Below are 62578 nucleotides of genomic sequence, written 5' to 3' on the forward strand. Positions count from 1 at the left end.
CCTAAAATTCCCAAATACAGGGAACCAAAATTTAATGAAAGAAGTGCGAAAGTTCAATAACAATAAATTTTCATTCAAGCTGAGGCGAAGAAATCTATTTAAAAGAAATAAAATGTTCAAAATTTCATAGACGTGCTTTGCTGTATGATCACATGTTCAAATTATTCTTCACACTAAAGCGAAAGCTTGGGTTTTTGCTGACCACTTTTGCAGTCATTTTAAGGCCCGTGGCTTTACCAATTGTTCCAAAATTTGAATTCAACTTCCAAGTAATAAAATGTACGTTACCACTTTTGTTTCTAAAGTCCAAAAAGCCAGGGAGAAAAACTTCTTCACCAGAAAGGTTTGAAGACTTTGTACCCCTTGATCTTCCATTCTGAGGCCACCTAAACATTGATTTGTATTTTTCCTTTCAATTTTAAAACCCAAAGCAGTAATTTCTCCGTTTTAGGATTGAAAACAAGACCTTGGAAGTTTTTAGATTTGACCTGGAGCGCACCATGATTACCTGCACTTTTCCAGAGCACGATTTTAAGAGGAAAAACTCTCTCTCTAGGACCTCTAAAGTCCTCTAAAAATATGCTCAGAAAGTCCATTCTCATTGGTTTATTTGTCCTCAAGAACAACAGAACAATTAGTTTGTGAACGCAGATGTATTTCCGGCTGTCACTTGTCTCCGCCGAAAATAATGTCTGTGAACCCGAGCCAGGGAACGATTTCTGTGACGTAAGAATTTTAAGCCAATCACAGTTAAGCTCAAGTAGCCCCAGAACTACTGCGTTAGCTATTCGCTGCGAGGAGCACTCGAGTTTCATTCTATCATGGAATCTGATTGGCCAAGGAGAAACAAAAGTTATTACGTCACAGAAATCGTTTCCTGGCTCAAGTTTGCAGACGTTATTTTTAGCGGAGACAAGCGACAGCCGGAAATATGTCCACGTTCGCAGGCTACAGAACAATAGGAGAGCCAAAAAGTCTTCAGGGAGGGTAGGAAAGGCAATTGTCCCCACGAGCTTTTATTTTGGGCTGTTACAGGCAGCACAGGGAATTGGAGGGGTTTTTCGCTCAGGTGGTTACAGGTGGCACAGGCGTCAATGGGTTAAATGTAATCTGATAAAATTGATCAAAGTTCAACAAGAACAGTGAATAAAACCGCTCTGTACCAGAGGTTTTTATCGCAGCTTTGCCCCTTGTGCTGGTGCCTTCACTGCCGAAACGAAGCAATGTATTTCCGTCTGCCACGCACAAGAAAAAACCTCTGGTACCTAGGGTAGTGAGCGCAAGTCATTGCAAGTCAATGCAAGTGCACACAAGCCCTGGCCAAAGGAGTTGCAAGTAGACCCAGTCTGTTGCCAGTCCTTTTGGCCAGGGCTTTAAATGTGGTAAAAGATGTGATAATTTCTGTCTAAGTCAATGTGGGTATGTCTGCACCAAACTGGCAGATGTCCAAGAAAAGGATTGTAAAACTGACGTATAAACCAAGAATTAGTTCACAATGTGAATCAATCCAGATAGGTTTATCATTACTTACTAACAACGCTTCCCTGCTATGTGATCTCTTGAGCTGGATTTCAATTAGATCATGGCATACCATTATATTACACCACAATGCTTCCATGTGATCAAAGTAGTGGTATTTTTCCTCATAGACAATCCTTGTTCTGTTGGATGGCTTCAAGAACATACTTTCAGTAAGTGTTGAGTATTCAGTCTGATTCAAACCCCAGGGGGGGGGGGTACTTTGGGAATTTCTGGGTGGGGATGTGCCACTGGGACCCTGGAACCCTTAGCCTATACCAGAGCTAGTTCAGCTGAATTTTGCCACCCTATACTAGAGTAAACTCCCCAAATCCCCCCATCTATTGACACTATTGAGGCTGATTTGCGTAAATTTAAACTTGCCGATTTGATTTTTTTATATTTTTGAGTGGCAATTCCTGCTTTCCTTAGTCTAGATAAAATCTTCAACCAACTGGTCAGTTTTGTGAAAAATGATACCCTATTCTAGACCCAAACGCTCTGATTTATATACCCTATCCTAGAGTAAACTGCTTGAAAACCATACCCTTCACAGTGGCACATACCTATATAGCCCATATATGGCAGTGCCCCCCTCCTCCGGATTCATATAATGCTGCCTCCACCCTGTGGAGGCAGCGTAGCTGAGTGGTTAGGGCGCTGGACTTGAAATCCGGAGGTCGCAGGTTCAAGTCCCGCTCTGACCACTTAGCTGGAGTTGTTTCTCGGTATGCCCTAGTTCAACTCCTCAGTCATGCTTGTATATAGCCAACTGGTCTGCCTCCTGCCGGTTGGGATTTTTAAGCCTATTATGTTTAGTTGATATATTTGTTTCCTTCATTTGAAGTGGCATGCCTGTGAACTAGCTAGGTGTAGCTAAGCGTATTGACCACTATAAACAACAACATTTGACATTTTTTAAATTTGAGATTTTTTTACAACCATGTAGCTAATTAAGAGCTTTACTCAATTGCACTTGAAAGTACTTTGGAAAATTAAAGGTTGCACCTGATGACACAGTGCATGACTTAAGGTTGCTTCCCTCCTTCAAGGGTTCAAAAAATTGTTCTTTATTTTATTTGACAAAATGTAAGTCGGTCATTTTATCTTAAGTTTACAAAAGAAAAATATTAAAATTCTCAAAAAGCGGCCTAGTTATTTAGAAAAAATGTATTTTCAAATAAAGTTAATAAACCAGGAAGGTGTCATAATCACTTTAATGGACAAAACTGCCAGGGGAGATTTTCGCGGCAAAATGCTTATCTTGGAGCTCGTATTTCATGTTATTTGGTATTGTTGATATCGCACATTTGTTCTTTTGCCTTTGGCTACTTTGCCTGTTTTAGGGTCTTTCTCTTCTATGCAACAGCGAGATAGAAAACTTGTTGCAATGCAATGCTTTTCCCGGGAAATCCTGATCCATTGTCATTGATGCTAGGAGGTCCTGTTGTTCCACTGGTTTGCGCATGGTTTGCGGTTTCATAAGGAAAGATAATCTCCTGGCGTGGCACGAGTTGTTTAGGAACCTTTACGAGCTAAAATCTCACATTTGATTCTGGGAGGAATATATCCACTTTGAGTGAATTCATAGGGTAAGCAGATTTGGCGGATTTTCATGAAATTTTGCCAGAACAAATTTGCTGGGATAACAACAAACAAAAAAGTGTCGGAAAATTTGGATATTTAACATATTTTTCCCATGGCGTCCATTTAGGCAACACGTCTTGCATCTTTTTAGCTATTCCAACTTTAGATGTGGATATCTAGATGAGCAATTGATGCCTTGTGAATAAGACTGTGCAGCCATTTTGCTTGTGTGGCGGCATCTGATAGCTGATAAATTCAGTAGAAGAACCCTTGGTTGTTTCATGGCTTACTGGCTCTTGACACTTCCTAATAGAAAAGCTCGCTTAATTAAATTGTATTTTTATCGTAAACTACATTTATTAAGCTTTCTTCTGATATATAGTTTGTTGGGGTTTTATTGAAACTGGCGCGCAGACAAATTTTTTTTCCGAACAACACCTGCAAAGGTTGGAAGTAACCTTAAGTCAGTGGCTGTCGCCCAGCATGACAGAGCCATGCAGCCTTTGTAACGAAGCAAAGTAATAGGCCCTTTGCACCTAAGCCATCACATGACCTACTTTTCATAAAATTACGGGCTAACGTAATGAATTCCAGAAATTGAAAAAGCCTGTCAAAAATTTCAAAATGGCCAAGTTTGAGGCCCCCATCATTAAAGGTTGAGATTTTATGACAGTCTGAATTTTTGAAAAAAAAAGATTTGTATGGAAAAAGTTGTTGGAGAGCAAGGGCTTGCTCTCCAGCAACATTTTCCATGCAAATCTTCTAAATTTTCCGAAAATTTTAAGTGTTGTATAAACTTACTCTTTAATTCCAGGGGCGTCAAACTTGGCCATTTTGGTATTTTCGATGCGCTCTTTCCATTTCTGGCGTTCTTTAAGTTATAGCTCATGATATAACAATTTTCTAGGAAAAATTTGGTCACGTGACCCCAGCTGCAAAGGGCCTATTGGGTGGTTAGCTTTATATTTTGTCTCTAGAGGTCAGTCTTTGTGTGACAAGGTCACTTTAGTTCATTTTCAGTTCTAATTTTCAAACTATTTTTATTAGCGTTGTGCTATTATTCTTCTTACTATCTGGGTAATTTTCTTACATTAGTTTGGTTCCCTTACACACCTTATTTTGGTATGTGTTGGTGATTCATTCCCACACACTTCTCTTGCCTAAATCCTGTTGTGTAGGAGAAGTTACCTCCTAGTTCCCTTAGGTAATCCTGTATTCGTGGGCAACAAATACACTCCCTAGCCTTATTTGGTTTAGAGTTATTCCTACAGTTTCCTCAAATCTGTTATAAATTGGCAACCATTTGTTCAGCAAATTCAGTTGATTCAGTTGGTTTATTCTGAGCTATACTCAAGTTCTCAAGTCAAGCACTGGTTTAGTTCGAATGCTATATTCTCAATAACCCTTGGGTTACTCGTTCCCGTTTATTTTGTTCCTGTTGTTATTGTCTCCGCTATTCTTGTCAATAAACTCGTAAATCGTACACTCGTATCTGTCATAACTATGTCGACCGTTTTGGCCGTCTTACATTTGGGTTATACTTGGAAGCTCTTGTGCTAATTAATTAACAATTAGACCCGTGGCCCTTGAGGGCGAAGAGTCTCATTGTTTTAGTATCACCCAACTAGTCTGACAGAAAAGGCAATAATAAAGTTAGCAAATGCAAATTGAAGAAATATTTATTTGGGAATAAAATTAAAGGAAGCGTCCCACTCAATTGCGCCAATTTCACTAATCAAGGACTGTAACCGATAGTCCTCTAGTAGCGTAGCCAATTAAAATGCAGGATTTGCATTAGTCCACTAGTTGGATGATACTAATATAGTCTAGTGTACAGAGGGAAATCAGTGACCTGTGATGCCTGGAGTTGTTGAACAGTTGAATATGTTCTTTCAATTCAGCTAGCTGAATTTCATCTTTTAAGACTTTCTTTGTTGTCAAACTTTTCAGCTATATAATTGCTACAATCCCTCTTGGGCCTTCTCTTTTATAATAGGCTATTTTCGTATTCTCAGTATTGGACTAGCTTGCAATGGAGGCTTGTGCAGGGGAATGTCATTAAAAAGAGATAAGAATCCCTGCAATAGCCTCATTTGCATGCTAGTTCCAGTCCAATACTGAGAATATGAAAATGGTCTATTCTGCGGACATAATGTATCTTTCTCAGTGTGACAATACATGTCTCATAATTTCTCAGAAGTCAGTGGTAACTTTTTACATTGTTTGTTTTATCATCAGACTTCTAGCAAGATTGATAAGGTTTTTGAAGCAGTCACTTCAGCAATGGATGAGTGTCATGGTACAAATCTGTACTTAAAGATTTAAGTTATTAAAATTTCATGATAATGTATGGTTATAAGATTAAATTTGGAAATACAGTTAACAATAAAGATTAGCGAAAAAACTGAGCAACGACGTTTCGGTGTCATCCTGGCACCATTTTGCCAGGATGACACCGAAACGTCGTTGCTCAGTTTTTTCGCTAATCTTTATTGTTAAATGTATGGTTAGCTGAATGATTTCATTCAGTTACTAACTGCTAACTTAGGTTCAAGAGCTTGAAGAGCATTTTGATTCTACATAAATTTATAGTTTTACAGTAGTTCAAAACCTGTTTTGAACTAGTTCAAAACAGTAGTTCAAAACCTGTAGTGTTTTGCTGTTTTCTTCTAAAGTGTGCTGTTGTTTGTTTTGTACCCTGATCAGGAATATCAAGAATTGAAACTTTGCAGACTCATCAGAACTTTGAGGTGTATAAAGCTGCTTTGGCAATAATAGACAAGTTTTTCTCTGAAGAGGTAACATTACAGTTAACATGTTGTCGGTATTAATAATAATAATAATAACTTTATTTATATAGCGAGTATATACAAAGCTCTATATCGCTTTACAGTCATGAAAGTAAAACTAAATATAATAATTTAAACTAAATTAAGTATAAACTTTAAGATAGAAATAATTCTCTAAAAGCAATTCTGAAAAGATTAGTTTTTAAACTCAATTTAAACACGGCGACTGATGGAGTTATTGAGCATTATCAGTTAATGCTCAGTAAGTCCATCAGTTAATCACAACAGTACACTTGACTGGTGCAAGCTCTAGTCTGAGTATCAGGCTTTTCAAAAGTTAGGGGGGTTGGGGGATGGGAGGAAAAAAGAAGAAAAAAATAAAGGAGGAAAGGCCTAGTTTGTTCATTTGGCCCTTCTACCCCCTCACAGCATGATTATGTGCCTCAGTTGAAAAAATTAAGTTAGATTTACTGCTGGGTATGTGATCAAAACAGTAACGTACACATACTTGATCTACAAAAGCTCACATCTTGGTCCAAGCATGTTTTTGATCTAAGGACAAAATCTCTGCTGAATGTGGGGGACACTCTACCTTAAACCACTTCCTCAGAGGCAAGGTAAAATGCTCAAAGGAGGATCATAGCAATGATGTGGTGCATAAATCAACTGGAAAATAAACTTCATGACAAAGGTTGGAAAAGGCCAATATCTCAGGCACCAAATTAAAGTAAATGACACTTGAATAATACCTGTGACATGTAGTGTTCATAAACTACTGGGAAGTTGTTGAAAGAATTGTCACTATGAAGACAGCACCTTATTGCTAAAGCACAACATTCATTATCATTTTCATTGTTCAGAAAAGTTCAGTTTCCATTGACATGAAATGAATGGAGACCTTTGTTGTTCCTTTGTTTTATTAGACTTCTGATGGAGAGACAGACCAAATTGCTCCCAAAGCCACCGGTGAAGGATACAAGTTTGGTACTCCACAGGCATTGCCAGCTGATGGTTTCCACTTCTAGTAAATAGCTCTGTTAACTTACTCAAATCTGCTAGCTGAAATGGCAAACATGTGCCACAAATAATAATTATTATAGTTGGACTAGTATGAATGTTAATTTATTAGAAATACTTAGCACATGTGTGCATCAGTTAAAATATTGCTTTTTTGCAATTTTGATTAGTACATAAATTTTGTGCTTTGCAATTTGTATAAATGTTATTGATAACTGTCACAGGCATTAATATCAGGCAGCTGTAATAGGTGTACGACAAATAATTAAACAATGCTTGAGAGTTGATTTGAGTAAGTTGATTCGATTTCAGTCATCACCTACCCCCCAACCTCGTTCTGCTTTCTGGGAGACAAATTATTCCAAGTTTAGTTATGATTTCTTTGTTTTCATTGTATGATGACTTTTACATTGGGGGAGGGGAGTGCTTCTGGGTTTAATTTTCTTGTATGTGAAGTTGAAATGAGGTCCCTTAGAAGTCTCTTGGTCCTTGTTTTGTGTCAAAAGCCAGTCAGTACCTAGCTTAAAACATTCATCAACTTCACTCGTCTTCTGCCTAGTACACTGCCACAATTCCTCATTTGAGATCTTCCTTAGACTAGCTGTTCACAGCCCTCTATTTTCTCGTATTTTTATTCCATCATTGAACGTGTATAGAATTGTGAGAGATGTGGATGCCAGCTCAAAACGGAAGAGTTGACTGGGTAGATGGGGTCCAAGATAAATAGAGGGACTGTAGACATCTTTGGAAAAAAAGTGAATTCCCCGTTTCTCGAGAAATGGAAAATTCCCATTGGTTGAAAGGAGACAAAAGTGTCATCACCTTGACATCAGCAGATCGTGATTGCGTCCAGATGCATTTTGCGGCTTGCAGTAGTTAATTGTTATCACTGAAATGTGATTTGTTAAGAAGCGGTTTTTAAAGAAGTTTTCAAGTTTCTTTGCTCAAAGATGAACAGAGGCTGCTGTTTATCTTCTTCGGTCGAAAGACGTTGCATCTCTTATCATGCGTTGGTCTGGTTACAGCTGCTGGGATCTCTGATGGTTTGTTCTGTTCCATTTTGTCACCGCTGCTGGTTCCAGCTGTTTCCTCTGTATTGGTGATAATCTCCTCTTGGACTGACTGAGGTTTGGCATTAAGCAGAAAAAAGAAAACGATAGACAGTATCAAGTCAAAAGATTATGATCTGTGTATCTTGATCAGCTTTATCAGTTCATCAGTGAGGCCCTATTAGGGGTTTTGAGGATACTGGATATTTGGGTAAAAAAATTAACAGGATGCAAGAAATTTAGGGGAAAAAATTAATGGGGTAGAGCATGTTCAGATCAGATAAAGCGGGACAGTTGTGTCGGCGTTGTCTTTCGCTGCCGGAAGTGCCATCAAATTTTGCAAAAGACAACAGACTGACGAATAGTGCGCAGGAAGTAATGATAAGCGACCGTTTCACTTTTGCATCAGAAAAGAAAATGCTCAGAAAATTACTGAAGGGCAGTTAAGGACGGAGCCTTCTTTTTTAGGCATAATTTAAACGCCAGGCGCGCGCTTGGGTTGGAACTAGTGACGTAATTAACCACCCTACCAAGCGTGCGACTTAAGGTGGCTCCCTACAATTTTACGATCGCACGCGCGCTGAGGACGAAAGCTCAAGTAATCTGCGCGCGCTTGAAGGAAAACGTCAGTGTTTTTCGATATTTTATTACGTCAACATGAGCAGAACAAGCAAAACTGACAGTGAATTTTCTCGCGTTTCCTTCGGTGAAATTCCGTAAAACTTGGCAGATTGGTAGTAAATATTTTACTCTAGTCAGAGCTCGTTTTTCAGGGAAATCTGTAAGACCAGTTTTTTCGCAGCGGTAAAAGACGGAAATTTGCAAAAATCGAAAAACTTGCCTTTACAAACCCTGCTTTTTTCGTGTTTAAAATTCGTGTCCCGCGGGAAGCGATATGCTGTGAAAATTTTAGAAGATTTCACCGAAGGAAATTCAAGAAAACCGCAAGTAAAGCCATAAAAAGGTAAAAAACATATTTGTTTGGGCATTTTTAATTCAAGACTAAAACCAATAATTTTAACAGAGATAATAGTAAAACACTATTTAATCATTGCTTATTACATGTAATTAGTTTGAGAGGACAAGAAATGCTTTGAGCACACTGCTTCCATTTATCACCAAGATTATAAATACTTCGTTGCAATCTGGCCAAATACCCTCTCAATTAAAAGTTGCTAAGCTACGTCCTCTTCTTAAGAAGCCTTCTCTGGATCACACGCAGTTTTCAAATTATCGCCCTGTTTCGAATCTTACTTTTCTCAGCAAAGCAATTGAGAAGTTGGTTGCTAACCAACTGATCTCCTATGTTAACAACAACAACCTGAATGAGCCATTACAGTCTGCCTACAAACAGTATCATAGCACAGAAACGGCTCTCATTCGCGTGCATAATGACATCCTCACAGCAATTGATAAACGTAGAACGTTAATTTTATTACTTTTGGACCTCTCTGCTGCTTTCGATACTGTTGACCATGATATTCTCCTCTTCCGTCTACAACAGCGCTTTGGAGTTATTGGCAAGCCATTACTATGGTTTAAATCTTATCTGTCCAATCGCATGCAGTATGTCTCTGTTGATGGTGCAGCTTCCTCAGATCATGCTCTTCAATGTGTGTTCCACAAGGATCAGTGTTGGGACCCATTTTGTACGTTCTTTACACTTCACCCCTTTCAGACATTGTAAAAAAATTCAACTTGAGTTATCATTTTTATGCTGACGATTCACAACTTTATCTGTCCTTTCAGCCAACTATACCCAGTGATAAGGATTTAGCTGTGTCCAACATCGAGCGCTGTGTACGTGAGATTGATCACTGGATGTTGATTAATCGTCTTAAACTTAACAAGGATAAGACTGAACTTCTAGTGATCTCCGCAAAACATCTATCGAGACCAACCCTTCAAGAAATCTCTGTCGTCGATGAAACCATCTGCTCGTCACAGAAAGCAAGAAACATCGGTGTCATTTTTGACCATCATTTTCGTTTTAATGAACATATTGCAAGTATTTGCAAATCATCTTTTTATCATCTCCGTAATATCAGCAATATAAGGAAGTACCTGTCATCGACCACCACTGAAATACTTGTTCATGCGTTTGTTTCTTCAAAATTGGATAACTGTAATTCTCTACTCTATGGCTTACCAAACTGTCTTTTAAAAAAGTTACAGCACGTCCAGAATGCCGCTGCTCGTCTCATCACCCTCTCTAGAAAACACGAACACATCACACCTATTTTGTTTAATCTCCACTGGCTTCCTGTTAACTATCGTATCATCTTTAAAATTCTACTCATCACGTACAAGGCCCTAAACGATCTGGCACCTTCATACGTTCGTGATCTTCTCACTCCTTACACTCCGTCTCGTCAGCTACGTTCATCTTCTAAAGAACTTCTTTCCATTCCGCACTTCAATTTGAAAACATATGGCGCAAGATCTTTCTCTGTAGCAGCTCCTACACTTTGGAACACTCTTCCGTCTGACATCAAGAACAGCTCCTCAGTGTCCCTTTTTAAACATAAACTAAAAACGTTCCTTTTTAAGAAAGCATTTTTATAATTTTTTAGCGACATTTTTTTTATTTTTTATTTTTATTTTATTTGTCTTAAGTGTTTTTAATATTTCTAACTGTAAAGCGCTTTTGAACTTTTAGGATATTGGCGCTATATAAATATTTTATTATTATTATTATTATTATTATTATTATTATTATTATTATTATTATTATTATTATTATTATTAGAGGACTGGATGTAAATACGAATGCAAAAACGGCATTCAAAGCGTAACACTTGCGCGCGCAACGCCACAAGTGATTACCCTATGGAGCCACCTTAGAAAAAATCCTATTGTGGCCGAAACAAATTTCGCACTAAAATTACGAACCTGTACTAAAACCGGGATTACCAGAAAAGCAGCATATCGCTAAGCACTAACTGTGAACGGCTTCCAGCTGAAAAACTAGCTTTTATCGTATCCGTAGAAAAAATCATACTGAAATTCAACTGTAGATGGCATAATACGCGCGCAAAACAACTGCGAGAGACGTCAATGTTTAACTTACTTGGAAAGTAACAGGAAAAAATGTAACGGACACCGACAAAGTTTTCGAAAGGATGAAACAACTCATTTAACTTTTAAAAAAGGGGTGTTTACAGCTACATTTTATGGTATGAATTGGAAGTGGCGAGCCTATTCGACAATGCATTAGTTTTTGGCTGTGAGGAAAAGTTATGTAGACTGTATTTTGGCTAAACCAGAGGAGTGTTGTTGCGACGATTCTGTTATTAAATACATATCAAAAGTGGTTTTTATGTTACCACTTACCACGTAGTTTCAGTTAATGATGTTTTTTAATATGTATAGTTTTCTGCATGTAAAGTCGAACCTTAGGAGAATCTGTGAAGAAATATCTTTACCTTTTTTCAGAAAAATGCTATTGTCAGCAGTAGCTAATTATCTGGGAAAAATTAATGACTACCCCCAGTTTTCTGGTGGATTCTAATAACCCTGGCAAAGATCTACTTTTTCCACGTTTTCTTAATCTGGCGGAAACACGTTTGTATTTTGTAGGCACCATTCGTTATGCGCCTGAGGCACCCCACAGCCGCTAATGTCGTTCAGTTCTGTGATGGAGCACAGCTGCACGTCTGCACAAGACTAGTTTTCAACCCTATGCAGGGCGCTTTAAAATACCCTCATCTATCGAGCGAAGCACTAATGTTGACGCTTAGCTTTTTAAAGACATTATAGATGCGTTTAAGGCACACAAGTTGAACGAGTCATAAGCAATTGGATGAGTTAATTGACACTTGTCAAAAATATCTGCAGCTAGATTCTCAGCGGTTGTTGTGTCTTCTTGGAGGACCTTCTCCTGTCTGTTTCTGAGCTTTGAAGCCATTCTCGAGAGGAAGGATTAAACGTGGTAAGGAGTCAGGAACTCATCACAGGTGAACCGCCTAATTCTGGCCTCATCTTTTGAGCGCCTCATCTTTTGTGCTACAGTAATTGCTTCGACTTTTATGGCCGTTTCCTGACCCGAGAAAAACTATTCTTGTGCACTGCTTGTCAGTCTGTTGCCTTTCGCAGCATTTGATGGCATTTCGGGCAGCGAAAGACACAAGTATAATGCTGAACAAAAAAAAAAAAGGAAGAGGCTTTTTATTGGAGTTCTATCCGTATTCTATTTGTAATAAATGAAAATTCTCGTCAAAAACTAATGGCTGTCAATGAGATTAGGATAGTTGTTTACAAATATAGTGTGGAATGTTGTGCCTCGATCTCTTTGCAGACACAAAGGTTGCCATGTAAGAATTTCGTGTTAAACAGTACAGAATTCGGAACACATTTCATTCTCTGTTTATTTCTCCAGCGCCGTCTTTATCTATCTATTCAGTGTAACAAGTATGGGCTTCGAAATTACTAACAAGGAGCTGCGTTACCACCGTGATATAAGTACTAAGAGTCCAGATTAAATGCTTATAGCAGTTGACATACATTTATTTTATCCTAAATAACTGACCATTGTTGAGGTGTATCCCTTATCCTATTAATTTTTGTCCTAAATATCTTGTATCCTGTTAAATCCAGCTCAACGATTTCCTACTCAATTAATGTCCTGTTTTATCTGATCTAAACATGCTCTACCCCATTAATATTTCCCCTAAATTTCTTGCATCCTGTTAACTTTTTACCCAAATATCCAGGATCCTGAAAACCCCCAATAGGGCCTCACTGATGAACTGATAAAGCTGATCAAGATACACAGATCATAATCTTTTGACCTGATACTGTCTATTGTTTTCTTTTTTTCTTTTTTTTTTTTAATACACGACCCCCCCCCCCCCCCCCCCCACCACCACCACCTAACCTGCAAATATAACCTAGAAAATACCTGCAAGCAGAAGCTCATGCTCAAATCATTCTGGGAAAGCCAGTTACTAGTTTAGCCACAGAAATGCGAAAAATGGCTTTAATGTCAGTTACATTTTCACTTCCTACCCACCCTACCCCTACCCATTGGAATGTGCATTTGTCAAATGTAACGCAATCTGTGGAATAATGGTGGGTGCACAACAGATCAAAATGGAACTGAGCTTAAACAAGTTCTTGATGAGAATCCTTGATTAAGAGGAGGATTTTAAAGGCTGCTAACAGACTTGTGGGTCAGTTAGGATCTCAGCAAATTGTTAAACTTCTTGTAAACGGCGGCTTATGAGGCGAAAGACAAATAATATTGAGAGATGTTATGAAGCAGCTTCGGAGAGTTGAAATCTGCTTAACCGTGGCGATGTCTGAGAAAGATTTTGTACACTAATCACCGAAAATCTGGCTGAAACATACTGGAAATATAACATGAGGCATCGTGGAACATCCAGTTGTTGACATGTCGCGAGGTAAGTGGAATATATCATTATTTTCTCTGTGCATCGTTATTTTCACATTATCATGCTAATTAGGACGGCGGTCTTTGTTGACAAAAGCACAGCTTAAACTTCTTCTTCTAACATTTTACAGTTTTAACTGCCCCAAAATTTTATTGCATGTTTTTACAGGTGAGACATTGCTCTTTAAGTGGAGGGTAGTTTTGGGATCTTACGTGATGTACTTTTGAGGATATTTTCCTTTAAACTTCGCCCTTTTTATGGCGCTTCATGAGTAGTCCGAAAGGGAAGAAATTTAAAATTCTGTAGAAAAATCAGGTGATGATCAAATTGCCAAAACAGCCTCCCAATGTAACAAGAAACATTTGCTTGTCTCAAACAAAGGGTTTTTACCTGGATTTAGATCGTTTTCTTTGTATGGCAAATTGTTAAAAATGTGCCCTAAAATGGCCGCTGAAAGCCCTCTCAGAGGGGCAAAACCAAGATGGTGGCCCCAGCACTAAAATACGAATCGAATTGAACTGAAAGTTATATTTTTGTGAATCACTTATCTAGACCATTCACCTGAGAAAGTTTGAAGAATTTGATTTTTTCTGGTCCAAATGGCCATAGTTGAAAATTACAGAGGGCGCCTCTTGAATTTGTTTTATTGTTTTAGTTATTAAAACTGATGTGTTCACCTAGTTGAATAAAGACTACAATTAAGCCCCATCCTCCTCTTCCACTAAGTCCTGGACCAAAAGATCTGGCCACTTATTATGTTTTAGAGTTTCTTTAACTAACCCATCATATCCATGCATACCACATTTAACACCTGCCAAAAAACAAGCAAAATTCAGTGCGTCTTGTAATGACAACCCTTTACAAAAGCTGTAAATAGCACCAGCAATAAAAGTGTCCCCTGCTCCAAGAGAGTCGGTTACTTTCTCTGGGGGGTAGGCATCACTGTGTTTCACTTCACCATCAGGACCAACTCCATCCGCACCCTCCTCTCCCCAAGCACAAATGGCTGTGGCACCGAACTTGAGCTGGCTGTGAAGTGATTTGAGAGTCGCTGCAGACGACGAGAATCCACGAGAGCGAGCGAAATCTTTGCTAATAAACACGACGTCGCCCTTTTTTAACAACTGCAGAAGAGAATCTCTTGGCCTTTCCAACTCTACCGAAACTTTGACTTGGTTGGTGCACGACTTCATTGTATTAAATTTCTCGATTATTTCTATCATTTTCACAATGACTTCCTCGTTTCTCCTACCTTCAAAGTGAATCCACCTGTAGTCTGATAGATTTAGTTTTTCGAAGTCTTCAACTTTAAGCTCTGGTAGATTATTTCTCGCGTGTACAATGGTTCTGCTCCCCGTTTGAAGATTGAGAATGACAGAAGATGTTGGCGTCCCACAGTTTGTGTGACAAACACACTTGTAACGTAGTTTTCGCTCCTCCATATGCTTACGAATAAAATCAGCCTGTAGACCATATGACATGGAACCAAAAAATTCACAATCCGCGCCAAGCTCGTTCAGTACAGTACAAGTATTGCAGGCATTCCCTCCTGTTTGCCATCTCTGGAAATTTGCTCTTAAATCTTCATCTTCTTCAGGGTAACGTTCACATGTGTTTACAATATCAAGAGCCACGAGACCAATGCATAAAATTCTTCCAGAAGTCATGGTACTGAACTGCTTGCTACTTCAACCACGCCATCTTGGAATCAACTCCGAATGGGCCCTGGGAACGAGGTCTTCGCAACCTCGTTCCCAGGGCTCGGAGGACGGTCACGCGACCAGGTTACACCCCTTCCTGTGGAGAGGTTAGACTGAAATTAAATAAGCTCGATAAGTTTTCTCGAAAGAAAAATATCTCTTTTGGCCCCTCAAGTGCGAAGCTTAGAAGGTAATTGGACTCTCAAAGTTGTACATTCTCCATTTTTCATTTCCCATTTTGTTTTTATGTCATTTTCAATGGCATAAAAATTTTATTTGTTAGTTGACCCCACCTGCTTTTAGGGAGTTTACGAAACCACGACGGCAACGGCAACGGGAACGTCACTGAACAAAAGAATTAATGAGCAGTACAATGGCTGTGCGACCTTATGCGCAACAGAACGCGAAGAAGATAGATGCATGCATATCATCTAAACATAACTATAGTACTAGGTTAGAATCTAAGGGACCGTTCATTTTTTATAAGGTAGGGGGGGCTGGTGGGATTTGGGGGGGGGGGCATGCGAAAAAAAAATGGCTTTCAAGGGGGGGCCATCCCAAAAAAATACGGGAAAAAGGGGGGTCACGTGAAATATTTTAGTAAAACTTTAAAATGGCATAATGTTTGAATATTAAAAAAATTGCTATAGAATAAACATAGAAGCCAGGATACAAATTTATTACAAACTTTCCTTCTGCTTTAAAAAAACGTTTGGCGACAAAAAGCATTTGTAGCTACTGAAAAGAAGTATTTAACACTGTTATTTTCGAATGCAACTTTCACTGGCACTCATCTTCATCTCCGCTGTCGTCGAGTTCTTCGTCGCCGCTTGTTCTGCTATGGGAGTCTCTTTCACCAATGCTACAAGAAGCTGCAAGAAGCAGCAATGCTTTCCGTCAGAGTGTACTCTTCAGGGTACATGAAGGTGTAAACATAATCTCTGACTTCCCGCTCAAGGTTGGTGGTGATTCTGCTTCTTGCAGCATTAGTGAAATAATTCCCTTCCAAGAGCTGTGCGATGTATGGCCCATCTCTTCTAAATATCGACGTGGCAACATCCTCAACTTTAAGACACTCTTCCGGGACGGCCGTTCTAGGAGGGTACACAAGGCATTGTGGAAGATCATTTTCTAGCGGGTTTCCAACACAGATTCCATAAACTCGTTGGACGTTGTTTTCAGTCCGCTTCCTCTTTCTTTCATTTGACTTTCTGCGGTTTTCTCAGTTTTTTCCTTCTCCTTTTGTTGATGTGCTGTTTGAGTATGCCTTTGAATATGCTGTTATAATTGCTCTTCTTATTTTCTAGTGCTTCCATGTCCTGCGTGACCTTCGTCAACTTAGCTTCTGTACATTTGATCTGTTTTACATTAAAACTGTGGGCAAATTCTTCGCCCTGCTTTAAAGCAAGCCCATTGGACTGAAAGAGTGTGGAATCGTGTTCCTTTACATCTTTCAATATGACATTCAACTTTTCCACCATTGCTCTGTGTTCTTTGATGGAGAAGTTCAGTTTTCTTCCATCACTGGGCTTCAACTGGTACCCTTGCATGGAAAACTCACTCGCCCTTTCTGAACAGCCATCCGCACCTAGAAAAATTGCTTCTTTTGCTTGTAAGATGTCAAACTGCCTGGATCGTTCAGCTGTAAACCTTTTCTTAAACGACTCGTCGCTTTCGCCATTATTGCGCATTTTGGAATGAGCCTCTTTCATGATGTTCATGTAGTAATACGCTCTTTCCCCGATTGGATTAACAATATAAAGAAGAAAGAGCATGGAAGTGGCAGGCTGGTTTTATCTGACCCAGAGAGCGTTGCTCTATTTGCAGATAAGTTTATTGTCAAATCGAAGTTTGTGGTGGATTATCTTCAGCATCTTGAAGTTCTGGAATTTAAAAGGAAAAAGAGAGCAGAAGAAAAGGCAAAGTTAAGTAGGGAGGAGGATTATCCTTGGACTGAGTTGTGCGAAGATCTAACCAAGCTTAAAAAGCTACGTGTTTCAGAACTAAACAAGTACTCAAACCACCACGGGCTGAAGCAGCATTTGAAAAGCAACAAGAGTGAGAAAGTAAAGGCAATTGTAAGACATTCATGCTTGCAGCAGAAGAGTCCTCTCAGAGCTGGCCAACCAACACTGAGAAATGCCAAGACATTGACACAAAATGACAACAGGGCAAGTGCTGACAGCAGTGAAACGGATGAAAGTGACAATGATGAGTATGACAGTGATGCCATTGACTCTGGGGGAGAAGATGACTCAAGTGACGTCATTCTTGCATTCATCAATTCAGATGAGGAAGATGCCAATGAGAGGCCAAATGCCACACGCTCAGGGCGAGCCATAACTAGGAGATCCGAAATTGACTTCTCTTTCTTTTGATTTGTTTTTTAAACAACAGCTCTCTGTCGTATAGAGATTGTAAATATTGTCTTCATAGTGAGCACAATAACGTGAAGTAGAGGGATAATAGAGAAATATTAAAAAGTTGAAATCTAAATATTGTTTGTTCAATTTTTTTTTTGGGGGGGGTCATCCCAAAAAATGACCGCTATAAGGGGGGGGCCATGTGAAAAAATTGGTAAGCTGAGGGGGGGTCATGCGATTTTTAAATGGTGCTTCCCAAATCCCACCAGCCCCCCCCCCCTCCCTCATAAAAAATGAACGGTCCCTAAGTCAACATATTATATCGATCAGGTTAGAACTAATTATGGTAAATTCAATCTACATTTCTCTGGTCCTTCTGTCTGGAACAATTTGGATGAAGAGATAAAAACTTTATCTCTGCGTTTATTTAAACAAACCTTGACTAAGCAATTTCTAAGTTCTTATGCTTCATGCTAGCTTGGTATTTTTTCTTTTTAAAAGTTACTATCGCTCTTAATTAAACAATGCTCTGTCTATAACTGGTACTGTTACTACTTATATTTCGTTTTATATTTATATCTATATATTTTTTTTCTCTTTCTACCTCTTCTTTTTTTTATTTTTCCTACAACCGATTTAAAGCGTAACAATTCTTGTAACTACTCAGCTCGTTTAGTTTTTACTGTATGATATTCTCTACATTATGCAAAATAAAATGGTGGTTGTTGTTGTTGTTGTTGTTGTTGTTGTTGTTGAGGTGAGGACAATGGCTGTGCACGTGCGTTATAATTCTTGGTACATTTCTTTCCCGTCCTTTGCAAGACAACAGGGAGCTTAAGAAAACCACGACGGCAACGGCAACGTCGCTAAACAAAAGCTTTAATGAGGATAACAATGGCTGTGCACGTGCGTTATAATTCTTTGTAAATTTCTTTGCCGTCGTCTGCAATGACGACGGCAACGTCAAGGACGACGGCTGGGAAAAAATGGACTTAAATTTTACTTTTGAATTTCGCAATTATCTAGAACTGTTCTGCAAGCCGAGCGGTCCCAAACCCTACTCAAACTAAAGATATAACGTCAGCGAATAATTCTAGAAGAAAATACGAAAGATTATTAGCCGTCGTGGCTCACGTTCTTCAAAATACCCAAAACTTGGTCATTTCACGCATATACGACGGCGACGGCGAGGACGACGCCTAGTAAAAAATGTGCCTCTATTTTACTTTGGAATTTCGCATTTATTTGAAACTATCCAGTGTGTTTGTCGGTATTAAAACTTACCCTGCTGAATATGCTACGAATGCGTCCAGCTCCAAATAGAAATATGAAAAATTAGCCGTTGTGGTTCACGTTCTCCAGACAACGCAGAAATAGATCATTTCACGTTGCTGTTTTGCAGAGGACGGCAAGGAAATGTACCAAGAATTATAATTCACGTACACAGCCATTATCATAGTTTGCTCATCAAACCTTTTGTTTAGTGACGTTCTCGTTGCCGTTGCCGTCGTGTTTTGCGTAAGGTCCCTGTTGTTTTGCAGAGGACGGCAAAGAAATGTACAAAGATTTATAACGTTGCCGTCGTGGTTTGCTTAAACGGGTAAATTGTCGCGGATCCAGAAGTTTGTCGCGGGTCCGAAATAACAGTAACAATAACAATAGCTATAAAAACATTTTAAAAATATATATATTTCGTATTTTCAATAGCTTGAAAATAAGCGGATAATAAATTTTAAAATGTTAGTTTATGGGCCCCCTTTTCCGCGCGGTGGGTTTTTGAGTGGGGCGCTTAATTGCGAAAATTGTTTTGAAGTCCTCTTAAATGGCTGGAAATGAATCTAAAATTGATAAACGTAATAGTAATTTTAATAATTTTAATTGCTCCTTTTTTCTGATATCTATGTATTCGTCATGTGATAAAAAAGAAACCAACACGAATATCTGACATAATTTGAATCTCGTGAAAAGTGGGGGCAAAAGCCCTCCCAGCCCCTCCCCCTGCGTGGTGCCTGCCTTGCACCTTGTACTGGACATACGTCCGCGCTGGTCTGCCACTCTACGACAGATGCCATTGATACGTTTCAGTGTCGAAGAGTTCAATTTTTAGAACTCTGTTCCCTCGTCTTTTTAAACTGTATACAGTTGTCTATATTTCGTGGTGTCGGTCAGTCTTATTTTAAGTTGATCACAAAACCTAATGAAAAAAAGGGCACCAACAAAACTAGAAAAGAAATGATACAGGAACTTCTTTCAAATGATCCTCGTAGTAAAAACCAACAAGTCTGGACTCTAGAATTAAAGAAAAACTGAGAAAAGAGGACCAGCACAAAGATGCCGGGCTTGTAGAAGAATACAAAATGAAGATGAATTAACCGTCAACGTTAAAGAGCTTTATGTCCCTTATGAACAGAATTTCGTTACAGAAACAATATTTAATTTTTGTCCGAAACAACAATGCATAAACAATATTCCGCATTGGACTAATTTTAAACCACCGGATAGAATCAGAGCGGACAGATTAATTAGTGACGTCACAATAACAGCTTTGAATGGTTTGCCTTTGTAATACTGTAAACTGGTTACAAATTTTAGGGATCGATGTGTTTGAACTTCGTGGGTTCGTTGTTTGTCTAGCTGAAGGGATGTGTTTGAATTTTGAGAGTTTGTTGTCTGTTTTGCTCCCTACTTCTTGCAAATAATAGTAAACTAAAATTTTAAAATTTAGTATCCGCTAATTTTAAAGCTATTGTTATTGTTATTTTATTTTTGGAAAAATAGGAAACAATAAAAGTTCAATTTTTCGGACCCGCGACAATTTTCTGGACCCGCGACAATTTACCCACGACCCGCGACAGGCGCCGATTAGATTATCTCAAGAGGCAAACTGTTCCATTCATCCACAATCTTGTAAAAGTAACTGTTTTTAAGTATATTTGTCCTGGCATATTTCTTTTTCAACGATTTAGTGTCGAAATGTCTCAGTAAGTAACGGTCCTCTTGGCTATAAAAATCTAAGAATTGAGAAAAGTCAACATCTAAATAGCCATTAAGAGCCTTAAACAAGAAGGCGACATCGACAACGAAACGTCTTTGCTCAAGAGTTAGCAGATTATTGAGTTAACTTAGACGGACAGCGTATGGTTCATTCTGGGCGCGATCGATTCAACTAAAATTTCCGGGCTGAGGTTCGAAAATTTCTTGGTGTCGAATGGATCGCGACGGGTCCGGATGATCTCGTTCCATTCCACTCGCAAAACGAGTTTCGCGTTCTTTAAAATGGAGGATGTTGGATCACTGTAGTTCGTACTAGAGCTAGATGACGATTTCGACGGTGATGTCAATGCTATTGTGTGAGCTGTTTCACGAGTAGTATTATTTTGAGCGGACCGTTCCCAGATATTTGCCGCATGAGTTAAAACACCACTTTCGAATTGCAAAAAGAACATTCCAAATTCTGCTCGGGAAATATACCGTCTTTAAGAGCCGTTAACAGCCAAAACATACATTTGGCTTGCGAAGCAGCTACAGGCCTGTTGTAACTGCACATGGATGCACGAGTAACACCGATGGATCCGCTGTTAACAATCCATAAAAGCTGCGATGATAAGTGTTTTCCTCTATGTTGTACATGGAAAATACCGAACAGCGAGGTACTGGGATTGCGAACACGTCGGAATGTTCAAGTGGACCGGTCCAACCGAGAAAAGTGGTCCACCTCGAAAGGTGGACCGATTTTTTCGAAACTTTGCGGGTTGGACCGAACCGATCCATTCAGTTTTAGACTGAAATTTCCGGAAATTTTGGTTGAATGGATCGCGCCCTCGATTTTAAGATGAACCTGGTTGCTCTGCGCTGAATTCTCTCTAGTTTGTTTACGTTTCTCTTGGTGAATGGACACCAGACGACTGAACAATATTCCAGATTCGATCTAACAAGGGAGCAGTACAAGGTCTTTAGTGTAGATTCATCTTGGAAAAAGATGAAATTCATGTTTAAATTCATGTTTGGATGAAGAGGAATAGATCGCAGCATGAAATTAGCGTGTTCTAGCGTTTGTTTTAATTACTCTACAGGCTTTAGTAACGACGCTTTCTCTCCATTTAAGAATTCGACCAAGGAGGCGAGACTGCTAAGAAACGGCATACTATGATTAAGATTAACGAAGGTGGGGGTTAACATGAAGGCCATATTTTTACTGGGTATTATGGTTTGAATGCAAATATCTCGTTCACGTTTCAAGCAGTGAAAAATCTCTCTGCTCATTCCACATAGCTACGTTTTGGGCTGTTTTGTAAATTTTTTGGTGATTTTTGGGTATATTTGGGGATAAATAGTTTTTCTCAAAGGATTAGTAAAATTTATGGAAATAGGAAATTTTGAAGATTTGATGTTGTTTAAAATTAGAATTTGAAGTTAGAAATTGGTAAACGTACACCAAACAGTTGCCCACCAACCCGGGGTGCCCTTTTGGGGGCAATCAATCAAACCCCTTTTTATCCTTTAATCCCTCTTTAAACTTCCTAAAATTTCACTTAAATTCGTGTGTGCCCCGCCTTAATCGTCCAGATTTACGAACTTTCACATACTGCATTCAGTGGCGGATCCAGACTTTGAGCTAAGGGGCGGGAGGGGGGTGGGGGAGGTTGTTTTACTTGCCCTGCCGGCTTTTCTTCTTTCAGTCATTTCTTCTTTTTTCACCCAAAATAAGGGGGGGGGGGGCCAGGAGCCCAGGCCCCTCCCCTAGATCCGCCACTGTGCGTTAAGAACAAAAGCAAGAGTTGTGAAAGTCAGGCACGATCTCCGTCACACCGTTTTACAGGTAAAGCAGAGCAAACTTTTTCACTGGAATCCACGTGTTGTTCGTGGCGCAATGTATATATTCTTCTTAAATACTGATTATGTTTCTGCTCGCTCGCTACGCTCGCTCCGCAGCAACTAAATTTAACAATAACAAAGTAATTTAAGCGCTTAAGGCTAAAAGCTAACTTAAAAGGTACGTTTTAAGGACGGTGCCCACTAAATTAGTACAAAGGTTTTTGCGCCAGGTCAGGACCATGCGGAAAAAGTAGATCTTTGCAAGGGCTATTGGAATCCACAAAGAAAAATGGGGGTAGCCACGCATTTTTTTCGAGATAATTAGCATTGAATCGCAGCAAAGTGCTGACATCAGTATTTTTCTAAAAAAAAAGAAGGAAAGGATATTTCTTCACAGATTTCCTTAGAATTCGCCTTTACACATAGAAAAGCAAACACATTTACAAAGATCTTAAAACTTCATGGTAAATGGTAACATAAAAACCTTTTTTGTTACAGCCTTCCTCTGGTTCAGCTTAAGGTGGCCGAACACAGTTTTCGCGTGCGCTTTTGCTGATGCAATTCAGCGCGCGCACAAGGATTGCAAAAACAAACATGCCGTCAATAGAGCGATCATTTTATTTACTCAACACCCGCACTATCTGCGCTATTTTTCTCTATTATTGAACGCAGTGTATTGATGGCTTTAGTCTTTTATTACAAAGATAAGTTAGAAAAAGTAACGACGCAAAGAACCCAGCAATTCTCAGCTTTTTCTTTGTTACCGAAAGAACCCAGTTAAATGCAGCGCATGCGCAGTTGCTCGAAAAATTGAGACCGATTGCTTTTGCAGAAACATGCCGATTTCTAACGATCCAGTCGTTAGAATTTCAAGAAATTTGGCAAAAAAATAGTTCAGAAACCACGTGAATGATTTATCGCAAAAAATTTGAATTTTGACGTAGGGAATTTTTAATAATACAGAACATGCAGTGAAAACGGTTAAAGGCGAATTACGAAAATCGCCTATGTCAAAATTTTATTAGAACAGTGTTGACAGAGGGGATTTAATGTCAATTCGTAGTGGGCAAATGATGAAAAAAATCTAACGACTGGATTTTTTTTAAAGTGCCACTGAAACGAAATTTTCGTACTCTCTTTTATTAGCCCAGTTTATAGTTTCAAACGTGTTTAAAATAATGGTGAACTTTATTTCTGTCAAATCCTAACGGAAAGTGTTTTTTTTAGCTACTGAAATCGACTTTTTGGAGCAAAACTGTGTCCGGGCTCTGGAACCGAGTTTAAGGACCTTGTGACGTCACTTGTTGTATTCACGCGAGGAGCGCTATAGATTCTCTCTTGTTTTCACTTGATTTATGCAAGTTTATTCTTCATATTGTCATACCTACTAGTTTTCTACCTTGTAATTTCTGTCCAGCCTTGACAGGAAATACACATCATAAACGTTGGAGGGCGCCAAAGAGTGTAGATTCACCAAAATAAATGCTACAGATTAGAACAGCTCAGTATACTTTTCGAACATCTTGAGTACTCGATTGGAGATTTCGAAGACGAGTGTGACAACTTTTATATCACGTCCTGAAGCCTAAACACGATATTTCGTCGTCTGTTTTCAGCCTGGTTCTTAAATTTGGATTCTCACGTTTATCTAAGGTCTATTAACGCGGTTCGAATATATCCTCGGCAACTTTACTGCATTACAAGCCGCAAGCGCATCAGCCATCCGCACAATCACGAAGTTATTAACGGTCCACAAGCTTTGAGTCGAGTGCTTCTTTGCACACAGAGGGCATCTTTTTATGATACTAATAAGTGAGAGTTCTTGTGGTAGACAAAATGTATCTTTGAAAATTGTGATCCGCAGCGCGGTTTGCCATATCGCCGCATACGTATCAGTGTAAACAAAGCGGGAATTTCGCTTCTCTTTGGCACGTATCTCCCAATTGCAATATTTCACGGCCGATGGATTACTTTGAGTTCTTTAGCACATACTTATGTCTATGATCTTCATTTAATAGTATCCAAGTTCAAAGCAATTCGTTAAAACGTCACTAGTTTACACTCCTTTCGAAGGTTTATTAAACAGAATTTGAACTAATTTGCATATATGACCTTTCGGGGCCGACATTGTCACGCTTTCTCTCGTTTCCTGAAAACAAACCTGTAGGGTTATGGCAGCTTAGTTTACCTTTATAGTTTAAATTCGCTCCCTCATATAAAATAAGAGGGTTTGCTAAATTGCTGCTGTTGTGATAACTTGTAGGATGTAGCAGATACAACTGGACTAAAGGTCACTGTGACACAATCTCGTCCGCGGTGAAACTCACAAAGCGTCCGGTTTCCTCGAAGCGAAGCGACTCGAAAACTCGAAGCGTTGTTGCTGCGATTCGTGCAGCAGAACTCCGGATAATATTTTCAAAAGCCGCTTTCTCTTGTTTTCATGTCTTTTTTACTTTATGAGTGTAGATGTTGTTTAATTGAGTGCTGGCCATTTCGCCAAGAGTCCCGATCATTTTGCGATCTAAGAACTCCCACTCGTTTGCTTGCTTACATAAAATATCCTGCAAATATCCAATTAAATAGACTGAAAAGCCCCAGGATCGACTCTTGACCTCTTCATGTCTAAGGCTACTGTTATTATCTGCTTTACAGCTCTGAGATGTCATTAAGATGTTTTTTGGGGGGGCTTCGAACAGTATTCTCTTCTCCCATAATCACTATAAATTTTCAGCGCGGCATGAGAGTAATACAACCAGTGACGTCACTAGGCTGTTTTGGCCGCGCCAAGATGGCCGCCAATTTTGGGCTTAACCAGCCAACTTCGAACGGCTGAAAAAGCAGTTTTCGCTTACCGTATGCGAAAAAAAAGTCTGCAGTGTTTCCAAGTAAGGTTGAAACTTTATTACTAAGCAAAAATCTCACATACGAAAATTTCGTTTCAGTGGCACTTTAAATAAACAAAAACCATTTTTTAAGCCTTGTTTTTAACCAGCCCCGTTGTCATGGCAACAGCACACACCTTAGCCAAAATGCGATAATAAACCCTTCTGTGGTTAACCTTGACACTTGCAAAAAACGGGCGCCAAAGCATAAATAGCTTATAAGTAATGGTGAATTAGGCATAGGCTCTTGAAAACTGTGTTCGGCCACCTTAAATACAGTCTAAATACCTTTTGCTCACAACCAGAAACTAATCACGTGCAGAATAGGCTTGCCACTTCCATTTCATAACATAAAATGTAGGGGTAACCAAGCGTTTTTTAAAGTTATTGATCTTTTTTGAAAAGTTTTACGGTGCTCGTTACATTTTTTCCTGTCACCTCCCCAGTAAGTAAAACATTAGCACATCTCGCACTTGTTTTGCGCGCGCACTACGCCGTCTGCAGGTACATGTTCACAGTTGGATTTCAGTAGAATTTTCGACAGTCAACAGCTAGTTTTTCAGCTGGAAGACGTTAACAGTTAGTGGTTTGCGAAATGCTGCTATTCTAGTGCCCCTGGTTTAAGTACAAGTTCATTAAATTTGATTTGTTCACAAAAGGAAAATTATGCTTTCATTTTTGTCGTGTACTTGGTAGCGTAGTTAATTGCGTCAATGTCAATCCAGCGCGCGCGAAGCGCTTAAACCATGCCTTGCGTGATGCGCAGAACGTGTGCGCACTAACAAAAGAAGGCACCGTCCTTAAGGGCCCATTAACCGATTTATGCGCGCGCTCGCGCGCGTTGCTAAGGAGGTGAAATTTCACTTCCGGTTACTTACGTCAGCCTGCGCGCGGAAAATAAAAACAACTCAATAACTTTCAAATTCGCTCACATTTTAGATGTTTTTCTTTGTGTTTCACAAAATGCAAAGTAAATAGAGTACAAGCAGAGACAAAATAAGAAAAAGACAGAAAAACAAGAGCAATAGAAAGAGAAAAATTAACTCCGTGTGGCTTTGTTTGATCTTACCGAAGTGCGCTGGTAGTGTAAATTGCGCATGCGCTGATAGGGTAACTTCCAATATATATCGGACGCACTTCCGGTTTCTTTAAATGCTAAAGGAAACGCGGTTTTTCATTAAATCCAGCCTTTTTCGACGGATTTCGATCAAAGCCAACGTTGGAAAGATAGCTATGCATTCCTTTTTCAAAATCATGCTTTTTTCAGAAAATTACGAGTTTCCTAATATTTTGAAATTCTCTCAAAATCTGACCTTTTAGAAATGAAACAAGATCTATGCATAGCGTAATGAGGATTTAAATTAAAATATTAAATCAATGAAAAAAATCCCGATAAACTAATTTGCCTGGGAGCCTTTGCGTTTTTTCAGTATTAGTCACATGACCATGGGCGTGGCTTGATGACGTCATCACTAGTGTTACTAATCATTAAAAAGTTAAAACACATGAAATAACTCTGAACTAATTAAAAATGATGAGGTTATATGAGAATAAATTTTCCTTAGCAACGGCTCGAAAAGATCGGTTAATGGGCCCTTAAGACAAGATTTAAAAGTTAAAATGAAATCAATATTGCGCAGGCTTGCTGGGAGCGCGTTCCACAGTGTAGGCGCAGCTACACTAAAAGATCTATCACCAAAAGATTTTTTCATTTTCCCTGCTGAATGTAATAGTGACTGAATTAGAGCGCAGTGAATTTAAAACGAAGATTTACGAGGATTTCCGAAGATAACTGAAGATTGCCGAGGACTTTAGAGGAAGATCCGAAAATGTTTCAATCATACACCAACAACTATAACTACAGTTTAAGGGTCAAACATGATATCAGTGAAGTTATCGATATCTTCACTAGTAAGGATATGGAAAATAAGCCACCCTAGTCCTGGATGTGATTTCGTAAGAATTTTACGAGTGGTATATTTTCCAGCAAAACACTCGTGTTTATGTATATAATAAACGGTCGTACTAACGTACTAAAGGAACGTCAAGTATACGGTCGTACTAACGTTTTGAAGGAACGTAGAATATGTACCTTGAAGGAAAGTAAAATATGCAGTCGTACTAACGCTCTGAAGGAATGAAAGTTAGTAAAATATACGGTCGTGCTAACGTAACTATGGGTACCTGACAACAGCCTCTGTTTCAAATAGAGGCTCTTGACAACGTGGACTATTGCGACACTTAACTACCATGTCTGTTTCATTTGAATCACGGGCAAGCTTAAACGGTGGCTACGCCCACGGTACGAGCGGCATTAAAAACCAAGCTGTCCTACCGAAACGACACGATAATAGTTTTTCTCTTCACAGCTGACAAAAAAAATTAGATAATTCTAATTTGCTTTGGTTTCTTCTAATGCTTAACTCGAGAAATCTGGGTTTAATTTTACGAGGAACAGCAAATTTTGTTCGAAATGATACAACTAATAGACACCCACAAATTCACAGCTGCTGAACACCAGGAGTTTACAAGGTTGCACGAAGACTTGGTAGTTGACAACTGCACCTTGTTATGGTGGAGTTTTCCTTTCATGACACTGTTTAAAAGATACGCCATGGAAGAAACACGTGTCAATTTTGCAGAAGTTTTAAGTTGATTTACATGTGCTATGCTCGCCTGTTGGTTGTTCGTTAATTTCTTGGACAATTTGAAAGATTTTGTTGCTATGAAACTTGCATTAATATGTTTTTCTAGGCCAAAGTCACTTGGACTGGAGTTTTAGCCCGCACTGATCGGTGTTGGAATTTGCGTCAAGAGGATGCAAGGGAAATTACCCATCAACCTCTCGTGTAAAAATCAGGTTTACTTTCACCTTTTTAAATTTCATATAACATGTTAAATTTATACCAAAATACTTCAAATTATGTCACGAGTTTAACAAGGTTTAAAACATAGTACCTCAAAAAAGATTTATAGATACCGTTACACAAGACAGCTCCGTGTGTTCCTCCTCTGCAACTTACATTGTATTGGACACAAGCGAGCCGCCATTACGAAACAGCGGTATTCTTGCTACATGTGGAGTTTGGGGAGTTTGCAAGGTTGAACGATGTTTGTTGCACTGAGGGATAATTCAGAAGGAAAGAATTGGCAGATAGATACAGGAAGTTTGACAGACAGACAGACAGACAGATTTATTTCCCTCGGTAGAAATTCAAACTTCTATCTACTGTTAGAACTGAAAAGGAAGACTACCAGGACTCGAAAAAATATTTGAATTCCAGCTTTCCCTTCGAAAAGCTCTGAAATTTGGCTTGTCCTGGGCAATGGCAAGCTTGTTTTTGCTCTCCTTTTCATGACTTGACTGGCAATCAACTTACCGTAAGTCCTTTAAAAAAAAGGTTAAATGTTGAATGTTTATAGTGGTCGATGTACTTAGCTACAACTAGCTAGTTTTCAGGTATGCCACTTAAACTGAAATATTGCAAATAAACATAATAGGCTTATAAGTCCCAGCTGGCGGGAGGCAGAGCCAGTTGGTTATTTACAAGCACGACAAAGGAGTTGAATTGCGGTCTACCGAGAAACAACTCCAGCTTCGGAAAGCCGGAGAGCAGTTTTCGTGAGCCTTTTTACGGCTCGGGCGCCAAATGACACACACAATAAAGAATGCTAAACCAAATTAACTGAAATAACTTTAATTATAACTTGTGTCCTCTACTCAGATAATTTATTTCTCAGTAATTAAAGGCGAGCTGAATTCTTTCTCTTCCTCAGCCCAACTTGGCAGTCCTGTCTTAAACTCCCAGTCTGGGCCCTGCAGTTGACAACAGAAACAGAAATAAAGCGTAAAAAGAATTAGGTGAGCAGTGTCAAAGCTTCTTTATTCTCACTTAATTTCGCGAGTAAATATTTCTTGCGACAGTGATGTTATACCCTTTGAACCCATTTTTTCTGAGAAATCGCAGAAGTTTAAAATTCTCGAAATTTACGTCCGCGCGATTATTAGTGAGAGAAAGGTATCTAAAGATTGAAGGTCTAATTGAACGAAAGAGCCAGACAAGATGACTGAGTAAGTATGAAGCGAACATGACTTGTGCTATTTCCCCTAAATGTGATTCTAGGCAGAAAAAAAAATGACCAAAAGACACGTGTTCCAATTCCCCTGTTATTGCTGTTGGTGGACACTTCAGTCTATCATATATAACAGTTTCTGCAAGTGCGTACTTCAACATGAGCCAGCAGCATTTCAGTGACTAACCTTGTATGAGACAGCATGGAGACACATGATGAGTTCAGAACGTGTTGGATCTCTTCTTATGATCTGGCATTCACTACAGTCTTTATCGTAATACTGCTCAGTTGTGTACGTACAAGATTGACTATCCTTATTTAAACAATCTCCATTGTCACGGCTGTTCATAACTTGGACACCACAAGACTGCTGCTCCACAGATTCGTCTTTGTTGCTGCTGTTTGTTTCCTCAAACTCAGACGATCCTGCTTGATCAATTAAGTCGCAGGTGGATGTTTGTGAATATTGTTCCTTTTCACGCTCAGCGTCATTACAGTTAGTGTTGTTAATGGTCGTGATGGTGGAAGATTTCGCCAGTTCAGAGATCACCTGTACAAAGCAATGCCCAAAAGTCAAAGTGGTTTTTTTTTAACAGATCTGATGGGTCCTACTTGAGACTTGTATGATTTGCTGGGACAGTCTAGGCTAATACTACCAAAGAAAGGTTGATCATTAGTTTTTCAAAACAGAACGGACAACAGAGAGACCACAGAAAGTGTTTGTATTAAAAAGAACACGTGAGCTTGTATCCAAACTGATGGGAGCCAAGTTCACTGGCCTTAATCAGTAGAGTATCGTCAATGTCTCAGCGATAAGCAAGAACAGGTAAGAGATTTGTTGAGAGCGTTTAAACAGAGGGCGAGGCACAAATGGTATCTGGAAATCGATATAATAGGTCTTTTGCAACGGACAGTCACATGGTACAAAATCCGCCATGCTGGAAGTCAAGCTGTGCGCTGGAACAAAAAAAAAAACAAACAAAAAAATTCAAGCTTGACTGGTTGGAATCGCTTTGTTTTGAAGGCTGTCACAATCATTTGTCCTCCAGCATGGTGGACTTTGTACCATGTGACCGTTTGTTGCAAAAGGCCAATTGATGTACAATCCTTTCGGTCATTCATGGCAATGTTCCAGAATACGTGTTGTTCCTTTTACACCTTTTCATTGGCGGCCAAAGATATGCTCAACACGTGTCCACTTAATACGGGTTCATATTACAGAAAATACAGGGAAAACGTTAGAGATTTACTGAGGTCCTTGTCCGCTTAATAGAAGGTGTCCTCAATATGGATGTCGTTTAAAACAGGTTTCAAGTTACCAGCTAAAGGCCAGTTTAATAAGTGAACTTGTTATACATTGAACTCACTATCTCTTTTCTGATTGGCCGAAAGCGTACAGTGAATTTTCGAAATAAGCGCTTGTGACATCATCTAGCTGCAGATTATACAATAATCATGTCAAGGACGCTCAAGGTCACGGGTAATCATGTCATGTATGACCGCGGTGCATGATTTCTAAGGGTAATCATGTCAAGTTCGCGCGCTTTGTGTTGCTTGCCGTCGGTGAAGAAGCAAAAACATGACCTCCATTTTTTTTCGTTCAATGTATAATAAACAATTATTAGACGAGGTTTTTGCCCTGCGGCCTCGTCCAATTTTGGCAGTCCTCGAGTTTTTCTTTTTTTTTTTTTTCATCTAATTATTTCCAAATAAGACAACACACAGTCCTGTTACAAATAAGATAAAACAGTCCATTGCTCATACCTTATATACCAATTGGTCTGACACTCCATGTTTACCCCTGAGGGGTCCCCATGACTCATGGTTGTATATGGGATCATTTATGATTGGATAACCGAGCCACTGCAAGTGAACACGGATCTGATGCATTCGTCCAGTGTGTGGAACACCTACAAAACAAACCAACTCCGCAACATTGTAGGAACGACAGATGAATTAGTGAGCCACATTTTAATGGGGACTGTTTATAACAGCAGATTCCGCCGGCTTCATCTTCTAACACTAAAAGCCGTTTTTAATAGCGTTAGCCATTCAACACTTCATTGCACTCAGACTTTCTGTTTTCAGCATCAGCTCTGAGAAAACTTTCCACGCGCAGAAAAGCAGCGCGTCGAGCTCATTTTCTACAATTTAGTATTTCTTTGCAAGTGAATATAAGAAAGATCATATATTTGAACTGCAGAGAAAGATGAGAAGACATCAATGATTATCGCAGTTGTATACACAACCTTAGCTGGGCTGTGAAATTAAAGCCTGGAAAAAATTCAGGGGAACAGGACTAGAACCCATGACCTCTGCGATATCGGTGCAGGGCTCTACCAACTGAGCTATCAAGCCAACTGGGAGCTGATCACATTGTGAGTTCGAAAAAACACAAAATAACACGGAAGTGTCGCACATTTCCAGACGTGTTCTTTTTTTTTAATGCCACATGTACGAATAACGTGTTCTATTTTTATGCCACATGTACGGATAACGTGTCGAGATATAGGCCATAGCTAGAGTTCAATCATGTACTGTCAAACAGAATGAGTGTTGATCAAGTATTTAGCAATGTAACACCTTTCTGGCATTCTTTATCAAAACACAATTTATTGACGGTATACAAAGTTAAAAGACCGTCAACTGATTCTATGTTGGGCACTGAGACATTTGCTGTTGCTGTTACAGTGCTGTAAAAATGACTAATTGAAAATTTTATGAGCCATTCGATGACTCACTGAATAAAATACATGTAGTACAACTGGTTCCAACTGGGTGTTGTCATCATTTTGTTAGTACTGCCTACAATAAATGTTTCAATACTATTTGTAACTATTAGCAAATTATTCTTTGCGACTTTCCATCAGTACATGTATTTACACATCATGAAGGCTGGTATTGTTTCCAAAAGCCCCATGAATACTGGGGCGCCTTACACCATTTACAAGGTTCCCCACAATAAGCTGGCTAAACGAGACCACAGACACAGAACACAACAAATGCCCCGAGCAAAAAGAGGTACAGATTAAAAAGAACGAATCAAAATAGAGGTTTTATAAGTAGTGCAGATCAACAGGAGGGGCATCGGGAAATATTGATATATTGACTATTGAGTAACAGCTATAATGCAATCACTTACATTTCACAATACTTGAGTTTCCATCGTAGCTAATCCTTTTAAAGAGCGTTTTACATGGCTTTCCGTCTCTACTCACTCGACAAACACCAATCTTGTGGGACACCACGACAATTGGCTCCTCACAGAGAACTTCCTCACTATAATGATAGCATTGAGTCAAAGGTATGGATGGTTAGATCTCCACTACCACGTTAACCTTCAATGGTAACAGATTGAATGTACACTATGTTTGAGCAGTGGCTCTCTGGTCATAGTTGTTCACATGTTTTTCACAATGCGCCATGTGCTTCCATAACCCTGATGTTTGGGTTTGTAAGTCAGCTCTAAATGTCCTAGATTAAGAAGTTTTAAGACAGGTTAAAATGTTAACAAGCACAACATGTTTACCTTGGAAATTCCCCTCGTACTTTACAAACATATTCTTTCTCTATTTGTCTGTTTCTCACTTGGCTTTCAAGTTCCTGTGCCTTGGACAGTATTCTGCTGATGCACAATGAATTTCATAAGTAACTGCTGGCCCTGATGTCAGCCTTACAAATAGATTCCACGTTGCCGTGCGTCTGTTAAGTAATTGATCACAGATGACGTCAAAATGTATTAAGAACAAAAAAGTGGCACAGGAGCCGTTAGGCGAGTGTGTCACAGATGTTTTTATCACATTTTGATGTCTTCTGTAATCTATTACTGAATAGATGCAAGGCAACATTATTTAAGAAGTACTTTATCTCGTTCTGTCATTTCAGCTCAAAAATTAGTATCCAAGGCATAAATCTGTGGACAACTGAGATCATATGAGGACAAGAAAAGAGAGCAAAGGACACCCATAGTCGACTGAGACACATGAAGATAACGGGGACAACTGACGAGGGAGGTGCTGTTAGTCTTAACAGTGAATCATTCTGATTTACAGGACACAAACCTTGCAAACATTAAAATTCCAGACGTGAGCCGATCTATACGGTGAATTGCTTCAAGGAAGAAAATAGTTATACAGAGTTAGCAATTTCAACAGCGTCAAATTTGTACAATTTTTATCTCTTAGCATAGCTAATCACACGCATGCGACGACAATTAAGGATTTATATTATGAGTGATGTTTGAAAGTTCTCTCAAATTACATTTCCCTCGGAGTGAGTTCAATTTGAATGAATTTTCAGATATCACGAGTAGTGTAAATCTTAATAGTCTCTGATACAGGTGGGGGGGGGGGGGGGGGAAGCTGCAACACAGGCTATGTAAATCCTTAATTATCAATGGAGCTTTCATATTATTACTCGTTTATTATATGACTAAGAAAATTCCGAATGCATCTGCACCACTCACTCCTACTTTCATTCAAGTGATTACCTGTCTAATTGTTGAAGAAAGATTTTACAAACAGCTAAGAAGAGAAATTTTTTTGTGACAAAGCTATTTGTTTTTACAGAAGCTGTCACACTGTTGTATGTTAGTGACAAAGTACATGAATCAATAACATTGAGGAATATATACAATAGTAGTACAATTTTTAAACCCCCAAAAATTACATAATGTAGCAGACCTGTAGTAAACTTTGTTTCAAAATAATTTTACAATTTTGAGCAGTTTTCAATGATTCCAGTGTAGTTTTTTTGGAGAAAAATTAATATTATTTTTTATTATGATAATTCCCATCAAAGTATGGTAAAGTGTATAACTTATAGTAGACAACTTGTTTTAGATTTTGTTGTAGAACTATTGTTGGATGTTTCAATGTCATTGGCCTGTTTACAAAAAAGGTTTGCCACCCATTGTTCTTTATTAAGGTTTTGATTGGTTGGCTAGTTGCAATGTAACGTTTTCTCTAGTTGGTAACTTAATTATACAGTGCAAGCTTAATTTGCTTAAGTTTACAAGCACCCCATTAGTATAGACAAATGTTTCAGTCTGAGCAAAAACACAGTTAATTGTTTTTCATGAGACCGTCTGGTGAAAGTGGCCAATAAATACCTTTTGGAGTACATTGTAAACAATCTTTATTCCCTCGATTAGAAATTCATGCCTCATCAGGTGTGTAATGAAAAGCAAGTAGAAACTAAATGATATTGTATTCAATTACAACTATAAATTTTGTCAGTTGTGTTTACTTCACTGTGAACAGGAGCCATTGGGGTAGTAAGAGTTAAATTATACTTGTCACAACATCATTTAACAGGGACAGGAATTATGATTTGAACGACTACCCTCATCAATTAATACAAGCAAGTGTTCATGTCCCCATTGTAGTTCTTAGCAATGTTTGTCTCTATTGCAGTAAGATGGAATCCACCAGAAGTTCGAGCAACAAGTGGACAAAAACCTAGTACCAAGATTATTTACATCGTATTGCAAACTTCTGTGTGACTGTTTTAAATATCTTCTCAAAAAAAATCATTTCTAGCGACACCAAACGTGGAAAACAAATGTTGAACTTCATATGAAACACTTGAAAGTACTGGTGAAATGAAACTGATGATGAAATTTTGCCTGTGTTTGCACAAGTTCTCTGAACTTTGAAATTTATTTTCTCTTGTTCCCATGGGAAATTGTTTTTGGTGTTATTTGAGGCAATTATTTATGTATTTAGCTTTAAGAAAATGTAAAAATGCCTGTAAAATACTTAAAATTATTCTGGTACCAGATTTTTGTCCACTAAAACCTGAAATTGCTTGATTTTCTGTCGGATTTCATCTTAAATTGTCACTAGAAACCTTGAGAAACCAATTTAGTACTAAAATTCATTTGAAGGCCTACACTTAAACTCAACTCATTAACATCTGAGATTGATGTTTTTGAGATTGTTTTATGAATTGATTTAATAATCCATAAATACCAAAAGCCACTTTTCTGTGCACAAACTTAATAAAGTTACACTACAAGTGAAATACTCACTAAAGAGATTTGTTAATCCATGTTCTTTTCCAAGAAGGAACACAATAGTATTATGCCTGTATCTTCCACAAGGATGAACCTGACAGTAATACAAAAGATCTTACTGTCAAAATCCATAAGGGTTTGGTTTTGTAAGCTGGAATCCAAAAATTTCCTAAATCATCTGGAGTGAAAAGGAGGTTACAACTACTTTCTACTTACAATAAGATTGCAACTTTTAACAACAGTAAATTCCTGGCAGATCTAAGTGGGAGGTGCAGTAGCCTAATGATTAGTGCTCTGGACTCCAGATTCTGTGGTCCAAGTCCTGGCCAGGGTCATTATGTCTTGTTCTCAGGCAAGACACTGTACTCTTACAGTGTCTCTTTCCACCCAGGTGTATAGGTTACTGGTCAGCTAATTTAATGTAGGGGGGTAACCCTGCAATGTACTAGAATCCCTTCCAGGGTGGGGGAGGGGGGATTAGAAATACAGAGACAGGCCACTTCATACTACAGATTCAGTACCAGCCTGATAGACCAGTAGTCCTCATGTAGACTTGACCTACCCTAGATCTAAATACAAATTCCAATGATTAGCAATAGTAATTGGACCAAGTGCAGTACAATTCAGGGAGTAATCGCGTGAGTAATTTCAAAATCGGACGAGCGTGAAGCACGAGGCCAATTTGAAAGTATGAGCACAATTACTCCCTGAATTGTACGACAAGAGGTCCAATTACTAATTAATTGTATCTATAAAAAATTTCGGAATTAAAATGTCTCATGAGAACTTCTTTCGAGCGAAAATGTCTGTAGCGCTTTTCCTAAGTTTTGAAAACTGAACGAAACATTGCGAAAAAAGCCATTAAAGCACGCGTAATTGATGTGTGAATCACGTGGGTATCCAATTACAAAAAGTTCAAATTGGACACCTGAAATTGGACACCCATGGATCACGCGCCGATTACGTGACAAATAGGCGTGCTGAGAACCAATCATGATCAAGAATTTTGTTATAGATACGATTAGTAATAAAATAATTATTGTAATTGGTAACAATTGAGCCATACTGGTTCACTTGAGGCAGCTGCAGTTCAAGGCAAATGAACACTGCTACCTCTTTCTTTTCAGGAAAAATAAAAAAATTCAAATTCCTTCTTGCCATGGTCTGAGAAATTACATTTCTAATGTTACAGTAAGGAGCCCACAAGTGTGAGCACTTTTAATTTCTTCACAGTCTTTCATGTGCTCAAGAAAAGCCATCTTTGGCTTGTGATTGCATGGTCCACACTTAAGCGTACTCTTAAAACCGACCAGGCTCCCAGCCCCAACAATAGACCCTGGTAGGCTATTCCAGTCCCATACAATTTGGATAGGAAAAGAATATTCATATGGATTACACTTTGTTGGCTTAGCATAGAGCTTATACGGGTGGTTAGTGTGGGTTAAATTGCACTTGGTGAATTCAAAGATATTGTCAAAGTTTAGTTTATTTATGACAAAAACAATTTTATAGCACTCAACTAAAGAAAGAAACAGTCTATGTGTTTTGAGTGTAGGCCACATCAGCTTCCTTTAACGATCTTTGAGATCAAGCCAAGAGCTGAACTAAGAAATAATGGCATTTGTAGGGATGGCTTATGTCTTTAAGGTTCTTAAAACATCTTGACTTTTCAGATTTCCTGATTACGATGGGGTCCACTTTTCCACCAGCAGCATTGAGGAAAAACGCCCATGTGTTTGGCTGCTTTGATTTTTTCCCGCCAGTGCAACAACCTCCCTTTTTGTTAAGGCCCGCTTCTGGAAGAGCTTTCCAAAACCAGCCAGTTTCGTCCATATTCCAGATGTTTTCTGGCTTCTAGCCTTGTGATGGCTCTCTGGATCTTTCTTTCCAGCTCTCAAAAGTTTCAGAATATACGTCTCCTGCTTCCCCAGCCATGCTCATTGTGGTTATATTACAGTTTTTCTTGAATGATTCTAGCCAGCCATTTGAAGCTGCGAAATCTTTAATTCCTAATCTATCAGCCATGATCAGAGCCTCTTCTTCATTGTTCCAGAGACCTGCACAGCATGTACCAGTCCCATGGTGACTGATTGACATTTGCAAACTTTCCACAATGTTCTCTTGTCTGTTTTTGGCCTTAACTTAGATTAATATGGTAAGCAGCTAAATTTCCTCTTTCTTCCTGTATCCCACATTTTGATTTTTCTCCGCAAACTTGATAATTTCCACTCTTTTCTCCAGTGTGAGACCTGATCTTGCACTCTGTGAAGAAAGCTTGGAGGCTGACGTTTTGCCAGATGAGGAGGGTTTGATTGTCAGTGCATCAGCTCTTCTGTCAAGTTAACTGACTGATCTGTATATTAAAATGTGCACTTAACACATGCAACCTATTTTCAGTATACTGGTAGACTAAAAAGTCGTTGCTGATGCGTGACACTTGGTTAAAAACGATTGAAGCAATACTGGATGTATAAATATTGGAAAGTGTCAAAAATGTTCATGAAAACACAGACGTTTTGGGTATATGACCCTTCTTCAGTGTTAAAAAACTGTTAAAATACGCAGTAGATTTGTAACTACGTTAGATGGGTGCGCGCACGTAGAAAAATTGCGTGTGCATTGTTTAAATGTAGCTGAAGTTTATGTTTAGTCCATGCGGCTGCACTGTTCCTAGCCGAAAAATCAGCCTCATCTCCTGTTGTTTTCGCTGGATGTTGGTGCCACTACACAAACGCATACCACGCACCTGGACATCTGTGATACTGTGGCCCGTAGAGTTGAAATGTTGCCACAGGAAATCCAGGAGTGTTCTTGCGTATGCTTTGCAAATGCTTGACTTCTGAGGCTTCGCCCGGTTTCACTGATGTAGAGATGGGAGCATCTGTGGCAGGATATGCAATACATGAGATTTTCCGACATACATGTAAAATGTTCTCGGATGGTTAAGGTGCATTTAGGACCTGGTATCATGGTGAGAGGATTGATGTACTCACAGGTGTTGCAATGAGAGCGTTGACATGCACATGACCCAGGCTGCTCAGTCGAGGAGTTGTTGGTGGAGCGTACCAGCATGTTTCGTAGGCTGAGGTTGCGTTTGTATGCCACAAAAGGTGCTCGTGGGAAGATGTCATGTGTTTGCAGATCCGTTGATTGAATGCGAAAGTTCTGAATTAGATACCGTTTAATTTGGGTGTTAAAGGGGTGGTATGTGAGGACCACAGGCACTCTATCAACTGTTCTTTCACCACGTTCGGACCCACTCAGAGTGTCTGGACGATGGATGGTTGTTACCCTACACAGATCATGCTTGAGGGAAGTACAAGGATAACCACGCTGTGTAAAAAATCTAGTCATGTCCTGAGATTTAACCAGGAAGTCATCGTTGTCGGAGCAAAGTTGACACCGGCAGAGGAACTGGCTGTAACGGATAGCACGCTTGCAGTGGTCAGGATGAAAAGAAGAGAAATGGAGGTAGTTGTGAGTATCTGTTTCCTTGTAGAAGACAGAGGTTTGAATCTTATCATCAGATATGTGTAGGTTGATGTCCAGGAAGGGTAGTTCCGTGTCAGTAATACTGGATGTGAATGGAAGTGCTGGGTGGAAGTTAGAGACAAAGTCAATGAAGGCTTCGAGTTCCTCTCTCTGGCATGACGCCGCTCCAACAATGTCATTGATGTACCTTTTGTGCAGCTGAGGTATGAATCCGCTGTACTGCTCACAAATTTGTTGTTCTACATGTCCAACGAACAAGCAGGCATAGTTTGGCCCCAATTTGCTCCCCATTGCAGCTCCACCAAGTTGACGATAGTATTCGTTGTTGAAAGAGAATGAGTTTAAGGTTAGCACCAGCTTGGCTAGTCTTGTGAGGGTGGACGTTGAAGGTTCTTTGACATCGCGCTTGTCAAGGAAGTAGGCCAGCGCTTGCAGTCCAGAGTTGTTAGGAATAACCGTGTACAGTGATTTGACGTCCATAGTAAACAGAAAGTGATGATCTGGTGAAGCGGTGTCGAATCTGAATGAATCGCAAATGTGGAGTGCATGGTTAGTGCATGGTTAGTGTCCTTAACATAGGTTGGGAGACTTTTCACAAATGGAGCCAAAACTTCATCAAGATAGGCGGAAATGTTCTCCGTAGGACAACTGCAAGCAGACACTATCGACCGTCCAGGATTGTTGGGTTTATGTATCTTCGGTAGAAGATAAAATCGAGGTGTGCACGGTGTGGTGACGATGAGGTTCTTAGCTGAGGGTGGTAGTGTACACATAGAAATCAATTCATTAACCGTGGTCTTTACTTTGTGTTGGTACTCTTGAAGCGGATCAGCGGTAAGTTCTTCGTAGAATCTTTGGTCAGACAGTTGTTTTTGAGCCTCTTGAATGTAAAGAGGGCATGACCAAACAACAACAGCTCCTCCTTTATCCACTGGCTTTATTTACCACGTCAGTGCGTCGTCTGAGGTCACACAAAGCTTTCTTCTCAGCGTCCGACAGGTTGTCGTAACGACGTGTAAGGGATCTCTTAAAATCAAGTGTGTTGACAAATCTACGACAGTGGTCAATGTAATGATCGACAGCAGAGAATTGGCCATCGGGAGGTGTCCATTTAGATACCTTGGCATCAAAATTAGCAAAAGGACCCGTCTCTGCTGGTGGTGCATTGGCTATAAGATCATTGTCAGCTTCACCATGAAAGTAAACCTTTAGTCGAAGGCGGCAGAAGTATTTCTCACAATCGGCCTTGACCTGGTATTTGTCAATCCTTTTGTTCACAGGAACAAACGTTAGGCTTTTACTGAGGACTGAAGTTTCAGCTTCCGTAAGTTCAAGGTCTTCAGGGATGGTGACAACAATCTTTTTGTCCTTCACATTTGCATTTGTTATGGTGGAATGTTGGGCGGATGAAAACTTATTTCGGAGAGAATGAAGTTTCCTGTCTTTGAGCAACTTCATTTCAGAATATAAATGAGAGTTCATTTCAGAGATTAATTGTCTAGTCATTTGGTAATGGGCTGTTGTGCAGGTGTCGCATAAATGATTAGAAAAACACGTTAATTCGATGGAAATGTGTCTTTGACTAACCTTCAAGCTCTGGATTGTGGTTTGCATCGAACGTTGAAAGCACGAGTTGGTAATCATGCTTAAACGCTTATTGTGACGGTCGGCACTAGTAGGGTGAAACTTGATTCTGAAACCCTTCGGAATCGATCGTCCACGCAAACAACGGCCAATGAAGACAATGTGGTCTGCGACTTTAGTCCTGGATTTCCTGTGGCCCAACATTTCAACTCTATGGGCCACAGTATCACAGATGTCCAGGTGCGTGGTATGCGTTTGTGTAGTGGCACCAACATCCAGCAAAAACAACAGGAGATGAGGCTGATTTTTTGGCTAGGAACAGTGCAGCCACATGGACTAAACATAAACTTCAGCTACATTTAAACAATGCACGCGCATTTTTTCTACGTGCGCGCACCCATCTAACGTAGTTACAAATCTACAGCGTATTTTAACGGTTTTTAAACACTGAAGAAGGGTCATATACCCGAAACGTCTGTGTTTTCATGAACATTTTTGACACTTTCCGAAATTTATACATCCAGTATCGCTTCAACCTATTTTCAGTGTCCATTAATACAGGTTTTTAACAAAAGACATGACCATAAAAGTCAAGTTTAAGGTGTCCGCGTCCGCTTTTAAAATAGGTGTCTGTTGAGTACAGGAATTTTTTACAGTGGGTGAGAAAAAAAATGGGACTTGTACTGCTGTCCGCTTACTATGGGGTCCGCTTAAAGCAGGTTTGACGGTAATCTGAAAACAATTTACTTAATTAAGTTTCAACTTACTGGAATTGAAGATGGTTTATTGAGGACAACTAGTTCATCAGTCAATTCAATAATTTCTAGAGGATTTCCCACCACAGGAGGTTCATGTCTGAAAAAAAGATACCAGTAAGTTCTTACTGTATACATGGGTAGAAGAGATAAAAAGGTGAGTTGGAACTTTCCAATATTTGTATGAAGTATGAAATAAGCATATCTGTAGACGTAAATTGAGAGTACAAAAGTGGAGACATCTCATACCATTTGCTGAGTTGTGAAAGTTTGAAAACCTACGATCAACAACCTCTCTAGATTTGATGATGATTGCACAGCACAAAATAAATTTGGGAAAAACAGCATTGATCAGGAATCCACTTCTTACTTCTGTTGAAATCTCCCACACTCAAAAGTCTTTGTCTATATTTACTTGATTTCCACAGTACAAGTTCTTTTTGAGAGGAAATAACTGAACCTGTTTTGGGTTTTGAAGGCAAAGGATAACCCTAACAATTAGCAATTTCATAATTTAATTAATTGATAATTTAGGGCCACCTTTCAAATAGTGCCCCCTGTCAAACAATTGAGTGCCCATATTCAACTGAATATCCCTCCTATAACATAAAATAAGCACCATATATGACACCTTACACTTGTCTCTCCTCTCATATTAACATAAAGAATCCTGACCTTAGTTTAGTCTTGAGAAGTATGAAGGTACATTGGCAAGTTAAAATAAAAGAAAACACCCAATAATTTTGATTAAGTACTCTCACTGTCTCTTATAAGCATCCTTAAATTACTGTAAGTTCCAGTCATGCTTAATGGCAACTTCAATGATGTAATACTTCTCTGATTTTTTTCAAACAAAAAATAAGCGAAAAAAGAAACCCAAAACCAAGCAATCCCTTTCACCCTAGTATACATTTCTTTGCCAAAAAAAAAAAACACAAAAAAAAACATATGGGGTCCCATATTTCCATGCATTTGCAATGGATTCTTATGAAAGTTCACATATTTGTACACGAAAAATGTGAAAAATTGTTGATATTGTCATTGTGACATCATCAAAGTGGTCCATTGAATCATCAGATGAACTGAGAACTAAAGAGTGTTAATCAAACCTGTGAACTTTATTGCAAATGATGTCATTGTCTTTAAGTATTGTTTTGCAGGAAGCCACATCACCATTCACTGCAAGAAGACAACATCACTGACATTCAGTATGGAATATTCAGTACGAAATTGTTGACACATAAACATGTGTTAAATGTTAGAGCAGTTTTCACTACTTTCATGCCCTTCTCATCCCCAGGATTTTGCATTTTCTTTCTCACAGTTTTCTTTCACGTCACGCACAACAAATTTAGAGAAAAAGGAGTACTCAAGACATACATATAAATATAGTCTCTGGGTTTTCAATTGAGTGTCGTAAAATTAAAATCAAACCAATTACTTACCAATTAGACTACTCAACCAATGTCAAACCATAGTAAAACCAAAACCAAAACCACTTACCTCCCTGATTACTTTTGACACTCAATTGAAAACTGCTCTAACTAACCTTGTTATTCATGTGCATGTTATTTTATCACAAATAAAGTATTGCCATTAGCCACTTATATTCAAAACTTACATTCATTTTTATGTGGTTTTCAGTGAAAAATGTCAGCAGAAAAATGTAATCTATTGTTACATAAACCTTTCAAGTTATTTTCTTTACAATATTGAGTGTCACAAACAATTTCCCTAGAAAGTCTCTGACTACATCCTAATGTTAAAGAAAAACCATGGTTTATACAACAGAGATCTTGAGTTATTTTGTGATATTCTTATCTTTCATAATTTCTCTTAACTATTCTTCTGTTAGACAGCCATAATACACTGTCCACATGTTGGCATATTTCTGTTGTTTCTTTCTGTGAATTAAAGTCTATTAACAGACTTCTTCAAAAGAACACCAAATGCAAACACTAACTTGATAATTAGGCTAACATGCACCTTAGTCTATCATTTGATTGGCACCTGTTATTTTTCCAGCCGTTATTGCTTTCTCCTGTGGGAAAAATATTTAACAGCAAGTTAGAGCCTAACATTGATCACTAGTAAGACTAGTTTGGAATAGAAGTTATGCATTTGAAAACAAACTCAAACTGTATAACTTGTGCTATTACCAAGCATCTGCTAAAATATATACCACAATTAATTCTTGTCAGTGTTTGGTTTATTAGCATTCATAAAGGTACAGCTGTAAGGTATACAACTAAACTTCATGCAACTTACAAAGGAAGAGATTGAGACCAGGTAGGATTCAAAGCCAAATCTCTATGATGACTAGTTATGTGGGGTGAACAGTATAACATCACATCAGTGAGCAAAGGTTTACAGTTGAAAGCAATATTTAGTTGACTATATTTTTGCAGTTTTAATTTGTTCTCAGAAGCTAGTGAGTGTTGTAAAAAAATATTTAAAATAAACCACTCAAGTGAACTTTGTCAAAAGTCCCTGACTTGTAAGAGGCCATTTAATAGTAAGCTTTTTTACACACTCAGAAGAACCTGAATTTCGACAGGGATGGAACCCCAGATTTAGCAATGCAGTCCCCTTGATATTATATACAAGGAGACTTTGATTTATCTCCAAGACATTCATGCACTGTAGCTAGATACAAGTTAACGCTATAACTATATACTGACGTAATACTCCTGTGTCTCAGATTGAAACTCTTCCTTAAACACATCAATCAAGCTGCGTCCCACCCAGCGTCCTTTGCAGTAGGTGGTGAATGTGAAGTAATATGGATGAACACATCGCAAACCTGTAAACATCCAGACACCAAAACTTTAGAAATTGTATGTAAAATTATTGTAATTAAATACCTTAACATTAAAGAAATGACAAATGAAATACATCAAAAAACTTGCCATGCAAAAAAGGTGCACTTTTTTAGCAGATTATAAAGAAGAGATGTGACATCAGATCATCCCACACTCAACTCAGTTATGTACGGCTGGTTAAATGAATATTTATTCACAGCTTCAATTGTATAACTTACTGACTCATACATTGGAAGTGTAGCAGCTCTCATAAACTTGTAATTCCGTTTGTTGTTATAGTGTAGCAGCTGTCTTGTTTTGCTTCTTTTGTTTGCTTTCTTAAAGGGCTTCAAGCCACTGATGGCAGACTTTGTGAGAGCTGCTACCCAATTACCAAAAATCTAAGATATTGGACAAAGGTTGAGGCATTGGTGGTTTAATAAAAACTAAATAATTTTAAGGTGGAGGAGTTTGATTCATTCCTAACTAAAAAACCTTATCAGCCACATGTGAGAAGCTCACTGGACTTTACAGTGTAGCCCTGTTAATCAGGCCACAATGGAGCTGCCAAAATCTAGTTGTATATTAAACAGGTTGGTAGTATTATAAACAAAGTGATTCCTGAGCTTTAATTTGGGCTAAGAAAAGTGGGAACTGGTAAATCAAACTCCCAACCCTTAACTCCAACTTTCACCTACTCACAACTAGTAACTACAATTTGCATTGACATGGTGACCCCAAACTTGGCAATTTTTACATTTCTTTGTAGATTGGAAATTATTGTCAGAAAAACACTTCCAATGGATCCTTATGAAACCCCTACATTTACTAAATTCAGCATGATAAAACGAGACATGAGGCTTTTTCTTGTTTGAATGAAAAGAGAAAAAAAATGGAAAAGCATGGCATCGGTAAAAAGTTCATTGATCACTAACAAGATGGTTCAAATATTGCACATGTTCTCTTTTCTATGATTCAATTGAATGATCTGATTTGAACCTGGTTGCAGCTACTGTGCAATGTTTCTTATGTATTATATATTTTATTTTTCATGTATTTTAAAGATCTCTATAAATATTTTTGCTTTTGTATTATTTTATAACTTAGGCTTTGGGAAGAAATACTTTTCCAGTCTTTTAGAAGTAAACTGATGCCAATGTTCTTGTTCAAGATTCAGGGCTAATATTAGTATATCTGAAAAATTCTTGGCTGGTCCACAGTTTTCTTTTTGGATTTCAACAGCTCTTGCTGAAATCTTCTTCATCCACAAAGTCCTAATTTGACTTTAATTTTTACCTGGCAGGCACCATCCTTAAATAGAAAGTTTGGGACAACAATGCTGTGGAAACAACTCCTACAGCTTGTGTGCCCACATCATTACTCATTATCCCAAATTTCAACATGTGTCACTATAACTTGTGATAGTTCACCACTAAATTTTCTCTGATTCTTATTGGTTTCAATCAGTCGTGTGATGTGATAGTGTTCATCAGCAGAGAGACACTATCAGCCCATAGTGGCTGTCTGAAGAAAATATCCAGATGGACAGTACTTGTCCGTAAAATTTTTGCTGTTAACCGACTATATACATGAATAAAAATTTAATTGATCTGCGTTTAGTGGGTTTTTGTCTATTTTCTTTCTCAAATTTTACATTTGGGTTTCCTGCCTTTCATAAAAAAAGTTGAAAACAATGCAATGTATGTAATATGATTTTTGAACTGATGCACAGAAGAAAAATTTAGTGGTTAACCATAAAGAAAATAGAGTGTTTATGTCTCAGAACTATCGGTCTGCTGGTTGCCCCTTGGAAATTTGATGTTCTTAAAGTAGTATATTTGCCCTCGAAGCTTCACTTTTTGGGCAAATATTTGTTAAATTAAGAGCGTCAAATTTCTATGGGAAACTATCAACTGATGGTTCCTCCTCAACAGAGACACTCTATTGATTCAATAGAACCACCAGGAATGTTCTCTGTTTCTTAAATAATATACCATACCCTCACCATTTCTTAGGTAGCATGTGGTTTCTTTTAAAAGTTCATTATCAAATCCTGGGTTTTTGATATTTTTCACCTTTGGAACTTTCTGAAATAATACAAGAAATGCAAACAACATTGACAAGAATTAAATACCTGAACAAATATCTGCAACACTTTAACAATTGAATTAACAATTTCAGTTTGTTTTGTACCAGCACAATCAAATACAGTTGAACCTGTATACAATGGCGACCCTTGGGACTTGAGGAACTGGCTGGTTAATACAGGATCACAAAAAATACTCACTGGGCGTGGTCTAATGATGTAGAACTGTACTTCAGCACATTACAGACATGTGGAAATCGTTAACGATACTAAATGGCTGATTATTAGCTTACAGTAACTTTGTACATGCTATTTCTTTATAGTGATGATGGATAGCATTTTAAATGCAATAAAATACCGCATAAAATGACATGTGGCTTAGTTTCTGTTCAAGGGTGGCTGCTCAACACAGGTGAAAATAACAAAGAAAGACAAACATAGGACTGCTACAGGGTAGCTGCGGCCACCTAATAGGGGTGGCCGCCTAATGCAGGTAACAAATACAATGTTGCATGAGCGAAAGATCTGAACTTTGAAAACTGGCCACTTAAGGTAATTCCCCTGAAATAAAACTGCACATAGATTTTTGTCCAATAAATATTTATCATATGAGAACTTTAATTATAAAATAAAAAAGGGGGGTGCCCATGCTCATTAAGGAGCAGTGAGACATTGAAAATGTCCCATTTTAGCGTTATTTAATGCTTATTACAAGAACGCATTCCAAGTTATTGTAAACTCTTTGTGAGCCCAGACTCATGAAAACACGCCTCAAACAACAGTCAATACTTGTGTCGGACACAAATAACCTTTTTAAGTTTGATTTTGACAGACAGCTTCAGGAATCCTTGTTAAAATATTGGAACCAAATTGCTTGCTACGGCTATCGAACTGCAAAATAGAAAAGACTACAGTGGAGCTGCTATTTTCCTTATTTATTCAATTTTCAACAATAGAAATCAGATCAGTCTTTTCTCACGCAAAGCTAATGATTAGTTGATTAAAATGACTGGAAAAAACTTTGGGGTGCCTGAGCTCGTTAGTGAGCTATAGCCATTTTTCAACTGACAGAACTCAATATCAAGGCAAATCCACCATGTTTTCAATGTGCGCGTGCACGAACGCGCACTAATGATGCCATAAATTATGTGCAGTAAGGATGCGCAATGCAATACAGGGGAATGACCTTATAATAGAGGGTGGCCGCTTAATACATGGCCGTTACATACAGGTTTGACTGTACTCAAAAAAACTTGTTATTCTTGGTGGAAAAGCTAACAGATGTTACAAGATCTTTGAAGACCCTGCAAAGATCCTTAGAGATAAAGGAGAAAAGACATAGCATAGATCCTGAAATGAAGATCTTGGCAAGATCTTTGAACAAAAAGACCCTTGAAGACCCTTATGAATCTTGATCAATCTTGAAGAAACTGGCAAGAATTTAATAGTTCTTTAAAGATTCAAAAGACTCTTGACCAGGTTCCTTGAGGATGAAATCCTCAATAGGATGCCCGTGAAGATCCTCAAAGGTCCTTGAAGGATTTCACCAGGGCTACATGTTGGTTATATATATGTAGAAATACTAACAATATAGCACACATGATCCTTAAAGGGGGAGAGGTCCATCTTAACTTCCAAATGGTCATGAATTTGTTGCTAAGAAAGGTTTCTAATCCTCGTATTTTGAAAACCAGACCTCCCAACAGTACGCTTTAACGTGCACAGTTTGTTCAATAATTTGAGGAGTCTTGCAAAAGTTCCAAATCACGGCCATATTTGACCAGTCACTATAATAGAAAAAACTTAAAACTAAAAAGGCATCTAAATCTGAAAATATAATCAGAGTCAATAAGTTAAGAACGTCCATGTGCTCAATGCTATGTATGGGTCTTATGAAACTTGCATTATTATAAAAGTTATGAGCTAATAAACACCCGTATTAACAGACTTTCTACAGTAGCTTTCCTCTTTTATGTGCATATGATTAAAAAAAGGCCAAGTTATTTCTGAGTCATAAAAAAATTGGAACTCTTCCTCTTTTCTTTCAAGTTTTAAGGATTTAAAATTCTAAAGTGCAGCTTAGGACTGGCATTAGTTACGCACGAGAAACCATGTTTTTTTCAAAGCAAACACTCCCTCAAACAAAATTCACCATCTAGCACTACAAAACACTCCAAACTAGCTTTTCCCTAAAGATCGCCTTCAGCAATCTCTTAGCAACTGCTCTTAACTGTGACATCTGCAGTGGCCTCATGGTTAGTGCACTGGACTCTGTATCAAGTGGTCTGGGTTCCAGCCCTGCCAGGGATTATTAAGTTGCGTTCTTGAGCAAGACACTTAACTCTCACAGTGCCTCTCTCCATCCAGGTTGATAAATGGGTACCGGTATATTTAATTTTTAACTTAAGGTAATGATGTAAATAGCCATGTATTATTACAGTATTTTTTTTAGCCTATTCTTACAAATTGATGTGAGCTGTTGAATTGAAAATAAAGTTGCTGTGGGTAATCCTGCGATGGACTAACATCCCATCCGGGGGGAGTAGAAATACTCGTAGTCTCTTCATACTACAGAAACCAACGCCTGGGTGGAGTATGGGGTTTGGACGTCTGGATGTTGCTTATACAAGGTAGACGTGTTAATAAACCGCTGTACATGTTTACCTTGCTTGCTTGCAGTTAGCATGGTTAGGTTTGCTCGTGGTTAGTGTCACTCCATTTTGCTTGCGGTTAGTGTAACTCCATTTTGCTTGCAGTTAGTGTCATTCAATTTTGCTTGCGGTTAGCTTTCATTTGTATGTTAGGGTCACTCTATATTAATTTATATTACTGTTCATTATATGTAGTTTAAATTTTGGGCATATCGGCAGCTAGCAGCACGGTGGTACAGTGGTAAGAAAGGTCATAGTGGCCCTGGTTCGGCTCCCAGTGAGTGCAAAATTATGTAGTTCTTTTTCGTCATAAAATAGTTACAAGACTTAAAATTTTAAGTCATATTTAGTTGATATAGTGTTTCTTCGTTTAGGAACCCGAGAGGAAGTCACCCTCAATCTACGCCCGTGAGGTAGAAACATCCGAGATAAGCACTAGCATGATGGGCCAGTGGGAGCGAAGGCAGAATTGACTATTTAATGTTAGACATCAGACTCTTGATAAGCTGGTCTATTGTAGAGCCATAGTCAGATGATAAAAAATATAATGCCAACCTCATGTTGTTTTCTTGATTCCGTTTTGGCTTTACGTTTTCTTGCCCGCTTGCTTTCAACGACCTTCCCTTCTATGTCGGCCATCTTGGATATCGTGCGTAGGACGGAGAGGATTGGAGCTGAGAGTCAGACATAGCCGTCATGTAAGCAATGCACGAAAGAAATACGTACTAAGCAGAAACATGGCTGAAGAGGTGAAAGAGAGTCAAGCCGTCCTTCTAATTTGGTCAGGAAGTACTCCTCCTAAAAAGATAGAAGAGATGGTGGTTCAACTTAACTCTAAAGTTGGGAGAGCGGGGAAAGTTTCCGTGGAACACGAGGAAAGACTCCAATTGTGTTAGTATGATGTTCAAGCCATATATAAGCTAGTAATTGAGCGAGTAAATTAACGAGGTGACGTAAAAATGTGGCACGAATAAGACATTGATCATGAGAAGAAGTTTACTGGATCGCTAATGTTTGTGCCACATTTTAATGTCCACTGTGCGTCTGTAGCTGAAAAGAAACAAAGTAAAATGCAATCTATTGGTTTTAGGATTAACCGCACCAAACCTGGCCAGACGTGACATGAGATTACCCTGCCCAAATTTCCAACGGGGTATGACATTTGCCGACTGCAGAATAATTTTTTAGTTAATGTAGTATTCCCATTTCCATTACCGAGAGCTAACCATAAAAATGCTAATCTGAACACTGTTTAGGGTGACCTGAGTGATATTCAGGCTAACTGGAGTGCAATTTAGGACGAAATGTTGTCTGCAGTCAGCAAATGTCATACCCCATTGCTTATATGGCACGGGTAATCTCAGTCATTGAGAGGGAATTAACAATTAGTCAATAATATTGTTAGGAGACATCTCTACTGACCAGATAAGCTCCAATAGCAAGTCACTCACCTGATTTGGCCAGATTTATGGCTGCATTGGGTGGGTTCAATTGCACCTTTTTGATCCAGTTCAGTGACATATTAGGCTCATCTGGTCTCACCACAGGTATTTTGACTTGGCAGTTTCTTGCCAAAATACAAACAATGGCTCAGCCAATCTTACCTAGTATGCAGCTAAAATATTTAAAAAAGGTACAATAAGGTTAAATTAAAATTTTGTTGAGGGTATTGATCAAGAGCATAATGGTTGATGAGAGTAAAAGACATGAGAAATTATGATCATGGCTCCCCTAGGTGTACTCCCTTACATGGGCTATATATGTATGTGCGGCCCCAAAGGATAGGATTTTTCAGTGGTTTGGTCAGAAATAGTGTATCGATTTAGTCCATTTTGGTCTCAAATAAGGTATGGTTTTTGCACGCTAGTCTTGAATTGGGCATGTTTTTTAGAAGAAGCTACTTTTTCATTGTTATTGATAAGACCATCAACAAAAACCCTTCACAATGCCTTTATCATCAGTCTGAACTAGGGAACTAATAGTTATAAGGCATGTCTGAAACAGGGTATTGATTCGCGGGTAAGGTATTAAACAGGGTATCAAATTTCTTGTCAGCTCATATATAGGGTAGGGAAAGTCACAGAGTTTGTTCTTAAATAGGGTAAGGGTTTTGGTAAGCAGGCAGCACACCCCTACCCAATTTTTCGGGAGTAACCCCTGGTGTCACACATGTATCACGTGACTTAATTTATGCCATGAGGCATTCTGTTGTTGTTATTACGCCGTCCGCCATATTGGACGTGCCAGTTTAACTTACTGACAAGTTGACAATAATAAAGCGTGTTACGCATACTTCAAGGCATCCTGAACAGCTGTAGTCATATCACACCTGGGTCATGGTTTTTGCAGTAAATTAAACTGAAACCACTTTTACCAAGTCCCTGATGATAAAGAACAGCTTTTTAATCAAAGAACATTGCTTCTTGGAGTTTGAAATGAAAAGAGAGTTTGTCCATTTTTGAGATGATTCAACATTACTTACATTTTGATGGTTAAATGCAATATCTAAAATAATTGTAAGTCAAACTGCACCTAAGACAAACTGCCCAAGTCCAAATGCCCCTGTGACTTTTATGTACACTTTTAAACTTTTTTATGGCACAGTTAAAAAACAACAAATTAATATATATAGCCAGAAAAGGGTGTTTTGTCTTGGGAAAGTTTTGACTGGTAACCCTTTTAAGGTATTTCAACCACCTCATTACCTAAGGGAGTCACGGATAACTTAAACAGAAGTGTTTCATTTATTTCACAGCCTCTCATCCTGCCTCATCATTTGATGCTGTGTTATCTGGAGTGATATTGCCATCTCAGCTGGTTCACAGTCTTGATCTTCTGGCAGAAATTGCCAGGATCTTAAAACCAAGGGGAAAATTAACTCTTACAGAACCTACAGGTAAGATTCTAACATTTAATTTCATCAAATTTAGGGAACACACCCAATTTTGTCACTGGGTGTAAATGTTTAAAAGGGACCCTGGTTACTGTAAACTTCCAAAAGTAACAAGCCTCATCACTTTTGGACTTAGCAGCCTTTGGGGCTTGTTACTTTCGGGGGTCCCTACTTTTGAGAAGTCATTACTTTGAGGGAGCAAAAAATGTTATATAAAGTTGGTGCGACTAGGCTGTTCTTCCAGTTTAAGTTTATGTTACTGTCACATGGGTGAGCTCTTCATGTCTAGACCCTGTTGTCAGTGGTCAGTAGGAAAGCTAGTTAGATACCATAAACTGTTTGTACTTCATGACGCACTCCTACATTAGTCTGATGTAACAATATCTCAGCGTGCAGGTCAAGTTTTAAATTAAAATTTGAGGAAATGTTCCTTTTAATATGCTCCTGTCGAAAATGATGTTAATTTGAATCAGAATTTCTTGAATTACATTCCTGTTACTTGATGAAAATTCCACGTGTTTTGTTTTAACATGGCACAACATCGACTGATGAAGCACAAGTTAACATGCATTTCACAACACTTTGTGACATAAGTGATACCTTTCCTTGTTGTAGAGTGCCTTTAATCAAGTTACCATACGTTACTTTCACCTGACTATTGATTGGAAATAAATATACAGTCTATTGAACGTGGGTCTCACTTTTTTGAGGAGTGGTGGGAGGTGGTTGAGGGTGGGTTTGCTGCTTTCAGAGGGCTTGCTACTTTCGAGTTTCACTACTTTCGGGATTTAGTAGCGGCCACTACTTTTTTACCTTTCTCTCAAGGGGTTGCTACTTTCAGGGGGTTCTGAATATCAAATATCAAATTGTGCTTCACATGTAAGCTTACTGAACACAATAAAAGCAAATAAAAGAATCAGGATATTAACACAAGAGTTACTCTTGGATATTTACATAACGTAGTGTATTATAATCAAATTTCCATTTCTGTCCAGCCATTTCGAAGAAGCTGGCTGAAAGACAATTCAAGCTCATTCTAGCTCTCAACGATATCTGGGGCTCGAATTTTAAGAGTCTGAACGAAAGAGTCAAAATGTCTTGGACTCACAGAGAAAAATGCTTGTCTCGCCGTCTCACGAAGTCTCGCGTTTACCATTTGCCACCCCTAGAAGGCTGGGTTAACACTAGAAAGTTGTTTCTTGTACCTTTCTTTTTCTTTACCTTTAACGTAAGACTTATTTTGCCAAATTTCTTCAAGAGAATCCTTAGCTTTGGGGAAATGATTCTGTCTTAGTTAAATTTGTGTACGGCTACCCAGGACGGCTACAAGTGGGTAGTCCACTCCTTACAAGCGGGTAGATCTACCTGTTACTCAGCTGTTATTGAAACCCCTACAAGTGAGTTGTTATTTTGCGAGTTAAGGTTAGTAGCCATAAGGGTTAATGGTCCTGATATTCCAGGAGCATTGATGACTCAGAACAGAGTATGATGGTGAGACAAGAAGAATGTCTGAAACATTGTTTAGTGTTTTAATAGAGTCAGTGTCAAACAAAACTTCCAATGAATACTACAGTCTATCCCTGACTGCAATTTTAGCATTTTTAATGTTTATTTAGTTTCAATGTTTTGTTTTACTCAGAAGTGAATACTTGCTTTTGTGACTGCAATTTTAGCATTTTTAATGTTTACTTAGTTTCAATGTTTTGTTTTACTCTGAAGTGAATATTTATTTTTGTGGTGTTTGAACAAATAATTATATTAATATTTATGTAATTTATTGTTGATGGATTTTGATGCCCAGCCTAACCAATCAATGAAAATCAATACTGGAAATTAATTAATCAGTCAATATCAATCAATGTTAATCTATATTGATTTGAGTTAACTTCCTTAATTTTATCATGTTTTTAAGAGTTATCCTCTGGCATACATAGTTAAGGAAACAGTATACTGGTTGTATGTGATTACTGATGCTGACATCTGTTATTCCAAAGAAACAAATACACTCAGATGGCATCTCTCTTTCCTGTGTTTGTAAGCCTTTTCACCATGTCTGGAAAGACCACAGGCAAATAAAGGTCTGCCACAAAGTCGAACAAGACACCTGCTACTTAGACACCTACTTAGACAGAGTTATCAATTTCCAGTTTAATCAATTAATTATCATCAACTGATATTGATTTGTATTGGTTAGTGATACAAAATAGATTTATCAATAACATTAGTCAGGCAGGGTTTGATGTACAGTGTGCCAGATGACCTTCCTGTGTTTGAATGAATATGTAACGTTATATATCAGGAACCACTGGAAATCTAAGGCTTCCTGGTAAAGTGGCTTCTGCACTCAAACTGTCTGGTTTTGTGGACATTTCTGCTGTAAGTATGTGCTAATTGAATTGTATTAGCTGTCTACAGTATGTTAGCAATCTCTCTGTTTTTGATACCTTTGTTAATATAATTCCTCAATAAATTATAAGCTGTTTTCAAACTTTAAATGAATGCTCCTTCTTACCAGTACATGTTATTCAGGGAGCTGACTAGAGGTGGACACCTGTCTACCTTCCCTTTGCCTGATTCTGGGGCCAAAAACCTCTGGAACATTCATTTTTGTAATCCCATTTCTGTAGGTCAGATGAATTAATGTTACTGTTACTTTCTCCTTTAACTTCCTACTTTAGCCAAAAGAACTGGAGTTGAATGCGGATGAGAGTAAAACCTTAAAGGAGGAATCAGGAGATGTGACTATGATTCAGGTATATTAAATTACTAGCGGAACTCTCTAACGGCCCTTTGAGTACCTTGCTCATATAGGAAAGAAAAAGAAACCCATGAATAATTATTAACGAAGTTGTGTAACATGGCAGCCTTACTCCAATGAATACATTGCATTGACTGAGACATGCAGCCTTGGTTTGCAGTGTAAATCTTTGACATTGAGCATCCATTTTATGACCAATTGACACCTGTCAAAACAAGGTATCTGCTGACAAGTATCATGTGACCATATTATGGGCTCAAGTTTAGAGCCCATCAAAGTCACATGTTTTTTTTAATTTGAGGGCTGCCTAGGTACTGGTTTTTGATCAGGTTGCAGGCTCAAGTCAGGCTAACTTATTGCAATCAGGAGCTCTGCTCTTAGGCTTGGCTAAATCTATATATTATAGATGTCAAGTGGTTCTAAATTGCTTTAACTTATTATTATTGTAACTAGTGACTTGTTATACTTACAATTATTCCATGAGCGTGCATTGGATATGAGTTGGCTATAACCATCTCATATCCAACAAGTGTGAGTGGAATAGTTCTTTTATAAAAAACGCCCTCAAAATCTAGAAAACTAATAAAAGTGAATCTATAAAGAGGAATTCATACAGAGGATTTAACTGCCAACTGCTAGGCATCACCCTCGTCAGCCGTTGACCAGGAACTATGGTAGTTTCGGCGGCTAGCAACAGAACTACAGTTCCTGGCGCCGCCAGCGGCAGATGCCACTGGGTGATGCCTGGTCAGGCATAATAGCAGCAAGTATGTGGTGTATGCACAAGGAGAGTCTAGGCAGCAGAGAGCTTTACTGGATGCAGTTTATTGTGATATTGTGATCAGCGCAGATTTAGGCACTGCGCGATGACTGCCAGATCCAGTTGGATGCTGCCTCTGCTTCTTCTTGAAGAGTCTTGATTGTTGCTCGGAGAGCTTTCGTTGGGAGTCCGATGTTTGACAGGAAGGACCTGGTTGATCTTGCAATGAAGCCGCGGCAACCAACTTCGACGGGTATAACGCTGCAGGCCCAGCCACGATCTTCACAGGTAGCACGGAGAGGCTCGTAACGGGTTCTCTTGCGTTCGTTAGCAAAGTCAAAGTTCCCTTCCCAAGGCACAGTTAGTTCGACCAGATGCACGCATTTATGGGAGTTGGACCAGATTACGATGTCTGGGTGCACAGTTGTGATGGCAATGTGACATGGAAAATGCAGGGCTTTAGATGGATCAGCCAGCATTTGCCAGTCTTGGGCACCCTTAAGTAGCCTCGACTGTTTCGCTCTCTTCACAGCGGCTGGTTGGGGCTGCTCACCTTCCCTGATAAAAATGCACCAAAGAGTTACTCACATGCTTACATGTAGAGCATGGTATAATGGCTCATATACCATGATGGCTAAACCAATAAAAACTGTTGAATTGCATTATCTAATGATCCAGTTTTTAATACCATCTATTGTATTGTACATTTAAGGTAACTTGGTGGTGCCTGATGGGTGATAAATGAAACTTACAGTAAGATAATCAAAATGGAGTGGGTCTAGTAATCAATCCCCCCCGCCCCCAACCTCCAGCCCAAGCCCAAGTCACCAGAACTCAGAAAGTTTCACCATGGCTCATTTGGCTTTGTGCTGTCAAAACACTAGTATCAATGACATAAAAACATTCAATTACTGATGATTAAAGTCAAGTGTGCTTGAAAATAATATTAGGCATTGGTCAGCCAGCATCACTGAGTGAAAAACATTTCTAGAAAACTGAAACAAAATTACTATGAAAAGATGTCCATAAAAATCATGTTTCATGATTGTGTAAAACAACAGACTGTGTGAAGATACTTGTGATTTTTTTTGCAGATCTCTGCTTTCAAGCCGAGTTTTGAGGTGGGAAAAGTTTCACAACTGCCACTTTCTTTTGCACCAAAATCAGGTTAGTTTAGTGATATGCACGGTTAATAAGCTTGCTACATGATGAGGTTTAATTATAAATTGACACATGCTTCTCAAATGCTGGGTTTCATTATCATTTTCAGCAGGAGGGTGACTGGTTTTCACAGGCTGGCAAAACTATGACAACTGCTCAAATGTCTTTGTAAGAAAAACTTTCCACTGCATGGTCAAACTGGCTGGGCAAAATTGTACCCACAGTCAGTCAATTTGCCTGGTGCTTGGCCCTTAATGAAACCCCTGCAAATGGAATTCAGATAATCTCATGGAAAATTGTTCATGACAAACTATATTCACTTTCAAATTGGCAGACAAAATTGAACTGTGAAGCAAGAAAAGTGTGGGCCTGTTTATGTATAGAGAAACATTGTCACTGGAAGTAGGCAAGCGCTTTGTAGAAACCATCTGGGGTGAGAAAAGTTTTTAACCACTTGATTTTAAATCACTGGAAACTGTTTCCATGGAAAATCACAAACATGGCATGCACATATTTAATGATCCTCGGAGGAGGGTAGCAGGCTTACTGCAAGGAGTAAGTGCAGAAACAGCCAATTTTGGGGCTTGAGTAATTTATGTGTGCATTGCTAAGATAGTTCAGTTTCACTTCCTGTTAACTGCGTCAGCCTGAGCATGGGGAATTTATTTTAAACAATTTGAACAGACAATAGCTCGCAAAATTGGTTAAGGTTACCGTAAACCTTTGCGGGTGTCCTTAGCGAAAAAAAATATTACCGTGCTGTCTTAAAGACAACCACTATAAATTATATATCAATGCAAAGGTTATAGAATGCTCTATTTGATAAAAATTGTTTTGCCTCAATTTTTTTTAATCATAAGGCGAGCGCGACCTAAAAACGCGAAACGACCGACGTTCCATTGAGTGAATTTATCGGGTATCAAACTCGACCGCATCAACAAAGCTACTGCATTATATCATTCAGGAGGCATCAATCATCAAAACTGTGTGAGGGTTTGTCGATATTCCTATTGGTTGTTTTGGAAAATTTCTGTCAAGTCTGATGTCCAAAAATAAAGCGACACGTTTTACGATGAAGGCCATTGCAGGAGATCAATTTTGAAAAACGTAAATCCCCCACACGGTTTTGATGATTGATGCCTTGTGAATGATATAATGCAGTAGCTTTGTTGATACGGTCGAGTTTGATACCCGATAAATTCGCTCAATGGAACGTCGGTCGTTTCGCGCTTTTAGGTCGCGCTCGCCTTATGATTAAAAAAAATTGAGGCAAAACAATTTTTATTGAATAGAGCATTCTATAACCTTTGGATTGATATATAATTTGTAGTGGTTATCTTTAAGACAGCGCGGTAATATTTTTTTCACTAAGAACACCCGCGAAGGTTTACGGTAACCTTAAATTTAAGATGTTTTTCCTTTGTTTTGCAAAATTCGGGGTAAAAAGGTTCAAGCAAAAACAGTATAAGAGAACAAAAAGAAAAACAGGGGCAAAAGGAAAACTATCTTTGTGTGCTTTGTTTGATTTTATTGAAGTGCAGCTGGTCATGTGAACTGCATATTCTCTGATAGGGTAACTTCCCTTACACTGTAGATATTGGGGACACTTCGGGTTTCTTTAAATGCTAGAGTAAATGCGGTTTTTCATTACTTCCAGCTCTTTTCAATGAGACATGATTTAAACCAACATTGGAAATATAGCTGCTATGCATTCCTTTTTGTGAAATCATGCCTTTTTCAGAAATTTACAAACTTTTCGAATATCTCAAAATCAGTGACCTTTAGAAATGAAGCAAAATCTGTGCATAGCAAAATGAGGATTTGGCTTAAAAATTTAATATCAAATCAATGAAAAAATTGTGATATTAAAGTAGGTTATGTAAAATGCCTTAGAGCCTTTAGATTTTTTCAGAATTTGTCACATGACCATGGGCATGGCCTGATGATGTCATTATTGGGGTTACTGGTAATGAAAAAGCTAAAACTCATGAAATAACTCTGAACCAACGAAATGTGACGGGGTTATATGACAATAAATTTTCCTGCACAACAGCCCTAAACATCTTGGTTTATAATGGTTTGTTCACAGCTTCCAAGCCCACGGTCAAAGATGAAAATGTTGCAAAAATTTGGACATTATCAGCACAGGATATTGACGACGATGAAATTGTAAGAACAATGGATCACAGTCGTTCCACTGTTATGTACATTACATTATGTCCAGTATTTGGTGCTACTCATCACATTCTGTTCTGGTGTTAGTGTGAAATTTGGTCTGAGCTAGACGCAAATCTATTTTAAACAGCAATGTTGTGTATGCTGTTGAACTTTCAGGCATTTCATGATTTTTTGTTCCTGCTGCACTGATCATGTTTCCTCCCAAAATGAGACCCATCAAGTTATTATCAAGACTCTAATCTGTTTGTTTGAGATCTTTCTTGTTTGGTATTTTCTAGAACACTTTGGACATCTGGGTGAAACCATATTGGTGTGCAGTTTTTTCAAAACTGCATTAAATTTTTTATGTATTTCTACATCTTTACAACATTATGAACACATCTACAAGACATCGTGTATAAAGATGTTTGTCTGCTGGACAGTAATCTCACAAAGCATGGCTTAACAGTGAAACGACTGCTTGTGAACACCAGTCCATAATAAATAAATTACATACATTTCACTTGGTCCCAGAGATACCAAACTCAGGTAAACTCTACCTGGCCTTTGTGGTGACATCCTTTATACCACAATATTCTTATCATGAAGATAACTTACACGTACTAGTATTGTTGATACTATAAATTTCAATTAATTTTTATAGCAATGTGAATTAATTTTGTAGGATATTCTTGACTCAGACACTCTACTTGATGAGGAAGATTTGATAAAACCTGATCCTGCTTCACTAAAAAGTATGTTTTATTGTTAGTAACCACTCAAAACAGAACACAGGCTAATGCAAATTCCTTGTTCATGTCACAAGTTTATTGCTCCAAAGTCCAAATATTACTAAGATCCTAATTGCTTCTTGCTCCACAAAAACAAAACAGTCAGTGACTGCATACATTTAACTTTCTTTGCCCAAGAATCCAGCTTTTAAAAAACCTACAATTTTCTGCGTAATTGTTAAGTTGTGCTCCAGTTGGATTTCAGATAAATAATACATGTACATAAGTTTGGTTCACATTATTATCTGTAGCAATTTTTTATTAAAGCAATTTTCATACAGTTTTTGACCACATTGTGCCATTTTTGCCATCTAAATGACAACTTTCAATGATGTTTGCACAAATAACTAATGTATTCTAGCTCTAGAAGCGGAGTCCAGCTCCATTTGACTATTTTGGTGTTGTTTGTGATAATCTCAGGTGACTGTAGCACAAACAAGGCAGGCAAGAAGAAGGCTTGTAAGAATTGGTAAGGGCTAACAGTGAGTCATTTCAATTTGGACCCCCTGCAGTGCTAGAAGTCCAAGTGATTTCATCCATTTTATTTGACTTTGCCAAGTAAATTTCTGATGACTGATAATGAGATAACAGTTATGATATGAATATATCCATAGCTACACTAAACTTTGAAACTAATTTTATTATTATTTGTCCACTGACAGTACATGTGGTTTAGCTGAGGAACTTGATCAAGGAAAGACACCACAAAAGAAGACTGCGACATCATCATGTGGAAGTGTGAGTTATTATCAAGAATTTGTCTCTTAAAGTAAACTTTGATTTGAGTGCTACCGGTAATTGTTTCCAATGCTGATGAGAGTTAGTGCATGGTTTAGGGTTGTACATTTTTGAGGTGAATGAACCTCACAATTCTGTTGTTGTGGGAATTGCTGACAAGCAGGAACAACTGCCTGCTGTTTGCAGTAGTGCGCCTCTCCCAGGCATTTTTGTCAGGTTGAACTGACAATTTGCCTTTAACCACTCATAATGCTGGCTGGAGAGAAGCACTGCAAGACTGAAGACACAACACTTTGACCCTGGCAAAGGCTTAAAAGAGGGTCCAATACAACTGAGAGGTTTTTTATTTGTTGTTTTGTAGTGCTATTTAGGAGATGCATTCCGTTGTGCAAGCTGTCCTTACTTGGGAATGCCGGCCTTTAAACCAGGAGAAAAGGTGGCCCTCACAAGTCGGCAGCTGAAAGGGGATTTGTAGTACAAAGTAGAACAATAACTAAAATTTTCAAGCCCTCAGATCAACTGAAGGGAAGTTTATTTAATTTCAAATATGGGATGAGCTGTAATTACAGGATGTATATAGGAGAACATCTCTGTTGTCACTGCTGAAAATGAGTTTGGTTATTGCTTCATCACACTTTATATCCCTATTCCTTATCTTCAATGCCCTAAAAAAATACCTGTGAATGCTCTAGACTGCTGTTAGTGATGCTAGGGAGCTAGGGAGACATCCGTTTTTATACTACATTGTACAATTTGCCTTAAGAAATGCACTTGTAAATAAAAATAAACTGACATGGATTACTGAACTGTTTCTGATTGAAAAAGTGGATGTGAAAAGTCTTCTACAATCACTGAGTTAAACTTCATCATTAAATGGGGCCTGTATGCTCACCAATCACGTGTAGTGAGCTAATGTAGATAACAGTCAGATCTGTTAACACGCAGCGCTAATAAACTGTCCCAGCCATAAGAGAGCAACGTGGCTTGGTATAGAATGAGTCTGTGCCTGAGGACTATTCAGTTCAAGTTGAGTTACATGGGTATTAGCATAAAAGCTAGAAACTGGACATTTCAGTTACTTTCATAAGGAAAAAATAGTTTGAAAAAATGGGTGCTTACCGTTTAGCCCAAAAAAGCCGGAATTTTTATTGAAAGGGGTACTCCTCTTTTTTTTTTTTTCTTGGAACAGAACAGAATAATGGAAGTACATTACCAATTGCACATTCCCGTAGTTAAGGGAAAGCAATAATTGGAAACTGAATTGTAAATGGAATGTACCATCTCTTTTGGTTGGTTTGTAGCCTGCTCAAATGCATGGGGAAAAAATCCTTGCTCGGTGCAAGAATCTCTCCACATAATAAATTAGCATATAAAACACAAATCAAGTCCTTCGGTCGATATTTACACTCAAGTCTCTAAGCATACTGTTAGCACAAAATACATACACGTTCTCCAAAAGGAGGCCTTTTATTGTGCTCAGAAGTAGTTGGGTCCCAGTATTATTAGGGCTTGTTGCACAAGCTGGCAAGATGAACCAAGATATAGCCTGCAGAACAGGTGGTTGGTTCTGAAGGCTAGCCAGATGTCGCTATCTTATCCGCTCTTTCCTGATGAAAATCTGGTGTTCTTTATGGTGTTAACAAATCCTCTACCGACCAAGATCACTGGATATTGGTCTAATTTGCGTCTATTAAATCTTGGCCAAGACATTCAAAACACAACTATACCCAGGACTGTAATTAAGTTTTTATTCGACTGTAGCCCTGATCTTCACACCCGTAACGGAATTGTTACCTTTTAGGTGAATTGTATCGACTATAGTTCGGTTCGACCGCAGACATGTTTCGGCAGAAACATCTGCCTTGATCGGTGTGTTGTAATATGTGCAAAGAGCATAGAATGTAAACAATGGAAAATGCTGATGACTGCAATAGTGGGATGAAGAGGAAAAACATTTTACAATAAAGAAAAGCGTGAGAATTAAAACAACAAGTTTAGATTAGCGTATATGATTGTGAGAAGGGCTTTCCCACCGGATGTGCAGAGCTTCTTTGAAGGTGGTGCTAGCTTGATCAATCACATGAAAGCAATCCTTGGAGCTTAGGGCTTGGCAGCTCTCAGCAGGTATATACCCACGTGTGAGTTTTATCCGTTATGACGTGTTCACGGACACGTGTAGAAAAATATTGGGTAGTTTCACCGACATAGCAGGCGTTACAGCCTGCACAAGAAAATGTATACACGACACCTGAACGAAATCCTTTGGTGTCGCATACGAAACTGAAGGAGTCCTTAAACACTTATGCTGTCTCTTAACACCCCAGATGCCATCTGAGCCCAGTGCAAAGAACTCCTTCAGGTTCGCATGCGACATCAAAGGATTATCAATGCACAACCAATTCATGGCATCTTTCGATGTTGAAAGCCTTGTCACAGGACAACTTGCATGAGTTTGTAACTTTTATTTCAAATTTTTAAATACCGGAAAATGACGTGTTTGCTGTGATTTTGGGTTTTAATGATTAGGATTTAACGATTGTGGTGTTTCCGCATGTACAGAAATAAGTTAAGAAATTAGGACGTTATTGACAAATTGAATCTCGATAAAAGCCCGCATGAATAATGATTGAGACTGGAATGCAGGTGAAATGCCTGACAATTATATAGTATCTTAGTCTAAAGTATTTTGTCATCTCTCGAGTAAGGTTCTTTGCCTGTGCTTTTTAGTTCAGAATTCTTTAAAAGGTT

General features: G+C 38.6%; 4 protein-coding genes across 5 annotated transcripts in view; 2 read left to right on the forward strand and 2 right to left on the reverse strand.

Moving 5' to 3' along the window:
- Positions 1–9012, forward strand: part of LOC145465869 (importin subunit alpha-3-like) — a 40638-nt gene extending 31626 nt beyond the window's left edge. Inside the window, exons 21-24 of one of the 2 annotated variants that reach the window (XM_081449629.1) lie at positions 1650–1691; positions 5344–5404; positions 5812–5903; positions 6818–9009. In XM_081449629.1, coding sequence (XP_081305755.1) covers positions 1650–1691; positions 5344–5404; positions 5812–5903; positions 6818–6919 — 297 coding nt within the window. In that variant the 3' untranslated portion in view covers positions 6920–9009. Of the gene's footprint in view, positions 1–1649; positions 1692–5343; positions 5405–5811; positions 5904–6817 lie in introns of both variants that reach the window. The other variant, XM_081449630.1, reaches the window with a different exon arrangement.
- Positions 9013–12830: 3818 nt separating this feature from the next.
- On the reverse strand, positions 12831–15446 carry LOC145465873 (ketohexokinase-like). Its single transcript, XM_081449634.1, has one exon. The coding sequence runs from the start codon at positions 15018–15020 to the stop codon at positions 14052–14054; it is 969 nt and encodes a 322-aa protein (XP_081305760.1). The 5' UTR covers positions 15021–15446; the 3' UTR covers positions 12831–14051.
- A 13216-nt stretch (positions 15447–28662) lies between these two features.
- LOC145465870 (pseudouridylate synthase RPUSD2-like) lies at positions 28663–49232 on the reverse strand. Its single transcript, XM_081449631.1, has 13 exons — positions 49128–49232; positions 45841–45922; positions 43716–43837; positions 43045–43075; positions 42144–42213; positions 41047–41134; positions 35219–35297; positions 33249–33297; positions 32717–32809; positions 32330–32466; positions 30952–31097; positions 29375–29737; positions 28663–28930 (listed from the first exon to the last, which is right to left on the reverse strand). Exons 1-13 carry the CDS (start codon positions 49209–49211, stop codon positions 28844–28846), a joined length of 1431 nt encoding a protein of 476 aa, XP_081305757.1. The 5' UTR covers positions 49212–49232; the 3' UTR covers positions 28663–28843.
- Positions 49233–49287: 55 nt separating this feature from the next.
- LOC145465874 (anamorsin homolog) lies at positions 49288–60636 on the forward strand. Its single transcript, XM_081449635.1, has 10 exons — positions 49288–49463; positions 51328–51468; positions 53765–53841; positions 54144–54218; positions 56078–56150; positions 58234–58313; positions 58987–59056; positions 59513–59561; positions 59755–59830; positions 60192–60636. The coding sequence occupies exons 1-10, from the start codon at positions 49310–49312 to the stop codon at positions 60303–60305; spliced, it is 909 nt and encodes a 302-aa protein (XP_081305761.1). The 5' UTR covers positions 49288–49309; the 3' UTR covers positions 60306–60636.
- The last annotated feature ends 1942 nt before the right edge of the window (positions 60637–62578 follow it).

Source organism: Orbicella franksi, chromosome 13, assembly GCF_964199315.1.
Source record: "Orbicella franksi chromosome 13, jaOrbFran1.1, whole genome shotgun sequence".
Lineage (NCBI taxonomy): Eukaryota > Metazoa > Cnidaria > Anthozoa > Scleractinia > Merulinidae > Orbicella > Orbicella franksi.

Coding starts and splice junctions, on each gene's coding strand:
- LOC145465873 (XM_081449634.1), bottom strand. CDS start 15,020: ATGACTTCTGGAAGAATTTTATGCATTGGTCTCGTGGCTCTTGATATT.
- LOC145465870 (XM_081449631.1), bottom strand. CDS start 49,211: ATGGCCGACATAGAAGGGAAGGTCGTTGAAAGCAAGCGGGCAAGAAAA. Junction 42,214..43,044: donor AACGGCTGGAAAAATAACAG/GTGCCAATCAAA, acceptor GTCTTCTTGCAG/TGAATGGTGATGTGGCTTCC. Junction 28,931..29,374: donor TCCATGCTGTCTCATACAAG/GTTAGTCACTGA, acceptor TGTCAACTGCAG/GGCCCAGACTGGGAGTTTAA.
- LOC145465874 (XM_081449635.1), top strand. CDS start 49,310: ATGGCTGAAGAGGTGAAAGAGAGTCAAGCCGTCCTTCTAATTTGGTCA. Junction 59,057..59,512: donor TGATCCTGCTTCACTAAAAA/GTATGTTTTATT, acceptor TGATAATCTCAG/GTGACTGTAGCACAAACAAG. Junction 59,562..59,754: donor AAGAAGGCTTGTAAGAATTG/GTAAGGGCTAAC, acceptor GTCCACTGACAG/TACATGTGGTTTAGCTGAGG.